Consider the following 60,948-nt stretch of genomic DNA (forward strand, 5'->3'; position numbering starts at 1 on the left):
ATCTATCACGATGGAGCTCAGTTAGTAAGCAAATCAGATGGGATCTTCTATTATCTGGACCGAATTTGGATCCCTAAGCGGACCGATTTGCGAAAGATTCTAATGGACGAAGCCCACAAATCCCGATATTCTATTCATCCCGGTGTCGATAAAATGTACCAGGATCTGCGCTATAAGTACTGGTGGCCGGGCATGAAACGGGATATCGCTCTCTACATCGTAAGTTGTTTAACTTGTGCAAGGGTTAAGGTTGAACACCAAAGACCTTCTGGCTTACTCGAACAACCGCCGATACCTATATGGAAGTGGGAGAGTATAGCTATGGATTTCATAACGAAACTTCCGCCCACTCCATCAGGTCACAACAGTATTTGGGTTATAGTTGATCGTCTAACCAAATCAGCCCACTTCTTGCCGATACGGGAAGACTACAAGGTAGAACGACTAGCCCAAATCTACACCGACGAGATCATTTGTAATCATGGTACACCTCGCGACATCATCTCGGACCGTGATGCTCGGTTTACCTCGAGATTGTGGGAAACATTTCAAGCAGCGCTTGTCACGTCGCTTAATCTGAGTACCGCATTCCATCCTCAAACCGACGGACATACTGAGAGAATGATCCGCACTCTTGAAGACATGCTCCGTGCGTGTGTTATAGATTTTGGTGGTAGTTGGAACAAATACCTGTCGTTAGTCGAATTCTCGTACAACAACAGTTATCATGCCAGCATCCAGATGGCACCATTCGAGGCCCTATATGGAAGAAGATGTCGTTCGCCTATTGTGTGGCACGAGATCGGTCATTCTCAATTAACCGGTCCCGAGTTATTACAAGAAACGACTGACAAAATCCTCCAGATTCGAGACAACTTGTTGAAAGCTCGTAGTAGACAGAAAAGTTACGCCGATAGAAGACGCAAGCCCCTTGAATTTGACGTTGGCGACTATGTACTCCTAAAGGTATCACCTTGGAAGGGTGTAGTCAGATTCGGCAAGAAAGGGAAACTAGCGCCCCGATATGTTGGACCTTTTAAGATTCTGGAAAGGATCGGAAAAGTCGCCTACAGACTCGAACTACCGGAGGAACTCAGTAATGTCCACCCGACTTTCCACGTCTCTAACCTCCGAAAATGCCTTGCTGATCATGATCTAATCGTACCGCTCAACGACCTCCAGGTTAATGAAACATTACACTTTGTGGAAAAGCCTGTCGAAATCATGGATCGCCAAACCAAGCAACTCAGACGCTCGCGCATCCCTATCGTTAAGGTCCGATGGGAAGGCAAACGAGGTGCGGAGTTCACTTGGGAACTCGAAGGCGACATGAAGGCCAAGTACCCGCAGTTATTTAAATGAAGATCTGAAGCGTCAAATTGGTAGATCACGGTGTTGTGTAGCTTTCAGCCTAATTTCGGGACGAAATTCCCTAAACAAGGGGAGGCTGTAACACCCCGTGTTTTCGAATGTCAAAGTAAAAGTCAAAGTTTGACTTTTATTTGTAATTAGTCTATTTTAATTTTTGTATTATGTGGAATAAGTGTTGTCTAATCTAAATGAATCGAATGTTTAATCAATGTGAATCATTAATCGACCTTGAATGGCAGGAAGTAACAATGCGATAAAGTTAATCAATCAGTAATTGAACTAATCGAATCAATCATCGAACTCGAACCTCGAATTATGCGAACCTTGGTATTGTTATACGCGTGCGTGTGCCTTATGTATTATTTGTGCGTGTTTACTTTACGTTGTTATGCGTGGAAGTCAATCGAATCAAATCAAAACTCGAAAAGCAATCGAACTCTATCGAAACCGAAACCGAAATATGAAACTATGGATGCTTATGTTAGATATAGTGGTTGGGACTGAAAGTAATTTGATTAGGAAACTCTATCGTATTCATATCATCGTCCATCGAAATCGAAATATCAAAAATCGTCGCAAAACACTCGAAAGGGGATTACAGATCGAACAGGAAGCACTGATCGAACGGGCCAGCCGATCGAACATGCTGTTCAATCGAGCAGGCCAGCCTATCAGCAATCCTGGCCGATCGGTTGACACTTTCCTCTTTTGGAGCCTATAAATAGGGCTGTCATTGTCATCTTTACCATTTTTGGAAAGCTCTGACCGACCAGCTCTTGTTCTTCACCATTTCTCCGATTTCTCTCAACTCCGGTAAGTTTTCACGCTAATTCTTGTACGTTTTTTATCAATACATGATTCTACACCTTTGTATCTTACAAATCTTGATTTCTAACCGTGAAATCACCAAGATCTAAGTGTTCTTGGATGATGTCATCAGGGTGTTCTTGAAGAACATCATGTTTTGGCCTCATTCAACCATGAATAGCTTAGATCTAACCGATTTCCACATAAACAAACTAAAATCTACTATAGATCTAAACATTTCACGGTGTGGAAGATTGAAAGACGGATTTTCCAACTTTCTTTCAACTCTTTTACACCCAAAACCTTTAAACCGGTAGAAACGGAGCTTGAACCATCTCACTAATCATTCTAACAGTTGGGTGGTTTAAAGATTCGGATTCTAATTACGAGGTTCACCGATTTCGGGTTAAACACCAAACTACCGTTCCGAACAGTTCACCGGCCGGACTTGGGTGATTCCTGTCTGAACCGGGGGAAACAGTAAGAACGAAGGTTCCATGGTTCAACTCGTTGTCAAATTACCTCGATACAACGTCAAATAATCAAAACAGCCAAGTGTTAGATGACAGGCCGACCAGGTCGGAATGCTGGCCGAACGGCTAGGCTGTTCGAACGAACAGCCCAGCCGATTGGACATACCAGCCGATCGACCAGGCCAGCCGATCGGCTAGCACATGGTCCCACACTTTACAAATTTCACGAAGTCTAGTATTGACAAATAATGTTCGATCGAACTTTGTTTGGTAAACATTACTCTTCGGATCATGAGATACTATGCTTCAACACTTGATCGTTTCAAACTAAAGTGACCAACCGATCGGTTAAGCCGACCGATCGAACGACCCGTTCGATCGTGTTACACCCCAATTTTCCACGTGTCACCGGTGGGCCCGGTGGGGAGTATCGTGACGTCATTGATATCATCATAGTCAAACAACACAACATATAAAATGCACAGCGGAAGCAGAAGATATAGATTTATTTCAACTGAACAAAATGTAATGTTTGAGTATTACAACACAGTCGAAACAGATCCACATGCGGATCAAATAAAAAGGAAAACTGTTCAACGGACTTTGACATCTAAAGCTTGCGAGACTTGAGTAATGATGCCTGGAGTAGCCAGCCTATTTCGTCTAGCACCTGCACTTAACCTTTTTGGAAAATACGTCAGTTTGCACTGGTAAATACAACTTAACTGACTCATTTTGAAAAGAGTTTGAAAATTGATTTAAATGCACTTCGGCAAAAATATTTTATAACTTGGGACAATTATTCAAAATAATCTTGTATACAGTTTTACTCATTTGTCGTCCATTAGGGCCGGTTTGTAGGGCCAGACTTAAGTTAACTGACACGCCACAGGTATAATGCCCACAAGGTCGATTCCTTATAGTGGGATACCAGTTTTTACATAATGCAGCTGTCAGGTGTACGCCTACACCCTGTGCTTAGGTCGTGGCCATTTCATGAATGATGCCAAGGATATCCGGGACATGGTCATTTAACCCCCAAGGGCCATACACCAAATAATACATATCAAACAGGTTATGTAAATACATCAATCACAATCCCATTTAAATGACTACATACACCCGACCAAGCGGTACTTTTATAGCACCGTATCCCAAGCCCGTATAGGGAAAATAAGTTAAGAGTATTTACCTGAGCTGAATATAAATTCAATCCCAGCCGTATATCAAATCAGAAAGTACAGATAGCTTTTACTGGGCTCCTAATCTGGAACGAAGGTTTTTAATAACCTATTAGAATCCTAACGGGTCTTTAATTTAGCCTAAGCTTTAGACCGGTTAGTTTTCAAAGGAAGGCCCGGTTCAAACGCATGATAAAGCGAAGACCGGCTTAGAATGTGGTTTTGACCCAACAAGCTTGAATACTTGTTTAATATAGGTAACTTAATCACATTCTGAATATTGAGACAAAAACGATTTGGTTTGACCCGTTTCGGCTTATATATGCAAACTAGTCACATAGGCCGATCCGAACGCGAAACATGCGTAACGGGTAACCATAAGAGTCAGGAACATGTTCCATAAGTTAATATGCCTTTGATATGTTGTGATATCAGTAGGATATCTTCCATTATGCCCAAAACGAGTTTAAAACCAATTTATGCCCCGTAGGGGTATTTTGGTCATTTTAAAGGTTATAAAAGAGGTTAAATAGTAATCTGAGTTTCGGTTCTGATTATATCAGTAAAAATACTTAATTTACTAAGTTACATCAGTAGGGTATAACCTATATGTGCAATTTATTATTTGTAACCAAACTATGCATCTTAAGGGCATTTTGGTAATTTCACATAGGCTTAAAAGGTCAAAACTGGGATTCTGAGCTTAAGACTTTTGCTTACTGCTAAAGTATGAAAATTTACTTAAAACATCAGTAGGTATCAAGTCTTATATACCTAAAATGGTTTTAATAGATACTATTGCGTTAAAAACGCTTAAAAGGCGATTTTGGGCTATTTCCGGGTTCTTAAAGGAAAACTGATATTTTTACTATTCCAAAAGGCTTATCATATTCTAATTATCATATTATATTAGTAGAAAAAGATTTGGTATCAAAAGGTTTGGTGAAACTCATTTTATGGCTTAAAGGGGTAAAACCGACAATTACCGAATTAAGCTTAGAACTCTAGGTTATGATCAGCCTAAAAATAAATAAAAATCTTCAATAATCCCAAAATATTATATTACATCAGTGGGTAATAAGTTTGGTATTAAAAATTGGGTTTAGATAGGCTATATGCTAATTATGCGGTTTATTTACCGAAAAGCTTCTTAATTACGCTAATGAGCATATCTCCTAATCTAGACCTCAAACTGATGTGAAATTTTATGGACATGCTTATAGATCAGTAATAAAGGTTTTAGTCCTTTCACATCTTCAAAAAAATATTGTTTTAACATTAAAGGGCATTATGGTCACATTTAGGCATTATGGAAACATGCGATGGTCTTTAATTCTAAAGAACCAAGTAGTATAACTTTGGGAGGTTATACTATCATATAACATGATCACAAAGGACCCTAAGGCATACATAACTCAAGCTAATTCGGGTCAGAACTGAAAGTCAAAGCAAAGGTCAAACCTTGCGACTTTCGGTTGCGAACCGAGCCTATACTTAGAATTGTCGGGTTGAATCATGTTTAGACATGATCAACTAATATTTACCAAGTCATTAAAGTGACAAAACTGATTTTTTGACTTTCATATTATTAGTTGTGAATTTTATTTAAAACAAACCGATTGACTTTAATTTGACCCGACAATTAAACTAAGTAAACGTGGTAATTAGGAGATGCCCTTTAGAGGGTTAAACACCTACCTAATTACGATCACGTAGCCATGTTCAACGCGAACCATGGCTCAACCGATTAAAAGTCAAAGTGTTTATCGATAACGCTTGACTTTTCGGTTTAAACACTAAACGAATAACTAAGCAAGAAAGGAATCACTTACAAAAGTCCGAAGGACTTGAAAGAGGTTCTCAAGAAGCTCAAGACCCTCAAGGAATGCAGAGAAATCAGAGAGCAATCCAGAAATGAGAAGAGGTGCAAGTGAAAACCCAAAATCTAAGGGGTATTTATAGGATTTTGAGAGCCGTTAGGATCGTTCATCGATAACCGTGCTTCAATCTCAGCCCTACAAGTATGCCCCCTGATTTAGAAAACCATCAAAGGCCCCTTGAATCAAATATGTGAGACAAGAAGCAAAACCACAGCTGGTATTTGGTTTTCTGATACTGGGCTACCTTTACGGACCGTAAGGGTATGTATACGGTCCGTAAGGACCATGCCAGTATACAACAACTTTCAAAAATTGTCAATTTTGGCCCCTGCACTCCCAATTGTCATTCCCGACACATTTGAGGCCCGTTAAACCATTTTTAAGGCTCTACAATGATGCCTAAGCATAGGGAACATGAAACATGCTCAAAAATATGCCGGATGTCGGTTCGTTTGGTCGTACGGTCCCGTTGTTCGGCTAATTACGACGAAACACGGACGGACGCTAAAAACGAACCAAATTACGCGACGAATGGAATTTTATCAAGCCAAACACTAAAATAAAATATTTCAGTGCTTACATAAATTCTTGGGTGTCCGGGGATATTCAGAATGCAAGATATGCGCGAAAGTGCAAACTTGTGCACTTTTTGACACTTTTAGTCCCTGCATGACATAAAAGTTTATTTTTGCGCACCAAACACCTCTACGCCTATATCTAAGCTATGTTAAGGTTAAATTGAGTATTCTAAACTCATGGTCATATTCCGGAAGGTCCGAAACCTTACGAATTGACATACTTTTGCAGTTTGATGCTTTTAACCCCTCGCATACGAATATTGTCATAACTTTCTCATACTTTATCGAAACCTTGTGAAATTTTTATCACACATTCTTGTGAGTATAATTAACCATTACAAAGCTTTGGGTCTGCTAAAAGATCACTCAGAGGTATACTTTAAACATGTTGACACATTAGCCCCTGTAGTTTGTAATTCCTCACTTTCTTTCACAATTGGCTTCGTATGATCCATGATTTATTCGTTTAAGGGTATAAAAATCATGTAGGGTTATTGAAAGATATATTTATCCGATGTTGACATCTTGAACCCTTATGTTCACATACTTTCCTTGTTTGTCAACTTTAGTCCTTCATACGTAATCTTGCACATGTTCAAAGCTTATGACACGTGTCAATACATTATTGGACATGAATTTTCGAGGTGTTACATCCTCACCCCCTTAAAAGAAATCTCGACCTCGAGATTTACTGAAACAAATGAGGGTACTTTCCTTCATTGTGGACTCTACCTCCCACGTATACTCGGGTCCTCTGCGGGCATCCCATTTAACCTTTACAATAGGCACATGCTTTCTCCGAAGCTTCTTAACCTGTCGATCCTCAATCGACAAAGGTTTCTCCACAAATTTCAAGCTCTCATCTATATGCACATCTGTATGCGGTATGACTAGTGACTCATCAGCTAGACATTTCTTCAGATTGCAGATCTGGAAGACATTATGAATGCCACTAAGCTCTTCAGGTAAGTTTAACTTATAAGCCACTGATCCAACACATTCGATGATCTCGAATGGTCCTATATATCTTGGGCTTAACTTACCTTTCTTGCCAAATCGCATTACCCCTTTCCAAGGTGATACTTTAAGCAAAACCTTATCACCAACCTCGAACTTGAGGGGTTTTCGCCTTTCATCAGCATAGCTCTTCTTCCTATCTCTGGCAGCTTTTAGGCGATCACGAATCTGGACAATCTTTTCCGTCGTTTCCAGGACTATATCTGGTCCTGATAATTGAGCTTCTCCTACTTCTGCCCAACAAATGGGTGTTCTGCACTTTCTACCATATAGTGCCTCAAAAGGCGCAGCCTTAATGCTGGTATGGTAGCTGTTATTGTAGGAGAACTCGATCAGAGGTAGGTGCCTATCCCAGCTACCTCCTAAATCGATCACACATGCACGCAGCATGTCTTCCAATGTTTGAATTGTACGCTCACTCTGCCCATCCGTCTGAGGATGGTAAGCCGTACTGAAATTTAATCGCGTGCCCAAAGACTGTTGGAAACTTTTCCAAAAATGAGATGTGTATCTGGTATCTCTGTCCGAGATAATAGCCACTGGTACTCCATGCAGAGACACAATCTTATCAACATATAACTGGGCCAACATGTCGGAACTGTAAGTTTCCTTAATAGGTAGGAAATGTGCTGACTTAGTCAGTCTATCTACTATCACCCAAATAGTATCATTTCCTTTCTTAGTCTTTGGCAATTTGGTGATGAAATCCATTGTCACCATTTCTCATTTCCAAGTGGGAATTTCAGGCTGTTGCAGCAAACCTGACGGCTTTTGATGTTCGGCTTTAACTTGAGCACACGTCAAGCATTTAGCTACATAAGTGGCTATAGACTTTTTCAAGACTATCCACCAATAGTTAGCCCTTAGATCCTGGTACATCTTATCAGCTCCAGGATGAACGGAATATTTGGAACTGTGGGCTTCCTGGAGGATAACATCCTGAAGTCCTCCATAAACAGGAACCCATATTCGTCCATTTAATCTTAGGATTCCGTCCTTGCCGCAGGATAACTGCTCCTCAGTTACTCCTAGCTTTTCCTCAGGAGTTAGCTTCCAACACAGCTTCCTTCTGTGCAGCTAACAACCTTTCATTCAAGATATTCTTGATCTCAATGCTCTTGGCATTGATTCTTATAGACTTCTCTCTTTCCTTTCTGATTAAGGCATCAGCAACCACATTTGCCTTACCTGGATGGTATCTTATCTCACAATCATAATCATTCAGAGTTTCCATCCAGCGTCGCTGCCTCATGTTCAAATCCTTCTGGTTGAACAGATGCTGAAGGCTCTTGTGATCTGAATAGATCACACACTTGGTTCCATACAAGTAATGCCTCCACAGTTTTAGTGCAAATACAACGGCACCCAGCTCCAAGTCATGGGTGGTGTAATTCCTTTCGTGCACCTTTAACTGACGTGAAGCATAGGCAATGACCTTGCCTTTCTGCATAAGCACACACCCCATCTCGGTGTGTGATGCATCACAATATACTACAAACTCATCAATTCCATCAGGCAACGTCAGAACAGGAGCGTTGCTCAACTTTTGCTTCAATATATCGAAGGATTCTTGCTGCTTAGGCCCCCAATTGAACTTACTATTCTTGCGAGTCAGCAAAGTCAGGGGTGCTGCAATTCTTGAGAAGTTCTCGATAAATCGTCTGTAGTACCCGGCCAATCCTAAGAAATTGCGGATCTCCGTGGGCGTCTTTGGCTCTTGCCAGTTCATGACAGCTTCAACTTTAGCGGGATCTACTTGGATACCACGCTCACTCACAACATGTCCAAGAAATTGGACTTCACGAAGCCAAAATTCACACTTCGAGAACTTGGCATAAAGTTTCTCCTGCTGAAGTAGCTTCAGAATGCAACGGAGGTGCTTCTCATGGTCAGCTTGACTCTTTGAGTATATGAGAATGTCATCGATGAAGACAATGACAAATTTATCCAAGTAAGGCTTGCAAACGCGATTCATGAGATCCATGAATGCGGCAGGTGCGTTAGTGAGCCCAAAAGGCATCACTAAGAACTCATAATGACCGTAGCGAGTCCTAAACGCAGTCTTGTGTACGTCTTCATCTTTAACCTTCAATTGATGGTAGCCTGACCTCAAATCAATCTTGGAGAAATAGCTTGCCCCTTGAAGCTGATCGAATAGATCATCGATCCTGGGCAAAGGGTACCTATTCTTGATAGTAACCTTATTAAGCTCACGATAATCAATGCATAGACGCATTGATCCATCCTTCTTCTTGACGAATAAAATTGGCACTCCCCATGGAGACGAACTAGGTCTTATAAAACCCTTGGCTAGCAAATCATCTAGCTGCGTCCTCAATTCCTTCATCTCTGTTGGTGCCAACCTATAAGGCGCTCTCGCAACAGGCGCTGCTCTGGGGATGATATCAATTCTGAATTCCACTTGCCTATCTGGTGGCAAACCAGGTAGTTCTTCAGGGAAAACTTCAGGGTATTCAGAAATGACTGGAATATCTTTAATCTTGGGCTTCTGCTCGTCGACCGTTACTTGTGCCATATAAATGACACAACCCTTCTTCATGCACCTGGATGCCTTGAGCATAGACACTTGCTCTGGCAATCCATGTTGGGTATCTCCTTGAATGGTAAGTGACTCACCAGACGGAGTCTTAATCACTACTTGCTTCTTGTTGCAGATGATCTGGGCTTGGTTATGCGATAACCAATCCATGCCCAATACTATATCAAATCTGGCTAACTTCAAAGGAAGCAAGGACAAAGGAAAAGAGTGGTTCCTAATGGATATAAAACATCCATCTAAAACGGTTGAGGCGGTTTCTAAGGTACCATCAGCTAATTCCACCTCATATTTCACACTTAAGGTTTTAACAGGTAAATTCAGCAACTTACAAAACTTATTATCTATGAATGACTTATCAGCGCCAGAATCAAACAATACTCTAGCATATACATCATTTAAGAGGAAGGTACCTGTGATCACATTGTCGTCCTGAATGGCCTCCTGCACGTTCATTTGGAAGACCCTAGCATTAGTCTTCTTGGCTTCCTCAGGCTTCTTAGCGTATTTAGGGCAGTTAGTCTTAATGTGCCCTTTCTCGTTACAGCCGTAGCAGGTAGCATCTTTGATCCTTTTGCAATCAATAGTCTTATGCTCCTTAGACTTGCATAACCCACATGCAGGTGATCCTGATTGAGACTTGGTCTCAAGCCTGCATTTTCCAAAGTGGCGTTTTTGGCAAGTTGAGCACTTTGGCTTTTCTTCAGTTCGCTGGTTACCCTTGTTGGACCCAGATTCTTTCTTGTGGTCCGAATTACCTTTATGCTTCTTCTCAGACCTTCGTGAGGTATCATCCTCACGCTTCCTCTTACTCTCCTCTGAGTTCTTGAGCGATCTTAGCCTGACCGCATCTAAGGTGAGGGATAGAGACAGATCAGCAACTGATCTAAAAGTAGTAGGTCTCGAAGCCTTAACACTGGCTTTGATTTCTGGGGCTAGACCCCCAATGAAGCGAGCAATCCTATTGGGCTCTGGTGTCACCAGGTAAGGAACCAATCTAGACATGGTATTGAAACTGGTGAGGTAAGCTTGACAATCTAAATTCTGCATCACCAATGATAAGAAATCCGATTCAATCCTTTCCACCTCATGCTGTGGACAATAGTTCTCCTTAATGAGAACAACAAACTGCTCCCATGACATATTATAGAGTGGGATCTTCCCAGCAGCTTGAATGAGAGACTTCCACCAAGCCAGTGCCTCTCCCTTGAACGATTGGGATACATACTTTACTATATCCCTTTCAGCACAACCGCTGATATCAACAATAGTCTCCATTTCATCTAACCAAGTCATACAATCAATTGCTCCTTTCTCCCCAGTGAAATCCTGGGGTTTGCAGGAAACAAAGTACTTATAAGTACAAGACTTGGTACGTGGCTCATCATCGAACACTATTCTCTTGGATGGAACACTATGTTGGTTTGAGGAATGTTCGACATCCTCTTTCTTAGGTCCATCCTTCTTCGAGGGTGGCTTGCTATGAGCTTCTGAATGAGTCTTAGGAACAGACTTAGAGTGAGGTACCGAAGAGGTTCTACTATACGTCTCACTAACCTCCTTGAATTGCTCCTTTACAGCTTTAGATACAGCTGTATCAATCAGTGTACGGAGCTCTCCCTTGGTTATATTAACCCTATCATCATCGTTTTCCAGGGAATGACTGTTCACTTCCTCCGACCTCGCCATGTAGCTTTAATTGCTACATAAAAGAAAACAAGGGCAAGGTTTACATATAGAAGCTTATACAGTTCTATTGTTTTAAACGATTTATTAACTATGGTTTATAACACCCATTTCAGTTAATTATCCAGGATAACCCTAAATTATATATATATAATAGCACAAAAGGCCTAGTCACGAAGACATATTTAATTATTAAACCAGGATTTTATAGAATCGAGGTATTAAGGTCTGAATCAAAGTTCATTTCCTTTTCTTGACAGGGAGTTACAGGCTACCACTGTCTTTAGTCCCAGAGGACGCTAATTATAGCCCGTGGGCACTTCATCCTTAAGGGATGATTATATAAATAAAGGAATTCAGAATAATCCCTTTTTTTTAATAATGACTTATGTGATTTTATCGGATCACACTTTGTCAGGCATATTAACATGCTTTCAGATGTTAACAAGGTTTGAATCTTTTTGAATAGGTTGTACCATCTTGGCCATGTCTGCAATGACATTTAGGCTAGGTTTTACCTTTAAGATTCTTTTAATATTAAACGCAGAGCAATCCTAATTTGAGATGTTAACAAGGATCTGAATCTAATTGAGGAACTACCATCTTGGCCCTGTCTTAGAACGACACTTGAGCTAGGTCTTGCCCTTTTTAGATTTTGCCATTTTATCACAATGGTAGATCTTTATAGAAAAGGAATTATATTATTATAGAAATGGTTGCCCTAAATGGGTCTTCTAAAATGACTTGCCCATGCAAGAGCTAATCATATAAATAACAAAGGAAACAAAAATATAACGAATTAGGATTAGTCCTATGTTCTTGTCTAGACTCGAGAATGTGCAATTGTGTAACTGAGATTAAACACAAAAAGGCTAGTGTTTAATTCACTCAGTGTTGGCTCTGATACCAACCTGTCACACCCCAATTTTCCACGTGTCACCGGTGGGCCCGGTGGGGAGTATCGTGACGTCATTGATATCATCATAGTCAAACAACACAACATATAAAATGCACAGCGGAAGCAGAAGATATAGATTTATTTCAACTGAACAAAATGTAATGTTTGAGTATTACAACACAGTCGAAACAGATCCACATGCGGATCAAATAAAAAGGAAAACTGTTCAACGGACTTTGACATCTAAAGCTTGCGAGACTTGAGTAATGATGCCTGGAGTAGCCAGCCTATTTCGTCTAGCACCTGCACCTAGCCTTTTTGGAAAATACATCAGTTTGCACTGGTAAATACAACTTAACTGACTCATTTTGAAAAGAGTTTGAAAATTGATTTAAATGCACTTCGGCAAAAATATTTTATAACTTGGGACAATTATTCAAAATAATCTTGTATACAGTTTTACTCATTTGTCGTCCATTAGGGCCGGTTTGTAGGGCCGGACTTAAGTTAACTGACACGCCACAGGTATAATGCCCACAAGGTCGATTCCTTATAGTGGGATACCAGTTTTTACATAATGCAGCTGTCAGGTGTACGCCTACACCCCGTGCTTAGGTCGTGGCCATTTCATGAATGATGCCAAGGATATCCGGGATATGGTCATTTAACCCCCAAGGGCCATGCACCAAATAATACATATCAAATAGGTTATGTAAATACATCAATCACAATCCGATTTAAATGACTACATACACCCGACCAAGCGGTACTTTTATAGCACCGTATCCCAAGCCCGTATAGGGAAAATAAGTTAAGAGTATTTACCTGAGCTGAATATAAATTCAATCCCAGTCGTATATCAAATCAGAAAGTACAGATTTAGCTTTTACTGGGCTCCTAATCTGGAACGAAGGTTTTTAATAACCTATTAGAATCCTAACGGGTCTTTAATTTAGCCTAAGCTTTAGACCGGTTAGTTTTCAAAGGAAGGCACGGTTCAAACGCATGATAAAGCGAAGACCGGCTTAGAATGTGGTTTTGACCCAACAAGCTTGAATACTTGTTTAATATGGGTAACTTAATCACATTCTGAATATTGAGACAAAAACGATTTGGTTTGACCCGTTTCGGCTTATATATGCAAACTAGTCACATAGGCCGATCCGAACGCGAAACATGCGTAACGGGTAACCATAAGAGTCAGGAACATGTTCCATAAGTTAATATGCCTTTGATATGTTGTGATATCAGTAGGATATCTTCCATTATGCCCAAAACGAGTTTAAAACCAATTTATGCCCCGTAGGGGTATTTTGGTCATTTTAAAGGTTATAAAAGAGGTTAAATAGTAATCTGAGTTTCAGTTCTGATTATATCAGTAAAAACACTTAATTTACTAAGTTACATCAGTAGGGTATAACCTATATGTGCAATTTATTATTTGTAACCAAACTATGCATCTTAAGGGCATTTTGGTAATTTCACATAGGCTTAAAAGGTCAAAACTGGGATTCTGAGCTTAAGACTTTTGCTTACTGCTAAAGTATGAAAATTTACTTAAAACATCAGTAGGTATCAAGTCTTATATACCTAAAATGGTTTTAATAGATACTATTGCGTTAAAAACGCTTAAAAGGCGATTTTGGGCTATTTCCGGGTTCTTAAAGGAAAACTGATATTTTTACTATTCCAAAAGGCTTATCATATTCTAATTATCATATTATATTAGTAGAAAAAGATTTGGTATCAAAAGGTTTGGTGAAACTCATTTTATGGCTTAAAGGGGTAAAACCGACAATTACCGAATTAAGCTTAGAACTCTAGGTTATGATCAGCCTAAAAATAAATAAAAATCTTCAATAATCCCAAAATATTATATTACATCAGTGGGTAATAAGTTTGGTATTAAAAATTGGGTTTAGATAGGCTATATGCTAATTATGCGGTTTATTTACCGAAAAGCTTCTTAATTACGCTAATGAGCATATCTCCTAATCTAGACCTCAAACTGATGTGAAATTTTATGGACATGCTTATAGATCAGTAATAAAGGTTTTAGTCCTTTCACATCTTCAAAAAAATATTGTTTTAACATTAAAGGGCATTATGGTCACATTTAGGCATTATGGAAACATGCGATGGTCTTTAATTCTAAAGAACCAAGTAGTATAACTTTGGGAGGTTATACTATCATATAACATGATCACAAAGGACCCTAAGGCATACATAACTCAAGCTAATTCGGGTCAGAACTGAAAGTCAAAGCAAAGGTCAAACCTTGCGACTTTCGGTTGCGAACCGAGCCTATACTTAGAATTGTCGGGTTGAATCATGTTTAGACATGATCAACTAATATTTACCAAGTCATTAAAGTGACAAAACTGATTTTTTGACTTTCATATTATTAGTTGTGAATTTTATTTAAAACAAACCGATTGACTTTAATTTGACCCGACAATTAAACTAAGTAAACGTGGTAATTAGGAGATGCCCTTTAGAGGGTTAAACACCTACCTAATTACGATCACGTAGCCATGTTCAACGCGAACCATGGCTCAACCGATTAAAAGTCAAAGTGTTTATCGATAACGCTTGACTTTTCGGTTTAAACACTAAACGAATAACTAAGCAAGAAAGGAATCACTTACAAAAGTCCGAAGGACTTGAAAGAGGTTCTCAAGAAGCTCAAGACCCTCAAGGAATGCAGAGAAATCAGAGAGCAATCCAGAAATGAGAAGAGGTGCAAGTGAAAACCCAAAATCTAAGGGGTATTTATAGGATTTTGAGAGCCGTTAGGATCGTTCATCGATAACCGTGCTTCAATCTCAGCCCTACAAGTATGCCCCCTGATTTAGAAAACCATCAAAGGCCCCTTGAATCAAATATGTGAGACAAGAAGCAAAACCACAGCTGGTTTTTGGTTTTATGATACTGGGCTACCTTTACGGACCGTAAGGGTATGTATACGGTCCGTAAGGACCATGCCAGTATACAACAACTTTCAAAAATTGTCAATTTTGGCCCCTGCACTCCCAATTGTCATTCCCGACACATTTGAGGCCCGTTAAACCATTTTTAAGGCTCTACAATGATGCCTAAGCATAGGGAACATGAAACATGATCAAAAATATGCCGGATGTCGGTTCGTTTGGTCGTACGGTCCCGTTGTTCGGCTAATTACGACGAAACACGGACGGACGCTAAAAACGAACCAAATTACGCGACGAATGGAATTTTATCAAGCCAAACACTAAAATAAAATATTTCAGTGCTTACATAAATTCTTGGGTGTCCGGGGATATTCAGAATGCAAGATATGCGCGAAAGTGCAAACTTGTGCACTTTTTGACACTTTTAGTCCCTGCATGACATAAAAGTTTATTTTTGCGCACCAAACACCTCTACGCCTATATCTAAGCTATATTAAGGTTAAATTGAGTATTCTAAACTCATGGTCATATTCCGGAAGGTCCGAAACCTTACGAATTGACATACTTTTGCAGTTTGACGCTTTTAACCCCTCGCATACGAATATTGTCATAACTTTCTCATACTTTATCGAAAGCTTGTGAAATTTTTATCACACATTCTTGTGAGTATAATTAACCATTACAAAGCTTTGGGTCTGCTAAAAGATCACTCAGAGGTATACTTTAAACATGTTGACACATTTAGCCCCTGTAGTTTGTAATTCCTCACTTTCTTTCACAATTGGCTTCGTATGATCCATGATTTATTCGTTTAAGGGTATAAACATCATGTAGGGTTACTGAAAGATATATTTATCCAATGTTGACATCTTGAACCCTTACGTTCACATACTTTCCTTGTTTGTCAACTTTAGTCCTTCATACGTAATCTTGCACATGTTCAAAGCTTATGACACGTGTCAATACATTATTGGACATGAATTTTCGAGGTGTTACAGATCGATCGACCGACCTGAAAGGTAAGGACACTTCAATGATTTTAAATAATGCTGCAAAAACTTCAAAAGTTCAAACCATCATACACAAACACATCCTTCTCAAAGGAAGAAACAATCCACTTGAACTGTCCAACCTATCGAGCCTTCCGGCCGATCGATCAGACTACCCGAACGGTTAGACCAACCGAACGGATAGGGCTGTTCGATCGATTAGACTGTTCGACCCATCTACACTTATTAGCATTTCCGCGTTACTCATCGTTATACTATCAACCTATTCAGGCTAACCCTACTCTCAGCGCTCCCTTCAATCCATAATCAATCACTGTGAGTATACTCGATCCCTTTTTGCTTTTAGCACTTTTGGGTGTTACATACGTTACTTATCAAATCACAATCGAACACAAACTATTTGAACACTAACCGATTGCATGTATTACGTGACTAAATGAATGCTTGTTTATTATGTTTACACGTGGAGTGCTGTCTACCTGCCTTAGCAACGTAGTACTATAGTTTGGACTCAGCACCCGTTCACACGGGGGTTGTTAAGGACAATTACTTGCATGGATTACGGTGGTAATCGTGTATTGCGAACTGTCTCGGACAGTCAACCCGCAGTCGTTGGTATCAATAGATCCATGTCGATAATTAACATGCTTCGTTTTCCTCTGTGTACGTGTTGGTTATGCGTAAACTATTCGAACTCTATATGCTATTATCAAACTTGTATGCTCACCTTTACATTATATGTATTGACTTTATTTTAACGTATGTGACAGGTGTTTAAGGTGTAAGCTTGCTAGGAAAGCGAGGCTAGAATAAGATTCTAGAGGCCCCCAACAAATAGTTGTCTGTCAAGAACAGGCTTCTAGTGCATAGTTGTCTGTAGATCTTGTCAGGTTGGGTCTTTAGGAGCATTTTAACAATATTTATTTTATTTTGTTATGTTAAATCTGAGTTGTCGGAACAGAATTACTTGTTTGGATGTTAACTGTAATAATGTATTTGATTATTCGGGATACGGTATGGGACGTATCTTTAACTGGATTATGTGAATAGTTGTTATGGAAAATTCTGGACAATCTGTTTCCCTCAGTGCCATGCCCCGATGATTCCGCCATCGGTTGGGGTGTGACACTTAGTGACATAATAACTATGATAGACGATATAAAACTTGTTTGTTCTATGTGTTAAGACAATATAGTGTTTAATTTTATCAATAAAACAAAACTACTTTGTATCCATGGTTATGAAACAATAACTTCTGTTGCAACACTCCCCGACGTTTCCGCCACGGTTTGTAGTCCTACGTGGTCGGGGTGTGACATAAGAGTATTCACATTTAAGTATTTTCTTCTTATCTTTATCATAAATTTATAAAGAAAACACAAAACAATGTTCACTTTTAGTCCTACATCGTATTCCTTATTGAAGAAACACCAGATCTAAATGATCGGAATCAGTTCAGATCTGGGGGTCGGGTTTCTGCATAAAATGGTTAATCCTCTCGCCGATAACTGTTGGACACTACTTTGCCGGAAATCACTGTAAAATAGAAACGTTGTTAGCCTCACCACAGGGAGAATGGGGGTTCTTTCCGTGACCACCATCCAGCGTGAGAATAAGTACAGTGATCTCAAGAAGAAGATGAAGTAGTAAGAGTGAAAGTGAATAAAGAACTTGTATCTGAATTCTCTTATTTATAGCCGAAGTTTGACGCCAAAAATATATCGGAGGAAAATAACGGAATCTTCTTTTCTGTCTACAGTTATCTCCTCATCCATGCACACGGATCGCGATTCTGATCAACGGCTGGGGAGATGCCACGTGGAAAGTAGTTTGATCTAGATCTGCATGTAAATTGCTGTCATCATCGTGATTTAAATGAAGGTTCTAGATATTGCCACGTCACATTCGGTTATAACCGAATTAGGCCATGCACAATGATCATTTAATGCCTTTTAGAAGATCTACAACTGTAAGCCTTTGATCTTTTGCCACGTGTCCGTTCTGTTATAACAGAAAAGATTCCTTTTGTTCAAGTCCTTTTTTCATGCGCGCATATACGTTCAAGGCTTGTCTTTTGTTGTTAAATCTTCAAGCTTAACTGTACCCTTGCGCGGGCCCACACAAGGGTGTTAATTGAATATTTGTCTTTCTTTACTTCGATGCATGGTTATTGAGGACTGATCTTTCCAAATCCTACTTAAACTCGTTGCGCGATCACGCAAGGCCTGTTTGAGATGATTTTGAAATGTAATTATGGTATGGTCCTCTGCGCTTGCGCAGGGTTTTTGGGACCATACCCCTTCACTTATCTTTGTTTCTCTTCCATAAAATTGATAAAAAAAAAAAGCATTATTTGATTTAATACAAATAGATATAAGGAATCAGATTGAAAAATATTTAAACTAATAAGATAAAATGTGTTTTTTTTTTGTTAATTTATAAGAAGTTGAAAAACTCGGATGTGAATGATATGAATGCGTGTAATAATGTATTTCCCCATTCTCATAGACATTGGTGTAATGTTTTAAATTTAGTGGGTGGTGTAATTCATAGACATTAGAGTAATGTTTTAGATTTAGTGGGTAGTGTAATGTTTTAGATTTAACTGGTGTGTGAATTTACCGTTTTTAAAAAATAACACCAATAGTCATCGAACGATGAGGATCAATTAAGTTATTAATCACCAGCCATTCCAATTATAGCTGGGTGGTAGAGGCTCTTGCCTCTTTGAGAAAAGATCAAGATTCAAATCCAAACATTAGTTGTAATTTGGTATTTACTGGTATAGTTTAGAAGATGAGGTGTAATTTAGTATTTATTGATATAGTTTAGAAGCAGGAGTAATCTAACTTTTCTCATAAAAAGGTCATTAATCACCAACATTAATTTATTAATCGTAAATTACCATCTTCTTTTTGCTTTTCTTATTTACATTTTCACTTTTCTCATTTACTTGGAGATATCGGATTACCAAATGATAATAATACATCCATTATTAGTGACTATCAACATTTCTAACTCCCATGTCACATTTATGTTTGTATTAATGTTATAGCCTATATATAGTGCCTCATGTATTTTGTATGAGATAGATTAATAAGAAATTCATCTCCTATTCTCTCATTCTCTTCTATACATTGCTAATAGGTTCTAGTTATTACATAACACGTTATCAGCACGAAAGTGCTCGAATCATCATTGGTTTTAATCGTTGATTAAAGTCTCGGTTGACCCATGTCGTTGATGATGTTTTATTGATAAAAGTTTTGGTGGTCCGAGGTGTTTCCAACGAAGATTGGATTTCGTAGACATGGCGATTGAAAAGTTACTATTTCCTTTAGTTATTTAAAGGTAAGTTTTTTTTTTCACCATACATGTTTATCTACATAAGGTACTACTCTTATACCTATATTGTTTCTTGTTGAATATGCATTATCTTTTCAACTTGATTTTACCATGATAAGAATAATCGTTAACCAGAATGAGATTTTTGAAAGTTGGTTGAACAGGGGATGTTCAAATCCTACTCATAATTTTCATTTTCATTTTCAATTACCTTTTCTAGAATAAATGATCATTACGATATTGAAAAAAAATAGGAAATATAAGTTTAATATATACATGGACACTTGTTACAGAAACCCGATGAGAAAATACTTGTTATTAATTTATTAAGTCTGGGAAAGGTTCATTTGAGAAGAAATTTAATATGAGAAGAAAAAGAAGAAAGGGCATATTAGTAAAATACTATTTCATTTATAACTCATATAATTAATTTTTCTCTCTTTAATTAATTAGTCAACTAATCATTAATTATCCTACATATAGTATACAAAACCTACACATATCAAAATTTTCCTACATATACCCTACACATTATAGAATTTTATCCTACACAGTCGAAATTTATCCTACACACCTCAAAATATATCCTACACAACTCGTAATTGATCATACACAACTAGTAATTTATTCTACACTTTAATTAAGTTGTTTTTTTAATTTGGAAAAAGTATATATTTTGAAAAGGAGTTACAAATTTAATTTAGTTAGTTATTAAAGGGGAAGAATACAAATTAATGATTTATGTAAGTTTACCAATATACCCTTATATTAAAATTAAATGCAAATATCAAATGAAATAAAATGAAGCATTCTTATTGGTTGAAACTTCTTCTTTTTTCTTCTTACAAAAAAATTATTCTCATTTTAATCCTCCACTATTAAGTCTAATCTTATCTATTTGCTAGTTATATTGCAAGCTTATTCCTTGGTTTATAAATGATATATAGTTTGATAAATTCTTTTTATGCATGTTTAATAGATAAACCTTGAAAAGAAAAGTTGTATTATGATATCCATGATCTTGCATTTGCTTGTTGATTATATTATTTATATATATTTTAAAGTTATATATATTATTTAGTTTTAATTAATATAGCACAAATTCAATTAAAGTTCTAATATATAACTTATGAGTGTGGATTGAATATTGTTAATTATAAAATTAATTCTGATTTCCTCATCATTAATTCATGATTGATGTATATTTACCTATTTTTTTTACGAAATGAGTAAATAGTAATTAAATAACCTTTTATTGTTGTTCTAAAAAATTGTTTTTATTATATTTTATGGTTAGTAAATAATAATTAAATAGCCTTTTATTGTTGTTCTAAATTTTACAAATTCTAAATCATTATGTGCTTTTATTATTATGGTTATGAGTTTTGATATTATTATGTGCTTTTATTATTATGGTTATGAGTTTTGATTGGTCCATTAATTAGTTTTTGTTATTAGTATTTATACAATTGATGATAACTACCAAAATACAATTTGTATTAAAAGGTGATGTCTAATAGTTATATTTGAAGACTAGTTTAAGAACCCGCGAGGTTCGCGGGTGGACTAAAACACAAATGAATAACTTTAATTTATTGAAGTAATCGTTTGAATTAAATAACCGTTCAAGTAATAATAAATTAGTAAACTACAATGAGACAAATAATGTAATATATCCAGATGCAAGTATAGCCCTCTCACTGAAATAATTTTGATTGTTGAAGTTTTCAAGAATTGAAGGATACACAAAATCAATTAAAGTTGAAATGGGATCCGATGTATCAGTGATTAGAAGGTACGAAACAGGTGCCAAAACTGAGGCCCATATATCATGATAAGGATTTTGGACTGCAAACCAAAACTGATGATCCGGTATAGCAAACCTGGGATGTAACAAACCCGAAGCCAGTCAACATAAAACCCAACTCAAATGATGGACATTGCACAAGGAGACCCAAAAGGATGTAACCCGAGTGACAATACTGAACAGCTGAAGCCCAAACGTTGACCCCCTATGAACATCGCTTGTATATCCTGTCAAAATGCAATTCCTGATCCAACAGCTAGCAAGAAGGACTATATAAACACGCTGCCACATAAACTGAATACTGCTGCACATAGGAAGTAATATTTCAGGTCTGAACATTCCAGAATTTCCTACTTCAACCCATTTCTTTAAGCCTTCATGATAACCGTCACATCAAATTAAATACATTACATTTATTGTCTCCATATTACAGTTGTTAACTAAAATAACAATATTGTACCCGAATATTTCCATGCTCGGCTCAGTGTACGGATTGTAAGCAGGCTTGAAATGCAACTTGGACATTCCTGAAACAAAAGATGGCATGAGAACATACTGTATTTTCGATACGCTTAAGAATAATATACTTTAAATGATTTGGCATAAACAAAGATTATATTTGATTTAAATCATATTACTTGTAGCAAATTACAGTATCACCCTTAATATGGGAGGTTAGTATTTACCCAAACAGGAGAAGAAGTCAAGCAACACGCCTCTAATTGTTTACTATATTTTTTCCATTTTGCTCCCCGCCTCTAACTCCATCCAAATTGTTTGTTAATTGAAATGGTATTTTGGTTACGTAATACCCTTAGTTTTATACTTGAAGTTACTAAAATACCTTTTTAGCTAACAAACAATTTGGATGGAGTTAGAGGCGAAGAGCAAAATGGGAAAAAAACATAGTAAGGTATTAGAGGAAATGACTGTTTTTAAATGATTTCGGCAAAACTGTTAAAGCGGCCAAAACATAGAGAGCAAAACGAAAGTTTACTCTTTAATTTAAATACCCAGATTAAATGATTTATTCCCACCGATATTGCCGACGCGACACCCAGTATTTGTTCCAAATTCAGAAAGTTTAAAGGGTAAAGTTAGATATTCAACAGAAAATAACTTTAGCATGTTAAAGTTGCGATGACAGCATATGGAATGTTTGTTTGGTTGAAAATGGTAATTACGTAGTGTAGCGTTCGTTCATAGTTTAATAGTTTGTGTGAGATGAATTTTGAGAAATATGTTTGCATTTTGTAAGTAGTGCCCGAGACTCACATAAGCATTTGTGGTAAGTGTGAGAAAAAAACATGTTGGTTATATAATCGTCTCATGTAAGATAGTAAATTTAGTATGTATAGTTTTTATATTGCTATCAGGAACTAAAAAAAAAGAAAAAAAAATGTTAAGTGAATGAGCATGACAGGTTTGACTTTGACCAAATGACTTCTTTTATTCATGAAATTATGTCTCCAATATAAACTTGAGTGAGCAAATGCAAGTTTCATTTTACCTAAACTATATGAAAAAAAAAAACAAAACAAATCAACTGTGATCAAGAACAGAGGCAAGCTAGCATACCCGAATCTCATGAGTTTCCGCCATTTGCATTTGTAACACGAAACTCTCTTTACACTTCAGGATTTCTCCAAAACGCGCGTTTGCACCAAATTTCAAACCCTTTTTGTATATTCGAGCAATCATCACCCGAGTTCAAAAACCGGTCAAACCAAGACATCAAGATTTCTTGTTGCCAAGCGAGAGGAAAAGTCAAAATAATATTACTCAACCCTTCTTCGATTAGATTACGGTCTAACCCCCTTGACCCTCTTCTCATCCAAGTGAAATCATCATAAAAAGGGACCAGCCATGTTTGTAAAAGCAAGCATCTTGACTCTTTTGAAGCCATTAGTTGACCTTTTCCAATACCAACAAATAATCTTGCTGTAACTGTACTAATTTCGTATCGATGAATCGCAGGCACTTTAGAATGCACCTAAGACAACTCGGTTTGTGACGCCCATATTTTCAAGAAATCCTCGGAAATTTGTCTATCGATTAAAATATCAAGAGGCAAATGTAAGTTACCGGATTGTCGTGTGATTTGATCCACATCCTGCAAGTCTCTTTAGAAGCTTTCAAGAAATGGTGTTGTAACAAATGCAAACATTTGTCACAGGCCGAATACAAAGATTCTTTTTTTAAATCGTTTCTTGATGCATTCTTGTGAAGCATTTTCGAGACCAAAACTTTTTTAATCGACCCGTTATGACCTGAACTAAAAATAAAAATTTTTAATCAACCATTCTGACATAAAACCAATCTTACCCGAATCTACTTTGAACCGGCATGCTGGCTTACCCGGCTGTTTTGCTGGTTTGATCCGTAAACACAATCTTATGTGCTTATCTGTAATATTAGAATAAAAACAATCATATAGCTACTCGTGTCACGATACCAATATTGCACTGACAATCGTTGTAACGTACGATATAAAACGTAATTGTACCTTAACAGAATATCTTTTAACTCTTTCTTTTCGGTTTGGTTCGGTTAAATTCTTTAGAAGATAAACATCAATATACCTTGAAATGGCACATGAAATCAAATCCTCTAGCTTTGCAACCTGATAAAATACATGTTAGTATTAAAAAATCAATCAGTTTACTTATAAGCCAGGTAGTACATACCGTGTAAACAATGCTTAGCAATATCTCATTTGATGCTTTGCCAGTCAATACCTTCTTTAAAGCATCAGAGGTTAAAGGAAAATGAGCTTCTCCCGTAATAAACTCACTAAACTGTAGGAACACTATTATCAAACTGTATCCGTAAACAGACATAAATGAGAAAACAAACGACATGATGCGTTGATGTAAGAATCGATACTAAAGCTCATCATCTGTTTTGTTAAATTACAACGATTTATCTTTTTGGAAAGTTTTGATGTTAAAACATCTACAACAAACAATTTAATAAGTTAAATAATTTCATTAAACCATCAAGCCGACATAAATGGAGCACTTTTCCTTTTACAAGATTTAGAACCTTAATTACTTCTACAACTTGAGTGTGCATGTTAACTTTTGAGCCATTCAGGTTTACTTAAAATACTTTTTTGGAAGACATTTAGCCCATTGGACTCATTTTTATTTAAGCAATTTTTTAGTTGACATTTTTGCCACCTATACTCAACATAGTCAATAGAGTTGAGAATCGTAAACTTGAACAATCCTACATTAAGGCCAGCACAAAAGAAGAAAGTAAAAGTAATGTGGTTTAGATAAAATAAGATGAGTTGACCTCAGCTCTATTGGAGTAGCCAACAATTGGCGAGCATGACGGTTGGAGCATTGACGGCAGTCCCAAGCATTGTTATAGCCAGCACACAGGAAAAAAGTCACTCCTGTATTCAGAAACAAAAAACAGGTTAGTTTTCTTAAGTATAAATAAAAAACTGCAATTAACTTATTTAGGGATACATGCTTCCAAACAACAACAACAACAACAATCGCAAAACCTCACTTGATAAAACGCTTGCGCTTGTCAAGAATCGATTCAAACAACAACAACAACAACAACAAACCACACAAACAATTAATAATACATAAAAATTCAAAAATCTCACTATGGTGTTTTCATAGATGAGACAACATCTGTGTTTTCTGCAACATAAAAGAGCCATTTATTTACCTGGTCGGGATCGACAGGATAGGTACACACAGTGTACTTGTCATTAACATTTGCAATCGTAAGGAGTTTTTCAGATTCCCATGCGTCCCTTTTCCGAATAGCTACTATCGTATCTTGCCAAATTGCCATGGGTAACACCGTATACCCCATGTGTGCTCCCCAATCAATTCACTCTTCCTAAATCCCAACAACAGCATAATATTTCAAAAGTTTAATGCCAGCAAGAGAACATAAAACGGCAAAATGCCATAAAACTTTTCTATCACCATGTCATGCCTGGTTAATAGGACCAAAGATTTTTATATTATCAAGTTTATCTGATGCTAATAATTTCCACTACAATAGTCATAGTCAAACTTGGTAATTAAAGGTCTGATCAAATTCACACTACACATGGTTCAGTAAAAGGGTACTACTACCGATCACAACTGTCTAATAACCTTGGGTCCTAGTAAACCTATTTCAGTCTTCTTTTCCCCTTTCAATGGATTCAGGATTTATTTTCATGTTGGTTTGGGTTTGATCTTTCTTTAACTGGAAATAAAATATCCATTTAATTTGAGATTTGACACACAACAATCATATAGGCATATTCACCACTAATCACTCCAAAATCTCTTCAAAAACACTTAATCCTTCAATCCAAACCATCACATCACACATTCCACACAAACTAACACAATCAAACTCCCAAACACTTAAACCGCGACCAAAACACACATATATTCAAACTAATCCATAACAGATTCACAAAACAACACTCATATAGTCATATTCACCACTAATCACTCCAAAATCTCTTCAAAAACACTTAATCCTTCAATCCAAACCATCACATCACGCATTCAACACGTATTCACACAATCAAACTCACAAACACTTTTAAAACACAAACAATCAAACAAACTCAGAATTTTACCTCCGAAAAGTCACCACGCGATTGTTCTCCAATCGAATTGAACATCGATTCAAAATCCAACGGCTCGTCTTCCATGGCGGTTACGTCAAAACGTCATCGTCATCATCAAACCGCCATTCGTACGGAGGACTGCCGTTCGCCATGATCATCGTCTTACAATCACAATGCAGATGTTGTTGTTGTTATCATAACGATGATCAGTTGAGAAATCTGAATGTATTAAACCTAACTTGTTGAAGCTGCTTCAATGGTGAAATTGCGGAATTGAGCCCTAATTTGTTTGTGTGAATGAATATGAATATAAAGAGAAAGAGAAAGAGAAAATCTGGATCTAGGTTCTTGGGAATTTGAGAGAGAGAGAGAGAAATGGATTGCCGCCCAAAGAAGATTTGTGTGGAATATTAAGTTGACAGGTGGCAAAAACAGGTTTAAGCAAATGACAAGTGGCCAAAATTGTTTTGTTTTAATATAAGTAATAGATAATCATTAGTGCAATTCTGTTAATGAATTTACAATAATGCACATGTTTATATGATAATATGTTATACTATGACAACTAGTTAGTTAATTTTGTTGTTATATCATTGTTATTGCAATTGTATAAGCCTTTTAGTTGCTATTTGATATTTAAATATGTGATTTGATTCTATAAAATATTTGTATGGTAAAAGATATTATTTGCAAATTAACATGACACTAAAATTCTCAAGATGCCTGTTATATTTTCTTGAGCAACAAAATTTATTACTATAAGAAAGCTCATTTACGAGTAATAAAGATTCATATGTTATTATATGATCGAGAAAGTTGATAGTGACATTTGTTTATGTTTTAAACTATAGTGACAAATATGTGTATATATGATATATTTGTGATTGGCTATATCATGTTACATTTATGCATAAATTACAATCTTAAATTATATGGAGTTATGAACATGGATATTAATATATATGATGTTGGTTAATGCTTAGAAATTAAAATCATTAAATATCATTTTTCCCATTTAATTCATTCTTTATTAATTTTAATTCATTCTTATTAATATCTTTTAATTAGAAATTTGATTCATTATTATTACTTTAAATGATCTTTAATATTTTTTTTAGACATGACAAGCAAATTAATATGAGCTTAATCTCTTTAACACTCACACACACATATATGTATATGTATAATGTCCTAGGATTGTGTGTGATTTATATATATAATTGATATGCATATAAATTGTGAATAATCAACATGCATATAACTTGCTTATGGGTAGATATTACGGATTTCATTTGTTTAGCAATACTTCTGTTGGTCTCATTGTTTTAGATAGCATATACGTTCGTTATATGTATTGCCTTTTGACAAGTTAAATGTGCTAAATAAATTAATACAAATTTCATTGGTAGCTGGTTAACAAAACAACTACGCTGAGATAAACATTGTTATGCTTTAGTGATTTGATATTTCAGCTTGTTACAATGCTATGCATAGTCAACATAATTAATTGTATGGTTATTCTTCTAATTACTTGTTGTTGCTAAACAAATATTAATAGACATTGATATAGTCATTAGAAATGTGCCCTCCCATGAAAATGATGAAAAATAGCTATGAAAATAATTAGTGGACTTTAGCTTAAGTAAACTACTCTGATGTTAGTTACTTAAATTGATAGAGATAATAATTCATTTGAGTTAGTGTTGATGCTCACATGAATCCTAAATCAATGATGAGAACCCGAAGTTCTCCCAAATGTATACAAAGTCCCGTTTGTTTTTAATAATGATTTTTCAAGTTCAACCCAAACTTTAGTTCATCGCACTTGGCTTTTTGGCTAACATATAGCCTAGTGATGGAAAACCTTATGAATAGTACATGTTTTCCCTCTAAACAAATGCTAAAACTATAATATTTCACGTGGTAGAGACGCTATTGATACCATTTCACGTGTTAATATCATATTAAATGCTCCAGAAGAGCATCGATAGTTTAGCCGCTGATATCGAATTTTGTAATTCATAATGCATCATATTCTAATGTATACCCAAGAAATTTATTAAGTTTCCACTATGTTTGAATGAAAAGTCATCACCTTGGAATGATGTAAAAGAAAATGTACTAAATATCTAAAATATAACATATAGCAAATATGGCCAGAAGATTATATTAGAAGTTACTAGATATGATACTAATTTTTCACAATATTCTATTAAATCAAATATGGTGAGTAACCAGAAGTTACTAGAATATTTATACGTTCACCACATGGCATGACCAAATAGGTCATCAAGATAGCATCATGATATGCTAAACAATCAAACATGCTAAACGGTACCTTAGCACCTCTAAGTAATCTAAAAACATTACTCCCAAAATGCCTTATCATATGTCTAGTCAGTTTTTTTTTTTTTGTGGCAAATAAATTATTATGCCCTTCCAAACAATAGACTCCTACAAACAATCCCTCTTATATGGGACCATTGAAATGTACAGTTGTGTGGATTGTGGCATTTATACATGGTTACATGTGAGTTTTTTAGCTACCCGTATGTAGCATATGCCCAACATTATGGAACGTTGTTTTTTTTAACATGGTTTAACACTGTTCTTTGACAACCCAATTGTAGGAACCATTGTTGGGCACAATGTGAAATATAGTGAGAGGTATACGTAGTCGAGACGGAATTCGTCGATTGATTATATCAATTCAAAACCAACTGCTTATCACAAATACTCCCCATTAAAACTGGTCTCCTAAAGAGAATCAAGTTTCCATTTTTTTATATATTTTGTTGTGCAGCCTATGTACCAATAGCACCACCATAACATATAAAATGGGATATGTACATCGTATTCCCAGTCTTAGGGGGAGACAAGAAAATGAAAGACTGGTAACATAAAAAAAATGCATCGTATTATATATCGACCCCTGAAGTGGTCAATGCAAATCTGAAGTCCAAAAGAAAGAGCGTGTATTTGCAAATAATAACAAATGAAATACAAGATGCATTCACTAACACAAATAAGGTGACAAAGTCACATATACCAGCTTAAACTTATCTGTTCGAATGGAAGTACTCGCAAAATGATTATCATATTAATAAATTGTGAGAGATAAATCGGTTCCAAAACGATAAAACCCACAAACACAAAAAGAGCAGAGTAACGCAGTTGGTGTAACCCCAAAATGCGTGGCACACAAAACACCATAAGTGGTTGCATACAAAACCCCATAAGTGGTTGCATACTAAACCTTAAAGAAGGTTGTTGTCAAAACCCCAAAAGAGGCTAATGGAGTTCTAAAAGAAACTCTAGTACCAAACAGATATGAGATCGCGATAAATTATGTACAAAATAAGTACAATATGGAACCGTAAGGAAACACGTGTAAAATGATATATTTGATTATGATATAGCAATAGATGTAATCGATGAAAGAAAAAGATTACATATATAGAAAGTGTGCAAGAGTGTACGCACACGAATAGCCAAAATGGCTACATGACTTAAGGTTGAACTAAATTTGCTCGACAAACTAAACGTTTTCGAACCAGCAGTTCGAACACACATAGACGTCAAACCAGTAGGTTATAAATGGGTGTCTTAAAATAAAAAGAAACGTAAATAATGAGTTTTTGCGATGTAAGGCACGCATTTTAACATAAAGATTTTTCCCAAATCCCAGCAGTTGATTACGAGGAAACGTATACCCCTGTAGTGGATGTGATAATCTTTAGATGTTTAAGCGGCCTCGCAATCTCAGAATGACTTCAGATAAAACAACTTATGGATGTCATCACCGTATACATGTACGAGACAATTGCAAATGACATCTGTATGAAAACCCCTGAAGGATTAAAAATGCTCAAAGCATTATGAAACAATAACCCCATATGTGTTATATATATGAATCTTAAAGGAAACTACTCGTATGTGGTACAGTCGACTATACTCTGAAAAGAGAGGTATAATTTTGATAAAATGAGCTACATTTATTTAACAAGATTTCACTCTTATAGTGATAATGTAAACACCATCGAGAGGGAACTCTCAAACTAAAGAGGAAAATTTTGAATGACCTTTACAAAGTGTAGTTATCCTTGACCTGTAGTTTCGAGTATATATGTACTATTTTTGCTCATCAATCTGACTACATCTAGAAGATGTTATATAGAAAAAGCTCATTCTTTGAGTACATGAACGATTGTCTGATCGCTTGACATAGAAAAATTATTCTTATCAACCCCAAGAAAAGGATGTTGAACTACTTAGTCAAGAAGTACCATACTTAATTGCGATCAGAGCATTGACGTATCTTGCAAACAAGACGACCTCTGATATTACGTTGTATTGGTAAGATTACTGTTCTAATCTCAAATGTTGCACTCTTTTTCCCTTCACTAAGTTTTTCCAATTGGGTTTTTTCTTGGTAAGGTTTTTAACGAGACAACATAACTGATCCAATAGTATCAGTTTATCTTATAGGTCCCGAAGTACTAATTTAACATCATCATAAATCATGTTGTTAATTATGTATAATGCGTAGTGCACTATTTTCCCTTAGCTACGGTTTTGCCCCATTGGGTTTTCTTGGCATGGTTTTTAACGAGGCAGAATTATAAAACGCATTAAATAATTATTTGACATATTTACAAACTCGAGACACGGGATAGTTCCACAAGAACAATATGGCGTCCTGGGTTATGATTGATATATATTAGACTCGCATAGAGTTCGATCTCAATCCAGATACAAGTTATGAAGGTCGAAGATTTCAACATATTTAAGAAGTATGTAGATTAGAGTTGATCAAGAGAAGCTCAAACTATACTGTATGAAGACAATGTAGACAACAACACCCAAATCAAAGAAGACTACGTCAAATATCAAGTCAAGCAATTGTCACAGAAGATTGAATTCAACATCATTAAGATATACAAGTAAAATTGAGGGGGAGTAACGTACCCATAATATAAACAGTGTATGTATTCTTTTTCTTTAATGAGGCAACATACCTGATCCAGAAGTATTAGGGGGAGACAATACGCGTTGCACTCTTTTTCCCTTAGCTGAGGTTTTGTCCCACTGGGTTTTCCTAGCAAGGTTTTTAACGAGGCAGCATCACCAAACGTATTAAAGAATAGTATATCATCATGTGGATAGTCAAGGGGGAGTGTTATGAATGCATCCATTATTAATGAGTATCAACATTTCTAACTCCCATCTTCCATTTATGTTTGTATTAATGTTATAGCCTATATATAATGGCTCATGTATTTTGTATGAGATAAATCAACAAGAAATTCATCTCCTATTCTTTCATTCTCTTCTATACATTGCTAATATGTTCTAGTTATTTGATAACAATATTCAGAAAACTTTCTCATGTAGAATGGAGAAGACAAAACTAAAGAAAATCCTTTAGTCAAAGCCCATTTTACGATCATTTAATAACAAACAAAAAATATAATACAATAATATTAATAAAAACCACACAACACAGTATTTGTCTATTTGATAATCCCAAGAGCTGAGAGCATCATCAATTCATCATCCTCAGCCACCACACCACACCACATCACTTTCCATTTTCAACCCACCACCACCACCACTCACCATGACCGATACCACCAAGCCCTCAGACACCACCACAGATTTACAAATAGTCGCCGCAGAAAAACAAGAAACTGGAAACAAAAAACAACAACAATTAGCAGTCAAACGAAGCTCAAACAAAGACCGGCACACCAAAGTTGAAGGCCGAGGTAGAAGAATAAGGATGCCCGCACTTTGCGCCGCCAGAATCTTCCAACTCACTAGAGAATTAGGTCACAAATCTGACGGTGAAACCATCCAATGGTTGTTGCAGCAGGCGGAACCCTCAATCATCGCCGCCACAGGGACCGGCACGGTCCCTGCTTCGGCGATGGGGGCAGCGGGTGCCGCTGCTTCCCACGTGATTTCAATTTCTGCTGGATTGCAACACAAGTTTGATGAAAACAGTAGGACCAACTGGCCAGGTGGGAATTTGGGGGTCGGTAGACCCACTAGCCACCTGGCCACACCTGTTGTGGGTATGACGAGTTTATGGCCCGCCATACCCGCAACAGGATTTGGGTATCAGTCGTCTTCCACTACTTGCCCATCTGGTAACAATTTGGGTAGTGAAAACTCGAATTATATGCAGAAGGTTGCGTTTTCAGGGTTTGACTTACCCGGGTCAAATTTAGTTCCTATGAGTTTCTCTTCAATTTTGGGTAATCATAATAATCAGGATCATCATCATCAACAGCAGCTTCCGGGTTTGGAACTCGGGCTTTCGCAAGATGGTAGTATGGGGGTTTTGAATCAACAAGCATTGAATCAAATTTATCAAATGGGTCAAGCTAGAATGCATCAGCAGCAACAACTGGCTTCAAAGGATGATGATTCTCATGGTTCAGAGGGCCAATAGAAGTTTTAGATGAGTTGTTTCAGATTGTGAATTGTGATGGGATTGAAACCCTAATCTTTTAGGGTAAAGAAAAAAACAGGGATTGTTGGAAGGTGTTTCAGAGGTTCTTGAGTATCAAAAGAGTTGTATATTGCAGTTGCTTTTGCTTTTGCTTTTTGGGGTTTCACATCTCTAACAACACTTTTATTTTCATTATGTAAATCATATAGGTTTGGTTATGGTTTATCACTGTGATATCTAGTTACACACACATACATGTATATATATATATATATAGATATTTGTTAACATTATATATTTAGTTTGCAGGGTCAGTGGATTAGAGATATGTTTTTATTCTGCTAGAGTGCTAGTATAGAACTCTTCATAATATGTGTTTTAAGGAAACATCTAATAGGAGCAAATGGTAAGAATTGCACTATATGTGTTATGCTTCACAAGAATGGCATTCTTATTTTCTGATGATTTACTTCATTACTTGTTAGTTGTTGCGGCAATGACACATGGTGTCGGGTTAGACCATGTCTAGTATTCCCAAGCCCAGAGATAAGCTGCAACAGGGAAATAACCTGTTAGAAGGGGACCATCGTGCGACGACTAAGTCAGTATTTAGTTTACATTTACAGTGTGTTTAGATTGATTTTCGGCATTCTTCATACTCACCTACCAAATTAGGTGAGTATACGAATTTGATTCTCATTCTAAGCTACTATGATCATGATTCCTTCCTGGCTATAATCCAAATGGTGTTTTGTTCCTCACCAAATCAAACAATTACACAACTCATACCTAATTAAAGATGGTTTTGGATAGAAACGATGAGTCATGCCATTAGGAGTCTTTTTCATCTTGGATACGTCATTTTCATAATTGGTATAGGTAGAATTAATAGATGAAAACATCATACGTAACCTTCAACAAATGTTTACCCTTTTTTTCAAAGTTTCATAATTGTTCAAAATATGTCAAAATAGAAATAAATTACTAAAAGAGTAACTAAGATTCACATATTTCTTATCTTTACTTAGTGAAGGGGTATGGTCCCAAAAAGTCGCACAAACCAATCAAGTCACGCGCAAGACTATACTCCTACTACTTCAATCTGACAAACCTACAGACCACGCGCCGAGTAAATAGGTAAAACTTAGGTCGCGCGCGAGGCCCACGCAAGGTTAAAGCTCAGATTCTACACTCAGCATCCTGGATGAAAACCCTCACTCCCTATAGACCTTGCGCCGGCTATATAGATGTGCTCCAGAGGCCGCGCGAGGACAAAAGCGCGGGTCCATCCTGGACAAGTACGAAAGGTACGAGTGTCAGAGAAATGGGCCAATCGGCGTCCAACAAGCTGTATCCGATCGTGTTCCATAATTAACAATCGTGCAGGAGACAAGAAGGTACACAAGGACGCCTACGTGGCACCAATCAGAGGGCGCCGACACCTGCCCCATGATCTCCACTCACCTGCTGATGTCAGGGAGAAAACAAGGACGACAACCCGGACACATGGCTCCACTCAGGGTGCGCCAGCTCCATTAACCTTCTAGAAACACTAACGGTCATGACAGAAGGGACAAGAATGATATTCTTTGTTGTCGACTCCAGGCCCAAGGCCCATCAGTCCATCTCCTTCTACACTACTCCGGCTATAAATTGGGACCTTCATGTACAGGTTAATTCTATTCTGTTCTCTGCTCTCTCACTTTTAATCACACTTATTCCCTCAAAACATATACTTATTCTCACGCCGGAGAGTGGTTTGAGGAGAACCCCTTATTCCCCTCCTCTTAACGAGCTTAACGGGGTGTTCAGTGTTTTGCAGGGAGATTAAGACGCCAACTCAGGAAAGATTAAGAAGATTAACCTTTATGGTCGAAACATAAACCAAACTAATCACTAAAATTAGTTCCGTGTTTCTTCACTTAATTAATCTTTTAAATAAACATTTATAAAAAAATATTCACAAAATTCGAAAACTCAATGAAAGTTGAGTGACTTTCTTAAACAAAAAAAAAACTTTAAATAATTTTAGTAGAAGAGTTGAAAATTTTGGTTACTACACGACATGGTTCTAAAATTCTCGCCTATGCTTCGATTAGTCTCTAGTTATTCACTAATCGAAGGTTCACCAAGTAATGGTTGATTAATCTCTAGGCGGTCAGCAATGGTCCTATTCCAACCAAATTTTGGCTAGATTTCTGGCCAAACCTTATAAATTCCCTCCAATTACATAAAAATTGGTCAACGAGAGATTAAAACATGTCTATTTAAAAATTTACATATATGGATGGGTGTGTATATAAAAAACTAGAAAGTACATAGAAGTAAATTACTTACAAAACTAAAAGAACACCAGTGAGACCACTTCGTAATCTAGATCTATTGTTCATTCATACATGTCATACTTCACATGCTAAGCATGTGTGGTTACTGGTTAGTATATTTACTAATGTTGTTGCTCATTTTCAATAGTTATGCTTTTATGATAGCAAAAGATGAAGTTAATGATTGTTGGTTCCGGTGGTTGTACCATTATTTTCTTTCCTTTGACTATTGTTAGATTGTATGATGTGGAGGGAAATGATGAAGTATCACGTGGCAGCTACGTCAACAAAGGTGTGATAAAAAAAATATAGGGTGGAAAGGGCTTAAGGGGCGCCGGGGGTTATAAAAAAATAAAATTAAACCATCCAATCAAAACAAACTCAAACACCACCCATCAATCGCATGCCGCCACGTCACCACTTCTCTCTCCTCTAAGCTGGTGGAATTCTCCAGGCCCTCCCCTCGATGCCACCACCAAGCCATGGCACAGGGCGGTGCGCCGGCGTGATGGAAGGCTCCACGCCACTCCAAGCACAACCATATCGTCTGGTCTTAGCTTCTAGTTATGCCCCACCGAGCCACATAAACCATAATCTTAGATGGCTAACTCAAAGATCTCAAATCATACTTTTAATTCAACACTTTTTTTGTCCACCATAGCAATAATATCCTCAACTTCATAGGAAGAGAAATCTTTCGATCATTTTGATATCGCTATACTACAAACCCTTTAGTACATAAACCGTTATCTAGTTTTTACAACCACAGATTAACTTACATGTGGTGCACATATAATTTCCCTTTGGTATATGTATAGATAAACCGAGACCAATATCTTGTAAAATGTCATTTTCGCTTGCAAAATGCGCAAAGTAACTCTAATGTAACATGTATTTACAGGACGAAGCGTGTATATCCTTTAAGCTATAAGTGATTTAAAACACATAGTTCTATTGTATTTAGATGCATCATTATAGTTGTATATCTCACTCATACGGTGCAAGGTTAATTTAATAGGTAAACGACATCCACTAAAATTTAATATAGGCATAAAAAACACCCGAATTGAAGCGGCGTTTTCATCGTTTGGAGCACGTTTCGAGCCAAGTTTTACATCAATGGACTCGTATCGTCGTTCTAATCAAAATCCCTAAAAAATCTGTTTGTAATTTGAAAAAAAATTAACTCCGTTAAGTTTTTTTAACGGGTGACCATTGTAGGAAAAATAGGTGAAAGGTGGGACTGGTGGGGGGAAATATTCTGAGATGAGATTATTAATGGCCAATAAGGTCTGAGATTATTACAGACCAATTTCCCTTAGATATAAACAAAGTAAATAATTTTTTTACAACGACAATTGTTCATAATCATATTATATGTGAAACTTAAACTGAAAACCTTTAAACCTATGCGTTCTTAAAAGTTTTACCTTTGTCAATCGGCCACCAATAACCGACTCAGTGTAAACGAAGTAAATAAAAACAATATGGAAATATTTACCCGGTTAGTGCTCCATTTCCCTGGTTGGCAGACCCGGTTGGTTAGTTATGCGGGTTTTCACTATACCCGTTTGACAACAACCGTCTTCGACAGACAGCTGAGTTTATACGCAAAGGAAAACAAACACAAATCATGTTTTAACTTTAACCTTGAAAGATTTTCATCTTTTAATCATCCTCACCGTCAGTCGTTTCATCTCCGGCGCGATTAAATGGACAGCAAGAAGGTCATCGTTTGCGACAACGGCACTGGGGTAACCTAATCTTAATCTTCTCCTTAATTAACCACCTTTTATTGATCTCGATCTGTATTAATCGAGATCCACCGAGTATATGCAAACTCAGTTGTTGTAAATCTGATTCATCAATTTCTTTTATTATATTTAATACTTTAATTCAGATCGCCACATTTTAAGCTTCGAAATCTTACCAGATTTTAATAATTTAATTGATGATTATTGACATGAAATCATGAATTGAAAGTACATTGCTGATAATACTGCATTTTTTTGGTTGAACTAAAGATATTCTTAGGTTTTGTGATTTTTGATTGCTGATTTTGAATGCAGTATGTCAAGTGTGGCTTTGCTGGTGAGAATTTTCCGACGTCGGTATTTCCTTGTGTGGTCGGTAGGCCGATGTTGAGATATGAAGAAACTCTTTTGGAGCAAGAGCTGAAGGTGAATGCACAGTTATTTTTGTTAATTTCATGTCAATTTAGAGAAGCACATCACTTATTAAACTTTAAATATCTTTGTTTGTTAAGGTGTTAAGAACTCCCCCATAATCCATTAAATATCTGATGATGAATAGATAAGTGGTTCGGTTGATTAGGTTAATTGTAGTGCCTTGTTTCACGGGTATGACTGTGTAGTGTGTTGACTGTTGGACTTAATCTGGTTTGTTCACATAACCAAATCGGTCAGGGGTATAAGTGTCTTTTTAGTTGGGTTTATTTTGTTAAGGAGTTATGATTTTGGAGTTTTGGGTTAAGATGTTTGGTCAGTATAAATAGATGGTTAGGGTTATTGTAATTCGTGAGCTTTGGTTTATAATAAAAAGAGTCGAGCGAGTTCGTTCAATCTCATGCAGTCATGTTTTGGTGTTTCTGTTTTACCTGACCTGGGCCTTTATAGTGTGTAGCATTTCAATTGATTTCTAGTTATGGAAATGTCTATTTTGTCTGTGATTCTTATAGGATATTGTTGTTGGTGAAGCCTGTTTGAACTTGAGGCATCAACTAGATATATCTTATCCTGTCAACAATGGCATTGTGCAAAAGTGGAATGATATGGGTCATGTTTGGGATCATGCCTTCTATAATGAACTAAAGGTGAGTAACTGCTGTCTTCTGATGTGTGTTGATGAACTTTATGTTGCGAGAACGTTATTCATATATTATTTTGGCAGGTGGATCCATCCGAATGTAACATTTTGCTTACAGATCCGCCTCTTAATCCTTCAAGAAACAGGGAAAAGATGGTTCGTACAAACAATAAAGCCTAAAAACGCTTTTAATTTACGGTTTTCAACGAATTGTATTGTTCGTCAATAAACTTAATTTAGGATTAATTTCGATTTTAGGTTGAGACTATGTTCGAGAAGTACAACTTTGCTGGTGTCTTCATCCAGATACAAGCTGTTTTAACATTGTATGCTCAAGGTGCTTATAGGGTAAAGGTTTAATATACAGTCAGTGAATCTGTGTCTTGTTATACATTGAGACACACGTCTCACGTAACCTCTATTTTCATATTTATATCTGATACTTTTTGAAGTAACTTGAAGAATTTGCGACTATATATTTATTCACCTAATGTCAATATGATGTCAAAACAGGTTTACTTACTGGATTAGTCATTGATGCTGGTGATGGTGTAAGTCATGTGGTAAGTAGTGAAATAATCAGTTTAGTAACTGAGATTACTAATATCATAAATCAACCACCATGGGGGTATTTTTGAACTTTGACTACTAAAAGTGTTTTTTAGGTTCCGGTTGTAGATGGCTACTCATTTCCTCATCTTACAAAGAGAATGAACGTAGCTGGACGCCACATAACGTCATATCTTGTCGATTTACTACTTAGGAGAGGGTGATTTTCTATCCCTTTTCAGATTCTTGTATTCATGATATTACTGTGCGTTTACATGTACTGAGACTTGGTAATTGACTTGCTACATATGAAGTTATGCAATGAATAAGAATGCTGATTTTGAGACTGTAAGAGATATCAAAGAAAAACTCTGCTACATTAGGTACATACACACTTGAATTCACATGTTTTTATGACTGTTATCATGAGCTTGCAATGTGAAACTTATTATAATTTGTTGTTTTCAGTTATGATTACAAAAGGGAATATCAGTTAGGGCTTGAGACCACCATCCTTGTTAAGAATTATACTGTAAGTTACCTTTAAATCGTTCATGTTTTATAGAAAGTTGATTTTTTTTTTCTCTAATTTTCTCGGATGGAAGGTTTGCATAACATATATCAAGTTAGCACACACATTTATTGTTAATTTTAAAATGCATCAGCTGCCAGATGGAAGGGTTATTAAAGTTGGTACCGAACGGTTTCAGGCCCCTGAAGCTCTTTTTACACCGGTGAGTGTTGCTATATCTTGACTTTTATTTTTGGATCAATATCATATCTTTTCATTATTTTTCGCTTTGTATACTAGATAAATTCACTTACCCATGTAAATGCTCTCCTACATGCCATGCTTGTAGCTTTGCAAGATGAATCTTTGAGTATAAAGATGTTTGAACAATTGTTTCCGCTTTTTGCTATTTTTTACATAATCAAATATAGGTAGAGGATCCTGTACATTAATCCAGAAGTGTGAGAAGTGTATTATAACACTATATATAACACTATATGACACCATATAAACACCGTATAACACGATGTAACACCATATAACACTATGTAACACTATATAACAAATATAACACTATATTTTGTCTGATAGCATGTCTATGATAGATGTATAGTGTTATATATTGTTATATAGTGTTACATAGTGTTATATGTGTTGTATGGTGTTACATAGTGTTATACGGTGTTTATATGGTGTTATATAGTGTTATATATAATGTTATAATACACTTCTCACACTTCTGAATTAATGTACACTATCCCTACCCATCAAATATATATCATTAGTAATGAATAGTCATTATATCATGTCTACCACCACCAATAGTTGAGCACTTGAGCATTTTCTTTCAGGAGCTGATAGATGTTGAAGGGGATGGAATTGCTGACATGGTATTCAACTGTATCCAGGAAATGGATATAGACAACCGTATGATGGTAACATTTTTAAAACATACTCAAATCACCTATGATTATTCTATAGAAGTTTGTTACATAGTTTAACTTTGTAAGGCTTATCACACTAGTACACAAAAGAATAATTCTTGTTTTTTGACTTTTATTGTTTTTACGTTATTGCAGCTGTACCAGCATATAGTTTTGAGCGGAGGGAGCACAATGTATCCAGGATTACCTAGTCGGTATTGCATCATAGTCTATTCACTTTAGATAATTTCTTCCTTTATGTGCTTTTAGCAGTCTATCATTATTATTTTGACCGGTTTTTATTTAAAGCCGGGATATTTTCAAACCTCTTAATTAAGACCCCCTTTTGCTGCATTAAAGCTAAAGTGTCACCCTTTTTTCTTCTAGTGCCAATTTCTTATTCAATAACCTTAAGTTACATTCTTGAAGGGTGTGGTACATGTTATATGTTCATTCTCTTTTAGTGACAGCAACATAGTATTGGACCAAATGCATCCTATCATATACCATAACTGTATCCTTTACATGCTGTTTAGTGTTCATTATTAGTTTGTTTAATTCATTCAAGGCCTTACTGGAGTTGAACTTTTTAAACAGGCTAGAGAAAGAAATCTTGGATCGTTATCTTGATGTTGTTTTGAAGGGAAACAAAGTTGGACTGAAGGTAATATTTGAAATATTTTGATCATACACACATACAATAGTTATTTGTTCAGTTAACCCATTTCATCGGTTTTAAAATTTTTCCTCATAGCATTATAATATACTAACCATATATGTGTCTATCAAACCTTTTCTATGGCTGGGCATAGGATGTATGACACGGTCTTCTATTTTCAGAATTTCTTGTATTAATGCTATCTGGCAGTGAATAAGCTTTATAAACACCTGCATTTTCATTAATTCTGATTATTAACAATTCTATGTTAAGATTCAAGTTTATGCTCATTTATTTTTCTGTTTATTTGCAATCTAGAAATTGCGGCTGCGCATTGAAGATCCTCCACGAAGGAAGCATATGGTGTACCTTGGGGGTGCAGTACTTGCAGGAATCATGAAGGTACCTCTCTTATGTTTGTAAATAAATTGAACGGGTTAAACAAGTTGAAAGTTACCCTAAGTCTATTTTAATACGCACAACCTCCTATATCTTTTAATTTAAATATTTAGATTACTATTACTGTAATAAAAACTCACATATATGTTTGACCAGAACAAATTTTGACCCATTACTCATCTCTCACTGATTTTGCCACATGTAGTCATCAATTACCTAGTAGATGGTTAAATATTTTCAGTAAAGGGAAAAGGACTTGGAACTTGCAGACAAATCATTGTTTGTTTGGTTTTATAACGTATTTGCAGACGTACATTTTCCGTAAATTATGAATATTATCATAATTTTGTTTATTAATTGCTGAAATGCCAAATAATTTTGTTGAATTGTTGCAGGATGCACCTGAATTTTGGATTAGCAGACAAGATTATCTGGAGGAAGGTGTTAGTTGCCTTAGCAAGTGTGGATAGGCATGGTTTGTACAATTTTTACTCCATATTTTCAGGATGTTATGTAACAATAAAATATGAAGAACTAAGAAATGGAACATGTGAAGTGGTTTTAAATAACTTGGCAGCCATATCTTGTCACTTTTACTGAGAAACTATTAGAGTATTAGGTAGAAAACATAAACTTTAATACTAAACTACTTATCTAACTATTGTAAATTTATACAGAAATTAGTCAACTTTTTATTGTCTTAACTTTTTACATAAGTTTTAAAATTTATTAGCAACATGTCCTGCTAGCAACAACGGATAACACTATCAACAAGGTGGTGTCCCATTTACGCATTTAACAACCTACACCACACCATCAGCCTTCTTGCATCCCGTAAGACCATAAGTAGTGGTTCACCGTGTGAAGGAGCAAAATTCGCCATGTGACGTCTGCGTCAGCATGGGTTAAGTTGCTCCCAAAATGGTGTAGTGGTGTGAAGTGTGTGAATCAAACAAAACCAACCAATACCCACTTTCTATACACACTTTCTCTCTCCTTTTCGTATAATACAAACCTAGAAGCGCACCCTTTCACATGCAAGGGGGCCGTGTAGCCCATGTGGTTGGATGTAAAATGGGATTTCACAAGATCACTATGCATGGTTTAAGACATTTTAAGCTCATCTCCTTTCTACCCCATGTGTACTTCACACCTCCACCAACTTCAAGGTTCCTTAAACCACATCCTCCCTCTCGTAGCTCCCATCCCCACCTCTACTGCATATTAGTGTTAAACAACTGAAAAAATATCGTTTGGAACTCCAGGCGCATGTGCCTGACCAAAGCCGCACACCTAAGGCATGCCTTTGCCCTTATATTCATCGGCCGAGTGCCTACAACGGCTTAAATCCTTTTATTCTAAGATTAAATTAAATTATTTTAATATATACCTTTTATAATCTTATTTACTACATTAATTTTTTAGAAGATGCGATAAAAAAGAAAACCAAAAATACTAGTCGGATCAACCGAATCTGTTTTCAGTTTTTCACCAGTAAATTCATAGTGCTCAATTGCTCATGTCCAAACTTGATGCATTTGTTTAAAGCTATAAAAAGAAAGGCGTGATAAGATGCCTTTCAGATATCAATAGAATTGTAAAACACTGAAGAACGAAAAGAAGCCTGCACGAACTGAAGCCGAAGCTACAAATGTACCAAGACTCAACCCAACAATACATACATAAAACATAATAACAATTAACAAGGATGTTAATTCCCCTTCGCCAAACACATTATTTTCCCCACTTGGTTTAGCAGTTTCAAACCGCCAACCCAACAATCTGAGCGGACTTTAGAATTTTCTTACAGTATGGTACATGTACAGCCGTTCGTCTTTGGATCCTCATCGATCTTCTTTTCTGTTTAAAAAAAACAATAGTTTATTTAAACTGTTTATTTGCTTACTCCATTTTGATACAACAGTTTCAAAGTGTTTAGGATTGTGTATCAAATTACTTGTAAGCGGGAATGTCATAGTTTAATAAAAATATAAGCAACCCCCTACAAAAGATCTACCTACGCTACCTATAGCAACAGCGGTTTTAGTATCTTAATGCATAAGTGGGGCTGTAAACGAACCGAACGTTCAGCGAACAGTTCGTGAACCGTTCGGTGGGAAGTTCGTTTATGTTCGTTCGTTTAATAAACGAACGAACATGAACAAGAAATTTCGTTCGATTAGTTAAATGAACGAACATGAACAGAGGTCTCGTTCATTCGATTGTGTTCGTGAACGTTCGGTAAGGTGTTCGTGAACATTTGTTGATTTGCGTTCGTTTATGTTCGTATGTTTGTGTTTTAATTAAAGATCTTTTTACTTTCTTATATTTTATTTATGCTTTTTATATTATTAAAATTTTATTTATTTTATTACCTAACAATGAAACTAGGAAACCCACTTTCACCTTGTTTATGCATCAATTCCCTTTCATTTCTCATTATTTTATCGGCGAATACGATCGACCTCCGTTCCACAATAAGGGATTCAAGTTCGAGTGCTACTCTCTGGGCCATCTATCTTTATCCTTCGCCGCGTTCGCCAAATTTATTTGTGTTCGTGAACCGTTCGCGAACACGCTCATTTCCTTAACGAACGAACACGAACATAAAATCTCGTTCGTAAGTGTTCATGAACCGTTCGTGAACACATTTATTTCCTTAACGAACGAACATGAACAAGGGCTTGTTCGTATTTGTTCGGTTCATTTACAGCCCTATGCATAAGATCACAGACATTATATACGTAATATATGCATAATTTATCAAATGAGTAACGACTTTGCTCAGAGGTTCTCTGACTGCCCCACATGATAGTGTTTGTACACAACAATAATTGATTTGCAAAACAACAAAATATTGACAGATTTACCGTCACATCACACAAAAAAAGAGGAAAAAACTGGTTTAAATGTGAGGGCAAATTTGTCAAAAGAAAATTGTGTTGGTAGTTGTCTTATATATCTGTCAGGAACTAGAAAGCAAAAGATCAGTTAAACTAATTTCACTAGTAATGTTTTTCATTTGTAGGGTTAAGTTATTGTACAAATAAGTCTTTAACATACAAAATAACCTTAACATGAGAAGTGAAGGAGGGATTTTTTTTTTTTTTTTTTTTTTGAATTTTTTTCTCATCTTATTAATCACATATTTTAGTCCCATAATCCAAAAAAAAAAATCATGATTTTACACTAGTAGAGTAAAAAACATTAAAAAAAAGTTTCCTTCACTTCTTACGTTAAGGGCATTTTGTATGTTAAGACCCATTTGTGTTTGATCTTTACACTTTATTTGTATTGTCATAATTTATGGGAGCTCTAGAGATAAAAGCATGAAATTGCATTGCAGAAACTGCATAAAAGAGCAGATAAATAGAAGAAAAATTACATCACATGCACATTGATGCGAAAGATTAGATGAAATTACCTGTTTTTGCTTTCATTACAGACATTTGTACAACAGCATGCATAGTAATTACCCCTTTCGGAAGCTCCCCAAAAGGTGTTCTGCACTGCCCAACGGTTTTGCTGTTTTCCAAAATTTTCCCAGCATTTATCAACTTAATGTCATTTGCTGATCTGGGTCCCCCTTTTTTATCTGAAGAAACGTAACACTTGTATTCAAAGATGAATTGAAATGAAAATCATACAGTAATTCAAGAAGCTATATTTGACAAGACTTCAAACAGGCACGAAGAGAACGGTTAAGGTTTTCATCAAGAAACTTCATTATCCTTTTAGTAATCTTAGAAGATATATTTATGATTAGAGTCTAAAGCTCAATATATGAAAAATATTTTACAAGCTAGCAAATAAGAGCTTGTTGCAAAAAGAGTAAATTTTTCACATGCTAAATTTTTTTACAAAAACTACACTAGCCACCAAAGGGCTTGTAGCTTAGACCATAGTTATCAAAAGCGGTCGCTTTTCCCGCCTAGGCGATATTTCTGGGCGAGTCGACCTGTATGCGCTTTTCCCTCCTAGGTAAAAAAAGCCACGCATCTATTTTTTTTTGGAAATCATATCTCAATCAAATCAAATTTTATACATCTTTAAAGAATATATTTGAAATTTAAAAAAGTTAGATATCATATCTTGTTATTCAAATAAGAACCTAATCTGATAAAACAACTTTCATAATCTTCTGCCTTTTTTGCCGGAAAAACATAAAATACTACAACTATATTTTGACCTTATTAGGATGCAGTATATTCGACCATTCTCATTTCATCATATAAATTATTTATGATTTAATTTACTTTTTGAACTTTATTTGTTTTCAAGTTTGAAGAATTTGGTTTTGGGATATTTTGGTGATTCATAATGATTTTTGTTTTATTATAAGGATTATGGTATTTGAATACTTTAGGAATTTTAAGAAAGTGTTTTCTTCAATACGTAAATTATTTTTTTATGTTTTTATTTGCCTGCGCTTTATTTTTCTCAGGCCCACGCTTTTTTTGCGCTTCTCGTCTAGGCGACAGGCGAGGCCTATGCGCCTAGAGTGCGCCTAGCGCATTTGATAACTATGGCTTAGACCATGGGGTATGGTAGGGCTTGGGTTGGGCATTTGTTGACACGTGGAATGGGAGCCCCCCACCGCCTGGTTACGTGTCCGCGGGGTATGGCGGGGCGTGGGTTGGGCTTGGGTTGGGTGCACCGGTGGCAGAATATTAAATAAAAAAAATTACAAAAAATTTATAAAAAATCACACAACATTTATAAAAAAAAACCTACAACTTCATTAAAATTTAAAATTACATAATCCTAAAAATTACATAATTTCCTAAAAATTAAGTTCGTGGGATGGGGGGACCAGTGGTGGGTAGCCGGTGGGGTTGGGTTCGTGGGATGGGGGGACCAGTGGGTTGGGGTTACAATATATAGGGGTTGTTGGGTGACCGGGTAGCGGTTTGCTTTCCCCCAACCGTTTGAATTTTAAATTCAAAATTTGAAACCCCGCTATGACGTGGCGGGTGAGCGAATGGGATCTAGACACCTAGCATGGCCATACCGCCCAACGCCCGGCTTGAAAGCCAAGCCCCAAGGGCCACGCCCCAACCCAAGCCCACCCGGGGTGGTGGCTTGGGCGTTTTACCCCAACCCAAGCCCCATACCCCATGGCCTTAGCGCTATCAAAGTGTGTTGTAACACCATGTGGTTGAGGGCTCTAGTACCATAATGGACATCGGTGTAGATTTAGAAGTAGGTAATGAGGTTGTGTGAGTTGGTTGTTCTAAAAGAATACACTGGCCCAATTAAGCAGCCCATTCCATCCAATGAAGTCTGAAACCGAAAGTCCTATGTATTGTGATGGCGTGGCAAATGCAGATCTGTTAGGAGGTGTTTGGGATTGCTTATTGAAAGAGCTTATCGGATTGTTCGGCTTTTCCAGAACATTTTTGAATGTTTGGATAAAGAAAAGTGTTTTAAGGTGGAATATGTTATTTTCATTAAGTAGTTTAGATCACTTCATTCAAACTTGTTATTCTTGGCAGGGGCAGACCTGCTAAGGTGCCCACATAGCACAGGCAACATGTAAAAATGTCAAATTGGCTCGTGTTTTATGAACCTTCTCAAAATAAATTAGTCAAGCGTTGGAGCTACTTGTCATATAGGTAACAATGCAATGAATCATACATAGCTAGTTGTTGCTACAACAAATATAAGAACAGGGATAGTGACTGGGCTGGTTAGACAAAAGGGTTCAAGGGTTTCGGTTTGCCTAACGCAGATCATGGGGTCCCCCCACGTATGCAATACGTAGGGTTGGATTACTTTACTATTGATTGCTTTGAGATCCAGATTGGAGAATATTCAACCCAGAATGTGTGTATGCAATGTGATAGTGTTGAAGTGAGTGAAGAATAGAATTTGCAAGGAACAAGTTCTAGAGAGATGAAGTGAGATTTCTGGAAGTGGCCAGCTGAATGACAATGTGTTGTAATTTATAGAGAAGGGGCCAGCTATAAGAAGAAACCTTCGACCAGTGATCCAAGGTTGCAGTGGAGGGCTTGCCCTTTTTGGTAGGTTGAAGGCTTCGGACCTGCGGGTAAAAGGATGTCTCTTCCCACATGCTCCTTTTATGGCTGAGTGGGAGAGATCACACGTAAAGTGTGATGTGACATGTCACTGTTTTGTGCTTTTTGCTGTTCACAACAGCTGGTCGACTCCGAACCCTTTTACCTTTCAACCCTTTAAGCTGTATTGCACTTTTAATCAGTTTATTAAGCTTGAGCTATCCTCGTCATCACTAGTCAAATTAAAATATGCCCATTTGTATTAAAAATAAACCCACTTATAATTTAAAAAAAAAAGCACAAACTAAATATTGTACATATAAAGGCAATATGCGCCCTCGGATTCTGGCTGTCCTGGTGGCGATCAAGTCCCTCCATAAAACTCCGCAACTCAACAGTAACTTGTTAGTTTGTTTATCATTTTGTTTAAAATTGTACTTGGTTAATGTAATTGTGCTTTTCTTAAAAAGATAGTACAATCTAGTTTATTTTACATCATGGTAAAAAAAAATTGTGCTACCTTTTCCGTTCCGTTTTGAGCCCGCCCTTGTTTGTTGGTGCATACAAAATTTTAAGGTTACCATTAAGATGAAATAGGTTTTCAGTAAGCTGGTTATCTGCTTCCAGTTATAACCTCAAGCAAAAGCTAATTAAATAAGCAATCCCAAGACTCCCCAGGAATGAACCATTTTTGGTATTTCTGGTGCCTAATCTTTAACCAAGACCACAAGATACGGGTCTACCATTTTGCTCAAACCTCTCTAGCAAACCTAGAAACTGGATCACTGGTCCATACTTTAGCAATTGGCGTGCGGTCATGTAACACACCTTAGACAAAATCCCACATCGTTATGTTCTATTCTATTCACAGAAGAGATACTGGGCCATAAGGAATGCCCCGCCTTAGATGTCACCAACGCGTTTTGGACGCATTGGCTGGGGATCACATCAAAACTCCACGGTTAAGTGTGCGCAGGTGGGAGTAGTACCAGGATGAGTGACCTCTTAGGAAGCCTCCACTCGTAACAAATCCGTGAGCTCCTCGTGGGCAAAGCAGACAAGATTCGTGATACTAGATGACGACGGATGTTGCAGGCCAGATGCATTTTAGCAAAATATAAGAAGTTAGTGTCCTATGACATGTTTGCTTCTACATTACAATTTTCTTCTTTCCTCTTCCCACCCAACAAGGATCGTTTAAGTTGATTTATAAATAAAGATGAACCAAAGGGCTTGAGGCCTAGAGGTTGAAAGTTCAAGTCCCACCATGGACAAAATGTTTACTTAGCAGTTGGATTAGAGTGTGTGCTAGTTAGCCTGTAAAAAAAAAAAAAAAAAAAAAAAAAAAAAAAAAAAAAAAGCTTCTAGGCCGAATATTCGGAATTAAGATTCATGAATCATGATGGAGTTACTAACTTATAAAAACCATGCATAAATTCGAAAAAATCATGTATAGTAGAAAAAGATGAGACAGAAGCATGTAGACCTAACCTTTGGGCCATTCAGCCACAATTCGTTCCTTTAGCACGGCAACAGTGGAAGCCGGAGAGTACCGAAACGGACCAATATCCGATCCATCAAGCAATCGAAACTTAATCTCTAAAAGATCTTCCTCCGGCATTTGCAACAACCTACTTTATGCTTTCAAAAACCTGCAAAAACTCAAATGATATCAGCGATCAACAAAAAATGTAAGAAATTAATTGAATTGAAATTGAAACAGCGGATTTACGTTTGAATTGTGGTGAATGATGATATAACCAGGAGTGAACTAATAGATTAGCATGTGTATGTAATTGTGGGAGATGAGTAATGGTTTGAAAAAGGAAAAGGTGGAACTGAAGAAGAGAGGAACCCTAAACCCGATCTCGAGGGCAAGGGCACTGTTCAATTTAAACCCCCATTTCAACTTTAGCTTTTCTACTCCTCTCCTCTCTCACTTTCAACTTTGAATTCGGTGAATTATATGTTTCTTGTTCAAATTAAAACTCCTACTTTTTTTATATCACCTGTAAATTGTAAATTGGATGTATAATTCTGTTATTTAGAATAAAATGACTGAATTGTATTTCTCATAAACATAACAAATGAATTAATTAATCGAGTAAATTAAAATGACAACGGTGAAACCTTTTTAAAAAGACAGACAAACATTTGAACTAAACTGATAAAATAGCTAAACCACAATAACTAAAATGGCATTCAACTCAAATATCCAGAATTGCCTTAAAATGTATTACAATTTTTAAAATAAAACAGATTTACGCAAAATAATACATACACGAAAAATGGACAATGGACACATGCCAATAATTCCGCGTACAACTAAAAAGTAAAAGGTAGAATGAACTTTATACATTCCAAACTCAAAGAAATAAATATACAAACATAATATAGAAATGTAAAATATTTAATTTATTTATTTAATTTAATTTAAATTTAATTTAAATATAGTATAAAGGTGAAACCATATCAATCATGAAACTAATTACAAATTTACTAAATCATGATTATCTCTGAAACTAAACATAATATATCTTTTCATTCCTAAGGCGGTCCGAAGTGGAGTCGGCAAAGTCATGCGGCACTGATCGGTGACCGATACCAAGGCATTTACCGCACATGTTTTACCGATTGTGGGGAAGAAATCGGTGAGAGAATACCGAATCGGGGAGAGGGAGGGAAGGGGAGAGAGTGGGGGTTGTGGTGGGGTTCTTACCATCTCAACCAATCACATATTTTTCTTTTTTTTTTTAAATAGTTTATCAATTTATGAAGTGTCTAACCATTGCCACGGTGCCAACACTTTTGAGCATAGTTTACCACTTTGACATGACACACTCTCATTGATTGATTTTGAAGTTTACCACTTTCAAGTGTCTAACCAGTAACTAGGACCTAATTTTCTTTTCTAACTTCACAAATCAAGCACATCATAATAATTTAAAACAAAAAAGGACAAAGGGAAAAAAACAATTTCATGAGAAATCTCTCTTGATTATTTCACTGATCTTTTTCATAACTGACATTAAGTACAAAAAGATATGATGTTTATAAGGAACTTAGACAATTTTAACATTTTTTTCAGTTTTATTGATGTATAGTATTACTTGATTGTCATAAAATTGGATAAAATGATAATTTTCGTTGATTGCTAGTTGGTGAAAAATCTTACAAGTTCATATTACATTGGGCATTATTTCTTGAGTTTAGTAATAATCAAATGCCAATGACTACCAGCTCAGCTGGTAACAGGCGTGAAGGTTTACCCACAGGTCATGGGTTCAATCCCGGATCAGTGAGGTTCCTGTACAGGGCTTAGACCAGACTGATCGGGAGGTACCGCTTTGCAGGCCAGTGAATTCGAACCTGAGCGGGTACGTCTAGAGACGGCCAAGATAATCGGTTGATCCACTCCTTCCAAAAGAAAAAAGTAATAATCAAATGTTTACTAAAAAAACAAAAGAAAGAACATAAACTACATTCTTACTCTTCAAAAAAGCTGTTTTTTTGGATAAATTATGTGGGTTGGCTATTTTATATTTTATAATTTATAAAAAAAGAAAGAACAGAAATAGGAGGGAAAGCAAGTTTTGGCGGTGGGTAGTATTCCAACCCGTTGTCAGGTAGTGTAGTTATGATGGTAACATGTCAAGCCTGCCGACCGTTAAATACGTTTGACTGAGCATTCCATGGCCCACCACCATCCACATAGAATGCATTATTTTTTGGGAAAATTACCAAATTAGCCAAGAATAAATTTTGACCACCAAATTAGCCATTTGATGCCCCCTTGGAGTAGGGCATCACGGATTTAAATGTGCGGGATGCCTCTTTCAATGTGGAAGTGACACGTGTCTCAATGATTAGGTAGACTCCTCCAATGCCCCTCAACAGACTCATCCAATGCCTCAGCAGACTCTTCCAATGCCCTCAACAAACTCTTCCAATGCCTCAGACATGAGTTAAAATTTTATGTGGGACCTACCACCCACTTCATCTTCACCACCGCCGCCACCACCACCGCCTCCGCCGCCGCCACCATCACCGCCGCCGCCGGCCACCACCACCACCATAAAGTACCACGTACGTACGTAGTCCAAAGTCAGTCAGTCATACATGATGAGTTTTGTTCATATCGTTTTCTTCTCCATGGTGGTGTTCATCATGGTTGTTCTATCTCAGTTTCAGTTTCAGTTTCTTTCAGGTAACCTCCAATCCATCATCATTGAATATGAAATATGTTACACAGCATCGATCTTCAAGTGTTGTTTAACTTCAGGTTCATATTCATCAAACAAGTATTTGCCTTGGATAAATACAACAAATACAACTACAACTTCATCTCACAGAAGGCTTCTTTTCCAAGGTCAAGTTTTCTTTTTATGTAAAGTACAACTAAACATGCACATCGTACAATATAATTACTTCACTTGCTGCTGCGGTATTCCCTTGGTGGCGGTGGCGGTGGCGGTTGCGGTTGCGGGGGCGGTGGCGGTGGCGGTGGTGGCGGTGAAGATGAAGTGGGTGGTAGGTCCCACATAAAATTTTAACTCATACCTGAGGCATTGGAAGAGTCTGCTGAGGGGCATTGGAAGAGTCTGCTGAGGCATTGGATGAGTCTGCTGAGGGCATTGGAGGAGTCTACCTAATCATTGAGACACGTGTCACTTCCATATTTAAAGAGGCATGAGGGGTCTTGAAAGAGGCATCCCGCACATTTGAATCCGTGATGCCCTGCTCCAAGGAGACATCAAATGGCTAATTTGGTGGTCAAAGTTTATTCTTGCTAATTTGGTAAATTTCCCTTATTTTTTCCAAGAATTGTTTTGGATATGTTTTGCGAAATTAAAACTATGTTTATGTAATAGAGAAGCTCCTATTTCTATGTTCACGTAATATTATAATTTATATTTATAATTGATAAACTAGTGGGATTGGAAGTGACGGGAATTTCGTTTTAATTTTTATCTGTTTGGTTTGTTACGAAGCAATGATGATGAAGAGGGATGGAGAATGGCCGATGTGGAATAACTGGGTCCCACCTAAAGTAAGAGCGAGCTTAGATAGAGGAGTCGAATATATCTTCTAAGGAGGTGATGCAAATGATTAGTAACATGAAGGGATCCAAGGACGGGAAGAAAGTGATCGGTGTGGTGCTTCTAACTATTTTCTAGGACATTTGGAAGTTGAACGGTGGATTTAATAAAAGAAAATTTATTTTTTTATGGATTAAGAGTATATCTAAATTAGGAGAAATGGAGCGATTTTAATTTTCTTCGTGATTATGCATTGTTTGTTTGCGAGTGTTCTATATTTATATGTAGAAATTTCGTTGTTAAAATAAATAGTTATTAATCTAAAGTTACGCACTATACTCTACTAGCGTCGTCTTACTTTTTTTAATTGAAAATTCAGAGTATGCCTAATTCATCGAGCTCTTTTAACTTTTATTTTTGTTGTAAAACAAAATTTCATTCTAACAAAAACGTTAACTTTGTGTCCTTAATAAACAATTAGCTTTTTTTTTTTCTAATCTGAGTGTTTATAACTTTTTTGAAACGACATACATAAAATTATAATAAAACAAACCGAACCGAACAAGAATCTTTTATATTATTGGTATTTTCTGAGCCGAACCGAACTGAATTCAAATAAGAGTGCCTGATTTCTTTTTATAATAACACGGTTATCACTTATCAGTACAAGTATTTAGTTTAATTTAGTAATAGTTTAGACAAAAGTATAATAAAATAACAAAAAACTTCAAATATTCTAACTTTTTATAAATCGGGTATTGGAATCTAGCCGACTTCAGTATAAACAAAACGAAGTATATACTTCAATAAATAAAGTAGTTTGATATTTGAATGGCTTTAACATAAAAGCTTAATACAGACCTCTCAGTCACATACACAACACACCCTTTCTAGAAAGAAATACTTTGCTTTTTCTCCACTCGAAAAAGTGCGAGCATAATTTATGGCTCCTGTTCAATTCTCAAAAGCATTGTTTGCATTACTTTGCAATATTTTCGTAAGCAAATAGGATATTGAATCTAACGTCTTACAACATGTTTTTAAAAACAAGACATTATAAATCATTCAACTTTTTTTTAATATATATGTGCCCAACTTCATTGTAAATGCCGCCCCAACAAAGGATTTTTTCAGATCACTAGAGGAGTTCGACAAGGTGACCCGCTCATTCCGCTTTTGTAGTTTTGTTCATTATTGCCATGGAGGCTCTAGATGTAGTTAGCAATCAATAAGGCTTGCAGATTGGGATTTTTACATGGGATTAGAACTCAAAATGATGGTCTTATTAAAAGCAAGAATTCTCTGTTGACTTTATTAGGTTTCGGGCCTCAAAAGAAACTTTAAGAAAAGGTTGGGGTTCCAACTTTAAGAATGTAGGTATAGTGTATTTATCCTTAAAAAAACTAGGAATTGTTGTTATAAGAAAAAACAAAAGTAAGTTTTTTTGGGATTGGGCTGGATCTATCACATATGAACAATATGGTAAGCATTCTTCAATGTTAAATGACAATGTTCCCATTTACTTACTTGGGTCTCCTAGAAGTCACTAACATGATTACATGAATCCAGTCAAATTTGGAAATCTGGTCATACCGAAGTTTATAAACAAGCTCTCTACTTGGAAGGCAAACACCTATTAAAGGCGGTGCTTGGTAGCTTACCAACCTTTTATCTATCATTATTTAAGGCTCTTCTCATGTGATCAAAGTTTTGGAAGGTATATGAAGATTTTTACGGGGAGCCAAGAACACAAATTCTAAAACCTGTTAGGTGACTTGGGAGAACATCTCGGCCCCAAAAGAACTCGGTAGTCTCGGAGTGGAAAGCATTTATGCTTTGAAAATAGTGCTTCTCGCTAAATGGTGGAGGTTTAAAAAGGGTAATTCAAATCTATGGGCAGAACTGTATATTCAATGCATAGCAGCAAAAGATAGTTGATGTCAATGTGCGCCGAATGTAGCATACCCGGCTCATGGAGGAAATATCGCCAAAGTGGATGGATGATGTTTTATCTAACATGAATGTTATCTTGCAGATAATTTTCAAAGCAACTGTGTTTTCTCTAAGAAATCAGATTGAAAAAAGTATATTCAAACAGTCGCACCGTCGGATAAACTGGATACCTTCAAAAATAAACTACTACTTTTGTTATATCATCTTTCATTATTATTTACAGTGTAAACAAGATATAATGACTGAATTAGCAATCAGGGTCCGCCCCCTCATAACCAACGCTGAGCCAAATGAAAGAGGTTCAAGGGTAGTCAACCAGACAGTCACAGTTTCCGGTTGGACTGTAAAACCCTCTGCTCAAAAGACATTGCACGGCAATGCAAACAAAAAATCCATACACAAAGAGCACACAAATATCTATTCATCTATGAATAAAAAATTCAACTCTCATCTACGTTACTTATGTATCACTTAACCATATTCTAATTAATGTGCAAAAATCTATGATGCATAAAACTCCCGATTTCTTCTACAGATTTAGTCGTTCTACTGCCTAGACATAGGCGCCATCGGCATAGCTGATTGTTGGTTATAGAAACTACCTTCTATTTGATAATTCTGGTAACCGTCTGGCGGCGAATATGACGAAACACCATTAACGGGTGGCCCTACAGTCGGTAATCCAGGCAGAGACATAGGTGGCGGTGGTTGTTGGTTTATGCTATGCCCATACTGCATTGTCGCCGTCACTGTAGACTGCATGAATTGGGTAACTGGATATGGCTGCATGGGTGGCATTGGCGGCAGAGGCGGTGGAGACGATGGCGGTGGCGGTTGCTGGTCAGGTGGAAGCGGTGGTTGAGCATTTTGAGAAGATGGAACGTAAGGCTGAGGCTGGTCGTTATTGATCTTGGTTTTCTTCTGTAACGGATAATCACTTGAAGGTGAATTTCCAATTACGCCCTCGGATGCTAGGGATGAGAGGACATAAGTGAGCATCTCCGCTGAGGATGTGGATGCTGTCAGCTTTGCCGCCACTGCAGCCGCCGCGGATTTAGTATCATCGGATTGAGATGCCTGTCGGGTGTACATCACAGGAGCAGACTGTTGATCGGGTTGCGATTGAATGCCATCGGGATTGAGCAATTGCTTGCAGATGTTATCAGCCTTTTCTGATTGAGTATGTGCAGCCTGAAAGCATAAAAACAGTTAGGGCTAATTCTGTAATAACAGACTCAACATTCGTAAGGTAATAACAGCTGAACTAGCTCGATATATTTTTCGGCGAAGTAGATAAAAGAAGTAAGAGTAGTAACCTACCTTAAGTTGACTACGGATTAGGTCAAGCTTCAATTCCTGACAGCAAAACGATAAAATTAATAGAAGAAAAATAAAATGTACATATACAATATAAGATACTTAAATCTGAGGCTACCAACAAACCTGTTCATGAAGGGCGTCCCTCAGATACGACATGAGATTTGCTCTTGAGGATTCAACAGCTGTAAGTTGCTCAATGCAATCCCTTAATGTAGCATGTTGCCCCTTTAGCTCATCCACGACACCTGGTCCGTTTACTTTTGCTGATCGATCATGAAGAAGAAAAAAAAATATACCACACATGTTATTGCTTCTAATTTGAGAAGTTAAAAATCAACGATGAAAAGTAAGAGATAAAGGCCACCAAAATATTCATTTAAAACCAATTCTGGCCAAAAACATGTCAGATGACAAACATGCGCATAAAAAAATTTTATAAGACAAATATTCCTTCGTGTGGCAATATGTCAAATGAAAAATCCTCTGACCTTCTGCTGACTTCGCATATAAGTCCCTGAACTTTTTCTTTTCATGGTCAAGTCCCTTAAACTTGTAAAAAAAACCAATGAAAAGGTCCTTTTATATAAAGTATAAAGACCGAATCATGCAAAAAAAGAAGCTACCCGTCGCTTTTATACAAGTTTAAGACTTATCCATGCATAAAAACATATCTGTTACCATTTAAGTCTGAGGACTTCTTCTTTGAGTTTTTAAAAGTTCAGAGATGTAATTATGTTGGGAAAAAAAATACCAAAGAGTTATGTGTAAATTCAGCGAAAGTCCATAGGTTTTTGTCCAACATCTGCCCCTTAATCAGTTAAAATCTTTGTAATTAAAAAAAAAATAAATAAGAGCATTTTTATCATCCAGCATGTTTACAGCCGGAATTGGAAAAAATAAAATCTGATGCATAATGTATTTAGGTGGCCTATAAAGCGGGTTCAGTATACGAGTGGCCATAACGAAAAAAGTTGAATATTTGGGTGGCGCATACAATACAATATCCCAAAAAGGGTAAAAGGCTAGTGGTAACAAAATTAAAGAAAATTACTAATCACACATTCAACATGGCTGATGGTGATGTTGATGATATAATTAATAAATTGATAATTATAAACGGGAGAGAAATTAACCAGATTTAATGTCTCTGCCAATTTCCTTGACCACTTTTTCAACAGAGCTACTGGCATTCCTGCATTTGTTGATCATAGCATCTTCGTTAACTTGTCCAGCATTTATAGTTTGATACCCGGAAACTATCTTGTCCAATGCACTTCCAGCAGGCTGTTTCTGATTAAAACACATTAATATGATTGAACGCATTCACGTACTTGAGCATTATTATTAATTTACTTTCATACGGTAACATGCAAAGAAAGAATAATTTCAATTACCAATTTTGACCCTAGATGCTTCCCGTTTCTATTATTAGTTTCCTGGTGCCTTCCTACAAGCTCTTCCTTGAGAACCTGCCCTCGTGAACCAAAAACCTTTCTTTCATCCAAAATGTTGACCTGCGTGCAGGAAATGGGAAATTTAAATGAAAAACATAAGGGGGTTACAGAGTAAAAGCAACTCAGTTAAGTTTACATGATAGCTCAACACTTGTTAATCAAAGACAACGCTGATAAAACATATACAGGTTAGGTAGAGGTGGTAATTCATCACGTTTACTTATATGTGGGTTGATGTGCGAATTGATCTATCACTAATGGGGTAGGTGAGTAAGCTCAAGGATTTAAAATACATAAAAACGTCCTAAAAGACTTTATTAACAAGGTTAAATTTTTTTTTTTTCTGATAATGAAGCTTTTGTAATAGTATCTATGAAATACAAAACAATGGTAACAAGGTATGTGTGTGGGTTTGTTTTGACCAGCATAAATTACACATTTTAACCTTCCACTAAAAAAAGATTATCAGCTTACAGGAAAAATAATTGTCCTACGATCTAAGGAAAATGATAGTTTCCATCATATCAACCCTAACATACATCAAATACAGATCCAGATATGATACAGGGCCCAGAAAATGAAAGGTTATAGATGGATATAATCTAAGGTTTTGCTTTTAAACATTAGCAATGTATGCATCAGAAAAAGGTGCCCTACATGTTACATCAACCAGAGTGTGCTGTGTTTAAAAAAGCGCGCTTTAAGCGTGAAGCGCTGAAGCGTTTGGACAGCGCTTTTTTTGGTCTGAAGCGTTACAACACGTGAAGCGTTTTGAAGCGAGCTTTAAGCGCGAAGCGATGATGGTTTGAGGCGACGCTTCAGCCCAATCAGGTCACATTTGGGCCATTTTTTAGGCCCAGTAGTCTTTAAATAGGGTTTAAATGAGGCCCTACTTATTTACCCTAATAATCAGCCGCTATCTTTTAACATATCAGCCGCTCCCTTCCTCTTTCTCCTTCTATTATCTCTGCAACTTGATTTCTGTTTAGAAATCATAATGGCCTCAGGATCAAACAGCACTACTGCTGCCTCGGAAAAGTCCTCATCGGAAACGACTATTTTTATGTTTATGTTTTAAGTGTGTTTCGACTTTAATTTATGTTTTAACTATTTTTTTATGTGTTAAGTGTGTTTTTTAATCATGTTTTTGTGTTTATTATTGATTAACAAGTAGAATAGACCATATTGATGTGTACAATATATATATATTTTTTTATTTTGAGCGCTTCGTATACGTGAAGCTCTCGCTTCGCGCTTGAAGCTTCGCTTAAAGCTTTTGGAACCAAAACGCTTCGGAGCGCTTCGCGCTTTTTTAAACCAAGAGAGTGTGGGCCAGTGGCCTTCAAACATTAACCTCAAACTGCAAATTCAATTATTATTGGGGCACACAATTTACATTTGCACATTCAGTTATTTCGAAATGTATGCTTTAAATTTTTGTATAAATATAGACAGAAGTTCTTCAGCATCCAACTTATTATAAATTTACTTCCTTTGGAAAAACAGAAAAAAAAACACAATAATTATCATTATACTTTTTTTTGTACATTTTGAGTCATTAAAAGAATGATTTTTGTCCCATTTGGGCCATTACAGGAAGAGAGGGTAGGTTAATGATGAGCCAACCGAAACAAAAACTTTTACAACAAGTCCACATAATAATCCAAATGGGACAAAAAGTCAATGGCCCATACTGAATAAATCTTTTGATGAAAAGTACAATGATTGAATGACCAAAATGGGACAAAACTGAAATTAAATTGGTATTTTACACCAAAAAGAAGTTACATGAGTATCTAGATCATTAGCGTGGAGATTAAAAGTTAAAACGGCATACCAGGCGTAAAGCCGAATTTCTTCCAAATTCATCCCCATTATCAATGACATCGCGTAATGCATCTGGAAGAACCTTCCAGAATTCAGTAACAAATTCTGAACCCTTTCGCCTACTATTCTGCAAAATATCATTTGCTAGATAGAGAAAAGCCAGGCGTTGATCACGTGGGGAGCAATGGAATTGTCTAGCCCATGTTTCTACAACTTGTTTTGCCTTGTTCATATGAAAAATACACCAGTGTGACAGAGCTATATCTCATTAAGGACAACATCAAACTATATATCACTGTAGTACATGAAAATGAGTTGATAAAGGTACCACTTTTGACCCGTTTCGGGCAAAGTCGTATCTCAAACGGGTCAAACAAGTATTAATCAACAAGTAATTTTTTATGGCTAAATCACCCAAAGTGTATTTTATTGCATAAAAACTCCTAAATCATTTTAATCAAAAAGTCAGCTTATTGTTAAAATGATACAAACCTTATAATCATGTTTCACACAAGCTATTCGTAAAGAAAACAAGAGTTACGGGTCAACCCAATCCAGCCTATTTAGACTCTTACCAAAAGTTTACTCATCTATAACTGAACAATAACCAAAAACCTATTAAGGACGAAGCCATATACATTGAAAATATTTATGAAACAAAAAAAAAAGCAGGAGGAAAAAATAATGTTTTAACTTCTAACTACAGTATAGGAATGAACTCTATCCTTTTTATACTTTTGATTGGGCAAGAGATCACTCTTAAAGTTGTGAAATCATACGACAATGTAAACTTGGTAAACATCAGTTATAGAAATACCGTCAATTCCACAAGAAAAAAAAAAGGTTAACAACAGGATTGCCTTAAAAGAAGTATGCAAAAGTTACCAAAGTTGAACAAGATTATAGATTTCAGTAGGATACTCTCGATGCTTTGCTGTGAGTTATTAAGCTTGGTCAGCTTCTCAACCAAAATTTGCGGATTAAACGTACTACCCATTGTTTGTGATTGAAGCCCCTTCAGCTAAAGAACGAAAATAACTTCCGAAAGACAGTCAACCTACACATCACAAAGTCCAACACAATAGACACGTAATCCGTCAGGATCAACAGAAACACAATTTGTAAAAACTGAAATCATCCTTAACTGCATTTTGAAAAAAAAAAATCAGCATCCATAAAAAATTCCCATTGCTTATTTCTAAATAAATAAATGAGTCATTTGTTTATTTCTAATTAAAATCATAATAACATTGTGAATGAACAAAAGAACACTTCATGTTCTCCAACTACCAATTCTTTAGTCTATATTAAATGGTGTTAGAAATTGCAAAATTCAACCATGTACATAACTTAATTAAATAGAAAAACATGCTCAAACATTACAATGTGACCAAATAGACTGACAAAAAAAACTACCCAATTTAGACCCTACCATTATCTCATGTAAACTTGACCTGTAATTCTCAATTGGGAAAAACATTTAAAAACAAACAGACATGTAACTGGTTTCAGATAACTGCAAATTTCGATAAGATATCATGACAAAACATAAACTTGTAGATAAAGATAAATCAAGAACGCAACAACAACGAATTAATTAATTACGAACGCAACACAAACGAATAAAAGAACAACTTGAAGTGACTTCAGATGCTGATAAACAAAGGGTAAAGAGTGCTAACCGGATTAAAGCTAAGAATTAAGCGGTGTTGGGTCTAAATTCTCCATGAAACGAAGCAATTGGAGGGGGGATTTTAGGGTTTTGAAGAAAAAGGGGCGGTTTTTTTTAGTGAAATTGAAGGATGTTTTTGGTCAGGTAGAAAATAAGGTGACCGACTGAGAACGTGGGGCGAGTTTTTGGGTTATCAGACGACGAATTTGGGGGAGAAAACCATCCACAACGTTGTTAGGGTTTATTCAAAATAATGAGCTTTTGTCTTCGATAAAATTTATCATGACGGATGTGAACAAACATGTGTAGTTAAACTCATCCACCACTTTAGGCCTAGTGATAGAAGACTTCGGTTTTTTGGTGGAGACCCAAGTTCGATTTTTATTTATGTCGGTTCGAATTTCAAGTTCACTTGGGTTTTCGTCACACTGTGTGTTACGTCAAAGAGTTTTGTTCTTGTGGTGAAACAACGATTGTCAAGTGGTAACCGGCAGTATGGTTTCCAGGGGAACGCTCAAGCCAAACTATGAAGCCAGCGTAGGCCCGGTTAAGACAACATAGTCTGGCCGGAGTGGGGCAACGAGGCTCTCCGATTTGGAGATTGTGGTGGCCAAACACAAGAAAGTCGTCGTTGCAAAAAAAAAATGATTAAACTGAATTATCGATTTTGTTAGTTGATTAAAACGGTTGTTATTCGGTTTATTCAATTAAATTCGGTTTGGATTGGTTATCTGAATATGCAAGATTTGTGGAATCGAAAACTAAATCCGTAACTCATATACGATCAGGGTGCAAATGATAAACCAAATTTACAATTTGATTCTGGTTTTTAGGGTTACGGATAGGGTTTTTTTATTTATTTATTTCGAACGCCCGTAA

General features: G+C 36.5%; 4 protein-coding genes, 2 long non-coding RNA genes and 1 pseudogene across 7 annotated transcripts; 3 read left to right on the plus strand and 4 right to left on the minus strand.

Moving 5' to 3' along the window:
• Positions 1–21,302: 21,302 nt before the first annotated feature.
• LOC110906022 lies at positions 21,303–22,038 on the minus strand. Its single transcript, XR_004879554.1, has 2 exons — positions 22,001–22,038; positions 21,303–21,844 (listed from the first exon to the last, which is right to left on the minus strand). It is a non-coding gene; the product is annotated as an uncharacterized LOC110906022 (long non-coding RNA).
• Positions 22,039–22,970: 932 nt separating this feature from the next.
• LOC110907521 lies at positions 22,971–25,380 on the minus strand (annotated as a pseudogene).
• A 6,172-nt stretch (positions 25,381–31,552) lies between these two features.
• Positions 31,553–32,831, plus strand: LOC110904137 (transcription factor TCP20-like). The gene has a single exon (XM_022149960.2). It carries the CDS (start codon positions 31,761–31,763, stop codon positions 32,595–32,597), a length of 837 nt encoding a protein of 278 aa, XP_022005652.1. The 5' UTR covers positions 31,553–31,760; the 3' UTR covers positions 32,598–32,831.
• A 3,671-nt stretch (positions 32,832–36,502) lies between these two features.
• Positions 36,503–41,367, plus strand: LOC110904138 (actin-related protein 2). Its single transcript, XM_022149961.2, has 15 exons — positions 36,503–36,675; positions 36,991–37,101; positions 37,620–37,754; positions 37,832–37,903; positions 38,006–38,084; positions 38,261–38,310; positions 38,413–38,516; positions 38,611–38,679; positions 38,765–38,828; positions 38,962–39,030; positions 39,659–39,742; positions 39,887–39,945; positions 40,328–40,394; positions 40,707–40,790; positions 41,183–41,367. The coding sequence occupies exons 1-15, from the start codon at positions 36,634–36,636 to the stop codon at positions 41,255–41,257; spliced, it is 1,164 nt and encodes a 387-aa protein (XP_022005653.1). The 5' UTR covers positions 36,503–36,633; the 3' UTR covers positions 41,258–41,367.
• An 897-nt stretch (positions 41,368–42,264) lies between these two features.
• On the minus strand, positions 42,265–48,756 carry LOC110904139 (membrane-anchored ubiquitin-fold protein 4). Its single transcript, XM_022149962.2, has 4 exons — positions 48,537–48,756; positions 48,296–48,456; positions 44,212–44,382; positions 42,265–42,647 (listed from the first exon to the last, which is right to left on the minus strand). The coding sequence occupies exons 2-4, from the start codon at positions 48,423–48,425 to the stop codon at positions 42,592–42,594; spliced, it is 357 nt and encodes a 118-aa protein (XP_022005654.1). The 5' UTR covers positions 48,426–48,456; positions 48,537–48,756; the 3' UTR covers positions 42,265–42,591.
• A 2,072-nt stretch (positions 48,757–50,828) lies between these two features.
• LOC110906023 lies at positions 50,829–52,119 on the plus strand. The gene is made up of 3 exons (XR_002573598.2): positions 50,829–51,011; positions 51,087–51,601; positions 51,796–52,119. It is a non-coding gene; the product is annotated as an uncharacterized LOC110906023 (long non-coding RNA).
• A 2,052-nt stretch (positions 52,120–54,171) lies between these two features.
• Positions 54,172–60,403, minus strand: LOC110904140 (regulation of nuclear pre-mRNA domain-containing protein 1A). Of its 2 annotated transcripts, none has more exons than XM_022149964.2 (8): positions 60,080–60,403; positions 59,319–59,454; positions 58,408–58,655; positions 56,511–56,630; positions 56,250–56,400; positions 55,240–55,379; positions 55,117–55,152; positions 54,172–54,987 (listed from the first exon to the last, which is right to left on the minus strand). In XM_022149964.2, the coding sequence occupies exons 2-8, from the start codon at positions 59,392–59,394 to the stop codon at positions 54,343–54,345; spliced, it is 1,416 nt and encodes a 471-aa protein (XP_022005656.1). In that variant the 5' UTR covers positions 59,395–59,454; positions 60,080–60,403; the 3' UTR covers positions 54,172–54,342. The 2 variants fall into 2 exon arrangements, with proteins under 2 accessions (XP_022005656.1, XP_022005655.1); XM_022149963.2 differs by having other exon boundaries at positions 56,250–56,406; positions 60,080–60,401.
• Between the last annotated feature and the right edge of the window lie 545 nt (positions 60,404–60,948).

Source organism: Helianthus annuus, chromosome 14 (genome assembly GCF_002127325.2).
Source record: "Helianthus annuus cultivar XRQ/B chromosome 14, HanXRQr2.0-SUNRISE, whole genome shotgun sequence".
NCBI classification, from domain to species: domain Eukaryota; kingdom Viridiplantae; phylum Streptophyta; class Magnoliopsida; order Asterales; family Asteraceae; genus Helianthus; species Helianthus annuus.

Excerpts from the sequence above, each read along its gene's own strand:
- LOC110904137 (XM_022149960.2), top strand. The coding sequence starts at position 31,761 with ATGACCGATACCACCAAGCCCTCAGACACCACCACAGATTTACAAATA.
- LOC110904138 (XM_022149961.2), top strand. The coding sequence starts at position 36,634 with ATGGACAGCAAGAAGGTCATCGTTTGCGACAACGGCACTGGG. Across the intron at positions 38,517-38,610 it reads GATTTACTACTTAGGAGAGG|TTATGCAATGAATAAGAATG; the intron begins GTGATTTTCTAT and ends CTACATATGAAG. Across the intron at positions 40,791-41,182 it reads TACTTGCAGGAATCATGAAG|GATGCACCTGAATTTTGGAT; the intron begins GTACCTCTCTTA and ends GAATTGTTGCAG.
- LOC110904139 (XM_022149962.2), bottom strand. The coding sequence starts at position 48,425 with ATGCCGGAGGAAGATCTTTTAGAGATTAAGTTTCGATTGCTTGATGGA. Across the intron at positions 44,383-48,295 it reads TGTGGCTGAATGGCCCAAAG|ATAAAAAAGGGGGACCCAGA; the intron begins GTTAGGTCTACA and ends ACGTTTCTTCAG. Across the intron at positions 42,648-44,211 it reads TGTAATGAAAGCAAAAACAG|AAAAGAAGATCGATGAGGAT; the intron begins GTAATTTCATCT and ends TTTTTTAAACAG.
- LOC110904140 (XM_022149963.2), bottom strand. The coding sequence starts at position 59,394 with ATGGGTAGTACGTTTAATCCGCAAATTTTGGTTGAGAAGCTGACCAAG. Across the intron at positions 56,407-56,510 it reads AGCATCTAGGGTCAAAATTG|AAACAGCCTGCTGGAAGTGC; the intron begins GTAATTGAAATT and ends TGTTTTAATCAG. Across the intron at positions 54,988-55,116 it reads TAATCCGTAGTCAACTTAAG|GCTGCACATACTCAATCAGA; the intron begins GTAGGTTACTAC and ends TTATGCTTTCAG.